The sequence below is a fragment of the Eleutherodactylus coqui genome, chromosome 7, assembly GCF_035609145.1.
Source record: "Eleutherodactylus coqui strain aEleCoq1 chromosome 7, aEleCoq1.hap1, whole genome shotgun sequence".
In the NCBI taxonomy this organism is placed as follows: domain Eukaryota; kingdom Metazoa; phylum Chordata; class Amphibia; order Anura; family Eleutherodactylidae; genus Eleutherodactylus; species Eleutherodactylus coqui.
The window spans coordinates 193,638,068-193,710,156 of record NC_089843.1 but is presented as its reverse complement, the minus strand read 5'-3'; the positions used below and the strand labels follow the sequence as shown (position 1 = coordinate 193,710,156).

Sequence of the window (72,089 nt, the reverse complement as noted above, 5' to 3'; positions counted from 1 at the left end):
GCAAGGTTGAGGCACTCACCCGTAGGTCTTCAGACATGAACACAGCTGTCATCAGTGCCCAAACTAAACCTGAATTTGTCACTGAAGATAACCTAGTTTCACTCCGTAGCAGTCCAGTATAATCGTTTATGACACCACTGCAAGCGGGGGCGACAATGAGGCCATACACATAATGGGTGCCGTGAGACCAAATGCCCTACAGCCAATTACCTGGAAATGGTTCAGACAGACACAGAGCCCTGTAACGATGGTGCCATCTGTCTCTGGATCTGTTGGAGCTGCTCGTGCTTGTTGGACGATCAGAGGATCCTCTCTGCTGGTGGTCTGTCGAGGGTGTCCTGAGCCAAATCAACTTGTGTGCCCTCTCGCATCCACTGTACCCAACACTTTCTAACAGTCTGATTAGAACGGACCAGGTGGCGGGCAATTTGTCAATACTACCATCCAGCTACTCACTTTCCAATAATCCACCCCTCTCAGACTCTGTTACCTTGGCAAAATTTCTAGAGACATGTCTACTGGTCAACAAGCTCTACACAAGCGGAAAAGGGGCCACTACACACAAGGAGCCTCTGAGAGTCTTTCTATAGGCGAATGGTAGAACCACTTTTAGGGCCTCCGGTGACAAGACCGTTCATGTAATCGCACCACAACTCTCATCATTTACATATCTGCCTGAGATGGAATTGCATGTCGAGTTTTACAGCAAAAACAACTACTTGTAGATGCTTGTTTGTTTTTTTTACAAACAGTGTATATAGATGCTCCTTTCAAGGAGCTAACCAAAGACAATAGCTACTGATCCTGTTTATCAAGAAATATGACTCAAGTAATAAGACTTGTCTCTTTAGGGAAGGAGGGATGGAGTGTACACCTATTTTGGAGCCAATCCCAGTTTTTGTTAACAATAAACCAGCTGCATCAATGTTTTATTATGTACATATATAGAGTAATGGCCTGTTTCAGCAACCTAATGCACCCAGCCACATTGCAAAATTTGTTCAGGAATGGTATGAGGAATATGACAAAATGTTCAGTGTTGACCTCCAATTCCCCAGATCTCAATACAATTGAACATTTATGTGATGTACTGGAAAAACAAGTCCAATCCTCCTCTTAAAGGGGTTGTCTCGCGGCAGCAAGTGGGGTTATACACTTCTGTATGGCCATATTAATGCACTTTGTAATTTACATCGTGCATTAATTATGAGCCATACAGAAGTTATTCACTTACCTGCTCCGTTGCTAGCGTCCCCGTCTCCATGGCTCCATCTAATTTCGCTGTCTTCTGGCGTTTTTAGACGCGCTTGCGCTGTGCGGTCTTCTGCCTGGTGAATGGGGTCGCTCGTGCCGGAGAGCTGGTCATCGTAGCTCCGCCCTGTCACGTGTGCCGATTCCAGCCAATCAGGAGGCTGGAATCGGCAATGGACCGCACAGAGCCCACGGTGCACCATGGGAGAAGACCCGCGGTGCATCGTTGGTGAAGATCCCGGCGGCCATCTGGGTGAAGGAAGAAGTAGGAAGAAAGAAGAAGTCGCAGAGCGGGGATTCGGGTAATTAATATATATATATATATATATATATATATATATATATATATATATATATATATTTTTTTTTAACACATCCCTTGGGTTTGTCCTGCGCCGAACGGGGGGGGGGCCTATGGAAAAAAAAAACTTTCTGCGCGAGACAACCCCTTTAATTTACAGCACTTAAAAGTAAACAAGAGTTTCAGATCACTTTTCATAGTAAGTAATTATGTGTGTGTATGTGTACATGAGGAATAACACAATTTCTGGCCATTATCTGACTTGCATCCTGCATTTTTAGCCATTTTTCCCTGTTGTGGGCTCAGTTTGTAATTGTCAGGAATATTTTATTAGGGTTAGTTAGCCAAGGTAACCAAGGAACATTTATTCATTTCCTTATTCATTAAAAAGTTAAAGAAATAGTACAAAAAAGTCATCTAGTCCTTTTGAAGTACATCACAGGAGTGGAAATATAAAAACAATCACAGAAAACGCCCATATACTTACTGACTAAGGAGTGCATATAGCTGCATCCTCTCATTATGCAGGCAGCAGACTACCAAACAAGGGAGCTAATTGCACCTGTGCGGGACACCAATGAGACAGCAACTCACACAGCCTCTTAATATAAAGAAGGAGGGGAGGGGGGGTAGCTGCTTGGTGTATAATCCCACACAGAGTGGAAACAGAGTGGCAGGCCTTCTGATACATGTAGTGCACCATGCAGACCAGTCACCTATTAATGACGCCATAATAGTTCGGCAGGTTGCCCTGCACTTCAACCAGTGAACCACATTGGTACTGCCACCCTGGGCTCCCCCTGGAGTTTTAAAGCCACACTGCATGTGAATGATAGATAATAAATGCAAGGCATTAGTTGGATTTTAGCCCACTAACCGCATCAAGGTTCCTTGCATGTAGGAACTATACTACTATAAATACATCACAGGAGGGGAAATATAAAAACATAAAAACAATCACACAAAACGGCCATTACTTACTGAGTAAGGAGTGCATATAGCTGCATCCTCTCACCATGCAGGTAGCAGACTACCAAATGAGGGACCTAATTGCACCTGTGAGGGACACCGATGAGACAGCCACTCACACAGCCTCTTAATATAGAGGGAGGTAGCTGCTTGGTGTATAATCCCACACATAGTGGACATAGTTCTTTTGAAGTACGTTGTATGTTTTTTTTCAACTTTTTGCAAACACAATTTGGCAAAAGGTTTTGCCATCTATTTTCTGCAGAGGAGGTTAAGCTATGTTTTGCTTTCAGATACAACACTATGATTGAGGAAGTAACTCAGTTTTTTCCCTATAGATGCAGATAGGCTAGTGATCCAATGAAACACAGCACTTATGTCACATTTGTCCCTAAGGGCTCTTTCACACAAGCGTATGTCGGCCGCCCCTTTTCACAGCCGACTGATATATGCTACGATCTCAGATTGCGTAGCCGTATTCCCTCAACATAAAAAAGCCCGGCCGGGCCAATATAGCACTGGGCACTTTCACGCCGGGCCGAAAAGATAGTCCTGGAACTATCTTTTTGGCTGGAATAAGTTGGCCGCTGCATGGGCTGCTATGGGAGCCAATGACAGTGACCAAAGAATAATAGGTGGGATGAAGGTTAACAGAGCTAAACTCCCTCCCTCTTCTCTCCTCCTCTCTCCTCCCCTCCAGCTGTTTGCAATGGGAGGGGGCTGGACAGAGGTGGAGCTAAGCTCTGCCCTGCTCTGCTACCTCCAGTTGCTGCCTGTGGACAAGGGGCAGGGAGGGGTCGGTTGCTTAGCTCCGCTTCCGTCCCACCCTCTCCCATTGCAAACAGCCAGAGGGAAGGAGAGAGGAGGTGAGCCAGCGAGGGTGAGGGAAGGGGAGACAACGGCATTGCGGCTTCGGTGTATATGTGCCATTCCTGTGCGGTCTGAATGGGTGCATAAATGTTAGATTTGTGTGCCCGTTCAACTCGTTTTTACAGCGCCGGCGTGCGCACGTAAAAATGTCTACGGCCATGCGACAGAGGCCTGAGGTTCCCAAAAGTGACATTGTCAAGGTTTTTTCTATAACAATTTAATTAACCTGACAATTGCACAAATATAAATGAGGAATAGTTTTTAGTAAGCAACCCAAACAAAGTCTTTATGGCAAGACCTAGAAAAAAGATTCAAATGAAATGTTAAACTTCTTTTAATATTAGCCTCATTTACAAAAGTAATTAAAGACAAAAGAGAGTTCCTGATCATGGGCAGAGATACCGCCTGTGCAGCTATTTCAATTGCTCTGCCCCCTGTCCCTCTGCCACAGCGACTGCTATTGAGCCCACATCTCAGGGGGGCCTAGGTTGCCAGGCCCGAATCTGCAGCCCCACTAAGAGTCTATTAAGTGCCCTGGGAAAATGCTTTAAATTGAAAAAAACAAGGATACTCACCTCTGTTGCTCCCACTGCCATTCCACTCCCTGATGCTTCATTTTCCCCTGGCCTTGTGGTGATCGGTGTGCTGCGGTATGACTGCGGCCGGGGGATTGGCTGCAGCGAGTCATGTTTAGGATGCACCACAGCTGGGAGGTTGGGGGGAGACCAGAATGGCAGGGAATAGAATGGCAATGGGAGCAACAGACGTGAGTGTCCTCATTTTTGTTATTTTAGTATAAAAAGATGCTTATTAATAGCATGAGGCATAAAGGGGGCATCATTAAACTGCAGGGACATGATTAGGGTCCATTAATACACCATGGGGGTATAAAAGAAAAAAATGAACTATTATTACACTATTGGGACATGAAAGTGGGCAATATTAAACAAAGCAGGCATTAAAGGGGACATTATTACACTGTGGGGCAAAAAAATCAATTATTACATCTTGATGCATAAAAGGGGGCATTCTTACACTGTAGTATTAAATGGGGCATTACTACACTATGGGAACATGAACGGGGACAGACGCAGGGAGGCGTCCTAATAAAACCGCAGCAACACTCACAGTATATGATAGGATAGACTACACCACTCCAGGTAAAGAAAGAAGGAGAAACCTGTCCCTCACTAATCAGGGAAAGTGGGGAAGCCCTGCCTAAAAGCGGGGTAGGCGTCCTAATAAGGATAACCCTATGGTCTTTACTTGTTAATCCCTGATTAGGGAGCCTGGAGAGATACACAAACAGGACTGTTCACACCTGTCAGGGTAATATTTCTAAGTACAGCACCAATCGGGCCCACCCCACTTGCCCCGTTGCCGGCGGTAAAGAAAAAAACACCACACAGAGGTCTGGTATCATTCCTCACACGGGACATGGCTGCGCTTTGCCGTTGTGCTTTATTACAGATTACATGAGATCTTATACCCTTTGTCCCATCACCAACAAGGGGTGATGGGCTCATAACCATATATGGGCAGTCCGGATTTCCGGCCTGAGACACTGAAAACAGCCGTCATCTTGCTACGGCGCCTCTGGCTTATGTACAGAAAATCACGTATTCAATTAACTCCAGTGCAAAGAATCACCCACTCAATTCTAAGAAAGCGGCCAAGCATGCATTCTCCATATATGGGAAGTCCGGATTTCCGGCCTAAGGCAGTGAAAATTATGTACATAGTGGAACATCTTGATATCTTGCTTCTGGGAAAACGGCCAAGTACACGCGTCCTTCATGTCTGGTTCGGTATCATCTCTGAATTTCTAGAACATCTCTCTCAGCCTTGCAAAGCCTTGGAATATCTGATGTAAGGTGACATATATAAGTTTTTTCTCATTTGGAATTGAATAAAACTTGCATATAGGTATAAAAGTATAAAGAACATATGGCAATATATATATATACCCTCACAAACCCCCCTAAAAAACTTAATATGGAGATCAAGTACCAGGCCTTGCACTCTTCCTCGGTCGTCTCTCCCTTGCGTCAGGGTTTCTCCACTGCCCGTAAGTCCCTACTCCTAAAAGGGAGGGATCCCTACCTCACCTCAGAAGGAGGCCATGGATTCCCTGGGCTTATTTCCGGGCATCCATACCCTCTATCTGTACGAGTTAACACCCCGCAGGGTGTGCCCTCGCCGGAACCTAAGGTCTTCTGCACTTTCCCTAGGCAAATGGGAAGTCCACTGACAGTCCATCTTATGAGACCGGGGCAGACACAGTACTAGTACATCTCTCCATTCTTCTGGTAACGTATGTGGTTGGCATTATCGGAACTGGCTCTTCATCTTTTTTCAAACAAGGGAAATTTTGGTCACATTAAAGGGATAATACACAAACAGGAAATTACATACCCCACCTCCTTCTGCTAAAATCATATCCACGGCCACTCTATTTTGGAACGCCATGGATGCAGTGGGCCCTAACTGGTCAGCTAACCCTTGTAAAGCATCTCTGGTGCAGTTTACAAACCTCTGCTGATTGTAATAGATATAATTCATCCAATCTACATTATTATTAACAGTGACAAAAGCAAATAAGGACTCAAAACCTGCTTTAACCTGATCTTTAGAATTAAATTCATCTCGCACCCCCCTTGGCACTCCTATTGCATCTATGTATACATGTGGATCAAAATTACCACCTTGAACGTTAACGTCTCTCTTAGCACGATGCGGTGTTGGATTCTCACCCTCAGTGTAGGCTTCATATTGCACATTTGATTGTATTAATTTGTTCTGAAACACGGGGCTAGTGTATAGTAGTCAAAGGTGTGTGTTAGAGGAATTGTACCACATTATAGCATGTAAAGGATATACAGGATCATTAGGTTTTTTTTTCAGTGCGAAGTGTGGATCCAAGTGGGCTTTCCTTCGAGCTTGACTGCAGTTGGGGTGGTAAGCAACATCTGGTAAGGACCTTTAAACTGGGTTTCTCTCTCAAACTTTTCCACATAGACCCTGCCACCTGGTTTCAGATTGTGACACTCATCTGTAGGACCTGGGAGAAAAGCAGAGACTGCAGAATACATTATTGACAATTCCTTGGAGAGGCTCATGACAAAATTAACAAGAAAATCATTCACCAAACTCTGATACTGAGGCATGTATCCTCCTGAGAAAAAGAAAAACTAATGGGAGACACTCAATTCAAAATTTGCCCATTTTCTCTATTGCCTTTTGTATCTACTTTCCCCCTACTCCGTGGACAGTAGGGTGTGTGAAAAGCCTGGAAAATACCCAAAACAGACATAATGTGTTGCATTATTTCACCTGTGAAGTGTGTACCTTTGTTTGACTCAATCACTTCCGGTACCCCATATCTGCGGATTACCTCATTCATGAGCTTCTGTGCGATTACCTGCTTATTTACTTTGGTAACAGGGTAGGTCTCCAACCTGAAAAGACATCAACAACAACAAGCACATATTTATGCTTCCCAACAAGTGGGAGCTGAGTGTAGCCAATTTGCAATCCCTGAAATGGGTAGAGTGGTCTAGGCAAGTGTTATGTGGCATATTTACTTCTGCCCTGTTGCTTACGGCAAAGATCATGCAAAATTTGGACAAATGATGCAGCAGCTACAGAAAACCCAGGAGCCACCCGTCCTCGTTCAAGCGTTGACATTATTACTGCTTTGAGAGGTGCGTCTTTCCGTGCGTCAGCTGGGCCATCATGAGGCACAGGGACCGTGGTAGGCAAGTGCTGTTGACTGTTCACCATATGCCGTCCCATTTTAGTCCATTTTTCCTTTTCTTCCTTGCTGGCTCGTAACTGTAAAGTCTTTAGCATATCAAAGTTCAAATTTTTATCAAAGTCCAAGTTTTTATCAAAGTCCAAGTTTTTATCAAAGTCCAAATTCATATCAAAGTCAAAAGTTATTGTCAAATTCTTCTTTTCTTCTTTCTTCCACGGCTTGAGGGCCGCTGCCTTTGCTGTGTGGCCTGTGATGGCAGTGCCTCTTGCTTCTCTGGTGTAGGAATTGGTGTGAGCTTTCCACTTTGTCAGGTAGAAGTAGAGCCTCCATGAGACTCTGCACCATTGCATCATTCTTAATTGGCTGTCCTGCTGAGGTAAAAAACTGTCTGGCCTTCCATTTTGGGCCGTAATCATGAGCTATGCCAAATGCATACCGGGAGTCAGTGTAAATGTTTGCCGTCTTACCTTCCTCCACTCTACACGTCTCAGTGAGGGCCTTTAGATCCGCTTCTTGTACTGCGACATGCGGAGACATTCTGCTTTTAGGACATCTTGTTGTGTAACCACTGTATATCCAGTGTGGAGTCATCAATCACCCTGGTACCATCTATAAAAAAACAGCTCAAAATATGCATTATTAACAAGGGCTTTCAGTATCTTTTTAAAACTTAAATTTTCTTGTTGCATCACTGCTAGACAATCAGGCTGGTATTCTATTTCAAAAAGATCAGAATCTTGTTGCAAAAAATGTAAAAATTTAAAAATGGCTTGCAAAAAAAATTTAAAAATGGCTGAATTTAAAAATGGCTGACTTGCAATACCTAGATCACCTATGCCTTCTCCTCCCCCCCTTTAAACCAGGGTACTCAATTGGAACAATAGTACCCGGTTTAAGGTTAGTACAACATTGTAAAAAGATTTGATGAAAGCAGATAAGGCCTGTAAGATGTTAGCACCTATAACAGAAACATGAGTTACATCAGGGCAGAATAACCTACAAAACATCTATTATTATTTGAAATGTGATATTCCTTTAAGGCCTCCTTCCCACGAACGGATTTACGCCGCGTAAATTCGCGGCAAAAATCCGCTGCGTTGCACCCTGCTATTAGGTTCTATTGAACCTAATAGCACAATGCTCACGATGCGTAATTCCACCACGGAATTACGCACCGCGATTTCTCCCGTCCTCACCCGCAGCATGCTCTATTTTCTGCGGGTGAGGACGGGCTGTACGCGCTGACGGCTTCCATTGCAGTCAATGGAAGCCGTCCGTTCACGCTATCTCCCGCTGTAACCAGCGGGAGATAGCGTGAAAAAACGCTTTCCCGCCCACCGCCGCGCGTCATATGACGCCATATGACGCGGCCGGCCGCGTCATGTGACACGGCCCGCCGTGCACGTGACACGGCCCGCCGTGCACGTGACACGGCCCGCTGTGCACGTGACACGGCCGGTGACGCGGCGGCGGTGGGCGGTGACGCGGCGGCGGTGGGCGGGGAAGCGATTTCACGCTATCTCCCGCAGGTAAGTATAGGGGCTCTGGGGGGCGCCGTGACGGGCTTCACTGCGTAATATTACGCGGCGGAGCCCGTCACGCTCGTGGGAAGGAGGCCTAAGAGAATTTATTATTAGTCTGTTCCTGCATGCAATGTCTTATCAAATCTGAGACAGGAAAAAAAAAAAAAAAAAAAAAAAAACTTTTACTAGCTGCTCAAGCTCCTCACCTCTCCCTTGTGGACAAGAGGGATGAAACATTACTACGTACTATTACATCATCTAGCTCCACCCCTTCAATATTGGCACATTGCGTCCGTCTTCTCAGCTCATTTCAGCTTAACAGTCCAAGCATCCACATCACAACCAAGCAAAGTCCCATGCATGGGGAGGACTTTTATCCCCAGTCATTACCTGCATCACACATTCCACACAGCCCGAACACGGGTCACTAACTCTCATCCATCCATGCTCTCAAGTCTGCTCTGTCACCCCCTCTTGAAGGTGTCCCAGTACATACAGATGCACAGACAAAAAAAGTTTGACAAACATACATACATCAGTTGAAAAACATTGAGGTGAGTGCTATTTATGACAATTTATGTGAAAAAAAATTTGCTGAGTGACTGAGACATTCTATCTTTCTTATTTACTGAAGCTATTATATGCTGTATTAAACGCTGAAGTATTTTAGAATCTGTGGGTATTTTTCAACCCCCCTTGTGACCCTGAGCTCAGAGTGAATCTGAAAGCCCCCACCTTTTTAAAACAAACTGTTATCTCTCTACGAATATGAAACACAGACTGAATTGTTTTAGCTTAAACTATTGCCTGCATTTTGAAATCATAATTACAGCGCAACATGTTCTTCATTTTCAACCCCTGTATAAGTAAGAATATACCTTAGAATGCTAGGTTTCCTGCCTACTAAGACAGTATAATTAATTAAATTCATTTCAATTCATTTTAAGCAAGCAGAGATATTTCCCAGGGTCAGCACTTCATTCTCTCTCGCTGTTATCTTCCGACCTTGAAAAGCTTACACAGACTCGCAGCTACATGTCAACAAAACTCTTCTCCCCTAAAAGCAAGCTCAGTTAACTATTTGCACATACAGTATATACATATATATACATATATACACATATATATCCATATCTATTATCTATCTTGTATTATACACATTTTCTTCTTTCTTTGGCAACAAATCACATGCATTGTAACTTTCTTCTCGACTTTGCCTGCTCCTTCAGCACTTTCTCCCTACCTAGCTGCCAATATAACCTTCAATAGACACTCTCCTGACGCCCTCTTGATCACTTACTGTACTTTTCAACATTTCACTTACGGATACTTTCTTAAACAAATAATGTGTACATACCTAACTTTCTCTGACTGTCTCTCTGCTTCTAGCAAACCTTGGTCTTTCAGGCACCTCTCGGTCCTAAAGACCTCCCTCCTAGACACCATTTTGTAATCTGCCGTGCGGGTCGGTGTCACACATTTTCATTAGAGTTTTCTTACATTTTACAAATTCATCCACACGGCGGCGGCCCTTGAGGGGCTCTGTCTTCTTTAATAAGGTCTTACGCATATTACAACAACAACAATAATAATAATAACACGCTCCATAGAGTGCATCCTTCTGACCCGAATTGTCAGCCCCTTATATATGGCAAAACAACCGAAGGCATCTCCTTCCATGGAACCAGTCCCAAAGAGTGCATCCCTCTCCTCAGCTAAACCATCAACAACTAAACTAAAACGGAGGGTTCCTTCGTCTATGGGACCTGTCTCACAGAGTGCATCCCTCTCAGCTAAACCATTAACGACTAAATAAACTCAAACGGAGGGTTCCTTTGTCTGTGAGACCAAATGAAAAGTAAGAGGAAAAAAAATTCTGCAGATACAACAATCTCCACTATTATTAAAACGTTAAAACTTCAAAGTACAAATAGACTACAGACTAGTTTCCGGGTGACCGATTGGTGCGCATATCACGGTCAGTGGTCCATGACGGCAAACCCGGAGCCCACACGAGTTACCGTGTAGAACTCTTAACCCAACCCGTCCGGTCACAAACCACAGATAGTCAGTCCCGCTGCAAGACTCGCAGTGTAAAACACAACATAAATATATGCTGGCCTTACCTGGAGCTCTAAGTGGGTTGATCAGGCTCGGTTTGCAGCAGGACGGCTTCCCCGTGGCGTGGATCCGGGTGAATTGCGCTGTAAGCTCCTGGTTTTACCGCCCCACGTTCGAGCGCCATTTGTCAGGGTAATATTTCTAAGTACAGCACCAATCGGGCCCACCCCACTTGCCCCGTTGCCGGCGGTAAAGAAAAAAACACCACACAGAGGTCTGGTATCATTCCTCACACGGGACATGGCTGCGCTTTGCCGTTGTGCTTTATTACAGATTACATGAGATCTTATACCCTTTGTCCCATCACCAACAAGGGGTGATGGGCTCATAACCATATATGGGCAGTCCGGATTTCCGGCCTGAGACACTGAAAACAGCCGTTATCGTGCTACGGCGCCTCTGGCTTATGTACAGAAAATCACGTATTCAATTAACTCCAATGCAAAGAATCACCCACTCAATTCTAAGAAAGCGGCCAAGCATGCATTCTCCATATATGGGAAGTCCGGATTTCCGGCCTAAGACAGTGAAAATTATGTACATAGAGGAACATCTTGATATCTTGCTTCTGGGAAAACGGCCAAGTACACGCGTCCTTCATGTCTGGTTCGGTATCATCTCTGAATTTCTAGAACATCTCTCTCAGCCTTGCAAAGCCTTGGAATATCTGATGTAAGGTGACATATATAAGTTTTTTCTCATTTGGAATTGAATAAAACTTGCATATAGGTATAAAAGTATAAAGAACATATGGCAATATATATATATACCCTCACACACCTACACACAGAACAGGACTGTTCACACCTCATGTCTGGCCACCTGGACAGACACACAGAACACATTACAGTTGACACCAATAACACAGAACAGGAAACCCACTCAGAACTCTCATGCATACAGATAGCAAACCATAACTAGTGCAAGTGTCCTCACACCAAAGAGAAAGAATCAGACACCAAACTGACATACAGGGAACAGTGCAGGGCATCATCCACCTGACAACACACAAGACATCATACATCTGGATACCACCTCTGTAAATGGGAAAGGAGAGAGGAGGTCTACATAATATGCAGACAGGGAATACAGGTGTCCAGACCACCCTCAGGGAAGGTGAGAGAAACACTTCAGACTAAACATGCATAACACCCAGCTCTGAATGGGAATAACATTAGAATGAATAAATGACCAGCATCCTCTAGCACATGAGCTGGTACATATCTGCAGCAGATCAGTGGGGATTGGCTGGCTGGAGAATTCCACACCCAGCCAGCTCAATTATCCTACCTGTGAAGCTGTGCTGCTTGAAACCCATAGAACAACAGATCCCAGCAGCACAACTCTGACATCATTATTATTATTATACTGTGAGGCATAAGAGCAGGCATTATTGTACTGTGGGGACATGAAAGGCGACATTTGTCTCTATTGGACGAGGAGGAAAGAGAGGGGTGGAGCAAAACTCGTACGGTCGTGTTTTTTTTGTTGTGAACAATGAAACTACATATGTGGTGAAGAGAATGGAGTGGTAACTTCAATGGTGGAGGTGCTGCCTGACCAGATGACGCACCACCTGGGTGGGCGTGATAGAGCAAGAGAATAGGACTAAAACTGGCAGTGGAGAAGGCGCAATACTACAGGGTATAGCATGTAGGAAGTGACCAAAGGTGTGGAAAACTTCTCCTTTTATTTAATTAAGTACGTGATCAGCATAAGGCCGGCTGCACACGGCCGTGACGGGCTCCGCCGCGTGAATTCCGCAGCGGAGCCCGTCACGGCGCCCCCCAGAGACCCCAAACTTACCTGCGGATCCAGCATCCTCGCTCCCGCATGACGCACCATGTGACACGCCGGCCACGTCACATGACACGCCGGCCGCGTCATATGATGCAGCGGCGGTAGGCGGAGAGGCGATTTTTACACTATCTTCCGCTGTGCTACAGCGGAAGATAGCGTGAACGGACGGCTTCCATTGACTGCAATGGAAGCCGTCCGCACGTACACCCGCGGCAAATAGAGCATGCCGCGGGTGAGGACGGGTGAATTCACGGTGTGGAATTCCGCACCGTGAGCATTGAGCTACTAGGTTCAATAGAACCTAATAGCTGCAGGCAACGCAGCGGATTTCCACCGCAAATTACGCGGTGGAAATCCGTTCGTGGGAAGGAGGCCTAAGAAAACGCGTTTTGGGGAAAAACCCCTTCATCAGTTCGGCTTGTGTTTAAAACATGCAAGCAATTGGTGAGTCCCAAAAATGGTTAATAATTAGATCTGTTTGCCTGTGGGGTGAGGGTCAACCAAGGCAGGAGCAGGAAAAGTTCTGGGCCACTGTAGTGGTATTATGTGGTCATAGCCTGTGGGTATTATTTGGCCCTCATATATTGTTGTTATTGGTAACACGCTTTTTGCTTTCTTGTTCTGCATTTAAAGGGGTTGTCCCGAGGCAGCAAGTGGGTCTGTACACTTCTGCATGGCCATAATAATGCACTTTGTAATGTACATTGTGCATTAATTATGAGCCATGCAGAAGTTATAAAAAGTTTTATACTTACCTGTTCCGTTGCTGGCGTCCTCGTCTCCATGGTGCCGACTAATTTTCGCCCTCCGATGGCCAAATTAGCCGCGCTTGCGCAGTCCGGGTCTTCTGCAGTCTTCTATGGGGCTCCGTGTAGCTCCGTGTAGCTCCGCCCCGTCACGTGCCGATTCCAGCCAATCAGGAGGCTGGAATCGGCAATGGACCGCACAGAAGAGCTGCGGTCCACGGAGGAAGAGGCCATCTTCAGCGGTGAGTAGAGAAGTCACCGGAGCGCGGGGATTCAGGTAAGCGCTCCGGTGAGCTTTCTTTACCTCCCTGCATCGGGGTTGTCTCGCGCCGAACGGGGGGGGGGTTGAAAAAAAAAAAAACCCGTTTCGGCGCGGGACAACCCCTTTAATCTGCCTGCTCTGACCCGTCTGCTTCCACAAGATAACCTTGGGATCTTATCACGGGACTATACTGCAAACATCAAGACTGTCATCACATCCATTGTCACAAATTATTTCAGAAGGGTCGATGATCGAGGATTATTCTAATTGAGTCAAGAAGGATTTTTTTCCTCTAAGTTGAGGAAAATTGGCTTCTAGTTCATTTTTTTTGCCTTCCCTTTGGATCAACATCTGTGGGGGGGGTGGGGGGGTGGGGGGGGGATAGGCCGATCTGGATGAATATATGTCTTTCTTTAGTCTAGCATGCTGTTATCATGTTTTTGGTGACCTTTGAAAGACTGACCCTCCTGCATTTCTTGAACCCATGACTTGATTGGTCTGAAAATTAAGGTTTTTATATACACTTAAGTAACAAATTATAAACAAATATACAAAGTTACTTGATCGACTATGCTAGTGTCATGTGTTTTATATATTAGCTGTAGTGTTTTCAGTGCTTAAGAATTTGCATCTGTGATCTTGTGGATAGAGTTCTTTTTCTAGGTTTTATAATATAAAACACAGTTATTTACCTTGCAAGACCCCAGTAACTAGTCCTGGTGAGTGGCCATGATTGAGCTTACTGTTGCATACCCTTGTTATGCTACTGGATGCCTCCTTCTCTGGGCCAGATATCAGCCACAGCCTTGCTGGATCTCGCTGTTTTCTTCATCACTATGGCCAGTGGCATTGAGGTGCCAAGGCAACCAGTGCTCATTAGTGACATCAGGCCTGGGATGTTATTTAAAGAGGACTTAGCCCCCATGCTATACAAGCAGATTGACATTCTAACCCTTGTCTGGCTCTCATTTTTCTGTTACTGATTCTGATCTTGACTACTGATTGACCCTGACCTTCCGGGAAATCAGCTCTGCCTCGCTCTTGGCTTGATACCTGTTTGTCTGTTTCTGGCTCTGACCCCTGCCTGTCTCCTCTGGCCTATCACACCCTAACCACTCCCTCAGTGATGACCCATTGATTCATTCTCTACTGCTTCTTCAGCGCAGCTGCCACCAATTGGTTACTATTCCGAGAACTGAACCTGGGAATCTGACCAGGAAGGTCCATACCTTATGGTGGGTGTAACACTGAAGAATTCTTTACACTCCACACACTAGTTTAGTCAGTGTCAAACCAATTATGGATTAGAGAATCCACATCTCAATTGAATACATCTAGGTTGTATGTAGAGTGCTATCAATTTCAAAATCTATGTAACTAACAAAAAGTGAATGTCAGCAGCACACGAGGTGTCGTTTCACAGTCCCAGAGGGACAGATTTTATTCCACTTCAAGCAATTAAAATATGGCAGGTACTGTAGCTGCAATGTTTCGACCAACCAGGTCTTTGTCAAGCTACCTGTCATGTTTTACTTGCCTGAAGTGGAATAAAGTCTGTCCCCCTGGGACTGTGAAAGGACACTTCGTGTGCTCCTGACATTCACTTTTGTTTGCTACTTTGTCTGGGTTGTCTGGATCAGAACCATCTTTACCAGCGTGCCACCCTACCGTTCCACCAAGGTTGGGAAAAAAATATATGCCAAACCCGGTACTTCACACATGATATATGAAGAAATACTATATAAATGTAGAGTGTTGTACATGCATTGTCTATCTGCAGTGAATTGGACATGTCAACCGAGTAGTGTTACCCTGTGTTGGCTAAGGTTGAAGCAAATGATAAGGCGAGATAAGAGTGGCCTGGCCATCACTTCCTGACTTTGAGCACATATATTATAGCCACATTACACTATATGTTGGGTCGGTGGGAATAATATATTCAACCACACTCACATGAGTCTGTTATACACAAATAGATATGCTATCCGAATGGCATTGTTGCCCCTCAGCAATGGTACCGCGCTGTATGGTTTAATACATAGGACCTACAGCATATAGGCAATCTTCTTTATCAACGTGACACACAAAATCATCTCCAGCCACTGTTTTATGTGAAAGGCATAAGCCAGTATAACCTGTGACACAAAGGACAACATACATACCAAGCCTTTACTATCTCTGTCACACCCTTCAAACCTGCCATACAACCTGTTCCCTGTGTCACAACTCCGTTTCTCTTTACTTGACGCTCTCATACAGAAAGGTGGCATATTCTCCTGCCAACTGCCTTACTTCAAGCTGAAATTACCGCATAATTTAAGGTAAGTATGATTTCCAGAGCTCTCTTGGCCCTGAGACTGAAGATCAGCCAACTGTAAGTGTAGTTTGCCAATATGTAAGGGGAGGAATGAATGTAATCTTGGATGTTAGACACTGTCCTTAGGATCTGCTTGCAGACACATACTTATGAGAATCTTATTCTTTACTTATTGCACCTCCTGCTTGACTTATTGACAGGTTTACCAACCTGAAAAACTGTAAAATGTATTTTAGAAAAATCAGTTGTAATGTGATCTAACACTGCACAATTCTATCCACTATAGAGGATTGATAGGCAAAACAAAAAATACAAATATGCTACTTTCAGGCAGTTATGTAGGACCCGGGGGTTTGGGGGTCATTAGGAATGTCTATATAATTTACAGCACTTATATGCAGTTATATTCTTATACGTTCCTGGATATAAAAGTTTGAAATAGCTTTCTCATAAAAGAGGATCTGTTGCCAAGTTTCTACATAGAACTCCTAATATTACAGCAACATACTACAATTATGGCATCAGATGCAGTTGTGTGGGGTGTTTATGTCTGCATAGACTTATTTAGAAGCTACATGTTTCATCGCAGAGCATAGTTTTAATTTTTATTCTAAAAGATCAAAAACATGCATCCAAAGAAAAAAGCAGTACCGCAATGTGCAGAATAGCCTACTTGGCCAAGATATAACAGTAGAGTGCCAGAATGCCCCTGAGCTGTACTGTGCCTGCATACTGCCAACTAATGTGAGCGCACTACTATAGCGCCCCATCGCAGTAGTTACCACTCCTCATATACTGTGTGGGGACAAAGCCACAGGTCATTCTTGACCTTTTTCTATTTCTTCACTTAGTCTTAATCTTAGGTTGGTTTCAAATCTGCAGTGGAACCTCGGGTTGGAGGCTCTGCGCCACAAGATACCGGAAGAGGAAGCTTTTCCTTCTGGCTTAAAGCTGGGCAGCTGAGCGGAAACCGAACGGTCCCCATTATAGTCAATGGGGTCTGTTCAGTGCTGTTCGGCTGTGGACATTCCCCTTTCATGCTCCGCGAATAGAGCAGTAAAGCTGAACCCCAAGCGCAGGTGTGAAACCACCCTTAGCTCTACATTTAGGCCATGTTTACATTGCCGTATTTGCTTCAGGTTTTAGAAGCCAAAATCAAGAATGAAAACTACAGGAAGAAAATTTAATTAAAAAATGGGCATCTTTTCAGAACTTGGAACGAACTGGTTTAATCTCAGAAGTACTGATGTAAAATACTGACCAAAATCCTGCAGTGTGAAAGGGGCATTAGGCTGGTCCCACACATAGGGAGAATACACTAAGGGCTCCTGCCTACAGGCAGATCGCAGCATGCCCCATTTTTCTGAAGTTTCCGTGCAGACGGCTTCCATCGAAGTCAATGGAAGCCGTCCAACTTGCGGCCGGTTCGCAGTTGACATTGCAGAAAGGTTGCGGATTCTGCTTCATTGCTGGGCGATAATGCGAGAAAAGCAGTAGTTAAAAAAAAAAACTACGATGGTGAGCCGCATGCAGAATCCGGCTCTGCCATGTGCTGGAGGCTTAAAGGGGTTGCACTTTGTAATGTACATTGTGCATTAATTATGAGCCATACAGAAGTTATAAAAAGTTTTTCACTTACCTGCTCCGCTGCTGGCGTCCTCGTCTCCATGGTTGCCGTCTAATTTTCACCGTCTAAAATGGTCGAATGGCCAAATTAGACGCGCTTGCGCAGTCCGGGTCTTCTGGTTTTCTGAATGGGGCTCCGTGTAGCTCCGTGTAGCTCCGCCCCGTCACGTGCCGATTCCAGCCAATCAGGAGGCTGGAATCGGCAATGGACCGCACAGAAGAGCTGCGGTCCACGGAGGAAGAAGATCCCGGCGGCCATCTTCACCGGTAAGTATAGAAGTCACCGGAGCGCGGGGATTCAGGTAAGCGCTGAGCAGTTTTTTTTTTAAGTCCCTGCATCGGGGTTGTCTCGCGCCGAACGGGGGGGGGTTGAAAAAAAAAAAAACCCGTTTCGGCGCGGGACAACCCCTTTAAGGCTGATTTCACACGGTCAGGGAAATTGTGCGATTTTCCACTGATGCGAGAGTGAGACCCGCGCTTTTCAATGGTTTCCTTCACATTAGCAATTTTTCACTGATGCAATGTTGCGAGAAAATAAATTGTGGCACGCTCTATCTTTCTGCAATGTGAGATTTTGTATGTCCCATGTCTCCCTATGGAGCCTCCTTTTTTATTGCATCGCAACGCACTAACGTATGATTTTCATGCGATGTGATGCGTTTTTAACACTGGAAAGTCCTATTGAGTTTCGCGATTAACCCCTTAACGACCAGCCCATAGTGTTTTTACGTCCTCCCGAAGTGGGCTTTATTCTCTGAGGACGTAAAAACATGTGTCCTGCAGAGAATAAAGCCCCTCGGGCTGTGGACGTGACAGCTCCATGCTGTCGGTGTCCGCAGGTAGCTGACAGCATGGAGCTGTCATCCCGGGCTGTACGGACCCCCCCCCCCCCCCGGCATTGCGATCGGCACTATCCAATGGATAGCGCCGATCGCAAAAAAGTAAATAAAAGTTGAAAAAAAGTTACATATTCAGCTGCCCTGATGGATCGAATCCATCGGAGCAGCTGAAATTACTCACCCGGGTCGAGCACGCTGCTCCCCGCTCTCCCGATGCTCCACGCCCCGTAGCCGTCCTTCTGCGCATGTGCGCCAGGCGGCATTACGTCAGCCGCATGCGCAGAAGGCCCGGCGGCGCGGGAAATTTAAAATCTCCTGGCTCCCGGCTCCTGTAGGTAGCCGGGAGGCAGGAGATGTCAGCGGGGACCACGGTGAGTGGTCCCTGTTACCGCGATCACCGTTATACAATGGATAACGGAGATCGCGGAAAAGTGAAAAAAAGTTAAAAAAAAGAAAGGCTTCACCTCCCCTCATGGATCGGATCCATGAGGGAAGGTGAAAATACTCACCCCGCTTCCTCCATGTCCTCCGGCCAGTCTCCGGACCACCCGCTGGCTTCTGCGATGTGCCGATGTAGCGCGCATGCGCAGAAGGCCAGCGAGCCCGGCAAATTCAAAATCTCCCTGCACCCGGCTGTCACAGATAGCCAAGTGCAGGGAGATATGACTGGGGACCACTGTATGCGGTTTCCAGTCATGTGATCACCGTTATCCAAATAAAAACAAACAACGGTGTACTGCGCATGACCGCCTGTGTGAGTAGGCAGTTATGCGCAGTACATTACGCGGCCGTACGCAGGGTCACAGCCGGGCTCACAGCTGGAATCCGCTGCAGGCCTCCGCAAGCAGATTCCACCTACGGCCGTGTGATCCCAGCGTTATTCAGACCGCTACCTGTAATCCGTAATTTACAAGAAGCCCCGGGAACGCTCGCCTTCATGCAGTTCCAGGAGCAGCTTGTTGAGCGCCTTCTGTGCGAGACCACCGCACCGCAGCAAGATTACAAAGCCTCACAGAGCGCCACTTTTTACACCCCATCCCCGCCGCTGAGGTTACGAGATACCCCCAAAAAGCGAGAGAGGGGGGGGATACCCGGTTTTCTTGCCTCATATGCAAAACCCAACCAGCCTCCGTAATTACCCCTGTCTTCGGACATAAAACGCAGTTTATATTATTACCTTTATCTAATATTTAGGGAATGCCAAAAAATGGGGGGTGGGGGGGATTGTTTTTAGGAAGTCAATTTTTTTCCCATATAAGTGTGCAATGGGGCCTGGAATTTATTCAGTTCTGCCCTGAAATCCAGCAGGCATTCCCTCCATTATGGGTCTAGCCATGTAAGTAGATTAGGGCCACAATGGGTATGTTTCTGAACACGGGACAAACGGGGGTATCCATTTTGGGGTGAAAGTCTTTATTCCTATGTACACTGTACAAAAAAAACAGTTTTTAAATTGACAAAATTGCCAAAAAATGAAAATCGTAATTTTTTCCTTCTGCTTTGCTTAGATTCATTCAAATACTGTGGGGTCAAAATACGCAGTACACCCCTAGATGAATTTTTTAAGGGGTCTAGTTCTCAAAATGGGGTCATTTCTGGGGGGTTTCTATCGTTTTGGCCACTCAATGGCTCTACAAGTGGGCAATGGGGCCTGGAATTTATTCCATTGTACCCTGAAATCCAACGGGTGCTCCTTCCATTATAGGCCTAGCCATTTTTTCTTTAAGTAGATTAGGCCACAATGGGTATGTTTCTGAACACAGGACAAATGGGGGTATCCATTTTGGGGTGAACGTCTTCATTCCTATGTACACTGGACAAAAAAAACTGTTTTTAAATTGACACAATTGCCAAAAAAATGAAAATCCTAATTTTTTCCTTCTGCTTGGCTTAGATTCATTCAAAGACTGTGAAGTCAAAAAAGTAATCGTACCCCTAGATAAATTCGTTAAGGGGTCTACTTTTCAAAATGGGGTCACTTGTGGGCGTTCTCCATCGTTTTGGTCACTCAATGGCTCTACAAGTGGGCAATGGGGACTAAATCTCCTTCAAGCAAAATTTCTGTTCCGAAAGCCACTGGTTGCTCCTTTCATTTTGGGCCACATTGTGCATACAGACGTAATACTAGGACCACAATGGGTATGTTTCTGAGCATAGGGCTAACAGGGGTACCCATTTTGGGGTGCAAGTCTTCATTTATATAAGTGTTGTACAAAAAAAACTGCTTTTGAAATGACAGAATTACCAAAAAAATGAAAACCGTTATTTTTTTCCTTCGGCTTGGCTTAGATTCATTCAAAAACTGTGAAGTCAAAAAAGTCATCGTACCCCTAGATAAATTCGTTAAGGGGTCTACATTTCAAAATGGGGTCACTTGTGGGGGTTCTCCATTGTTTTGGTCACTCAATGGCTCTACAAGTGTGCAATAGGGCCTAAATCTTCTTCAAGCAAAATTTCTGTTCCGAAAGCCACCGGTTGCTCCTTTCATTTTGGGCCCCATTGTGCATCCAGACATAAGATTAGGGACACAATGGGTATGTTTCTGAGCACAGGACAAACAGGGGTACCCATTTTGGGGTGCAAGTCTTCATTCATATATATGCTGTACAAAAAAACTGCTTTTAAAAAGACAGAATTGCCAAAAAAATGAAAACCGTTATTTTTTTCCTTCGGCTTGGCTTAGATTCATTCAAAAACTGTGAAGTCAAAAAAGTCATCGTACCCCTAGATAAATTCGTTAAGGGGTCTACATTTCAAAATGGGGTCACTTGTGGGGGTTCTCCATTGTTTTGGTCACTCAATGGCTCTACAAGTGTGCAATAGGGCCTAAATCTTCTTCAAGCAAAATTTCTGTTCCGAAAGCCACCGGTTGCTCCTTTCATTTTGGGCCCCATTGTGCATCCAGACATAAGATTAGGGCCACAATGGGTATGTTTCTGAGCACAGGACAAACAGGGGTACCCATTTTGGGGTGCAAGTCTTCATTCATATATATGCTGTACAAAAAAACTGCTTTTAAAAAGACAGAATTGCCAAAAAAATGAAAATCGTCATTTTTTTCCCTTCGGCTTGGCTTAGATTCATTCAAAAACTGTGAAGTCAAAAAAGTCATCGTACCCCTAGATAAATTCGTTAAGGGGTCTACTTTTCAAAATGGGGTCATTTGTGGGCGTTCTCCGTCGTTTTGGTCACTCAATGGTTCTACAAGTGTGCAATAGTGCCTAAATCTCCTTCAAGCAAAATCTCTGTTCCAAAAGCCACCGGTTGCTCCTTTCATTATGGGCCCCATTGTGCATACAGACGTAATACTAGGGCCACAATGGGTATGTTTCTGAGCACGAGACAAACAGGCTTATCCATTCTGGGGTGCAAATCCTCATTTTCATGTGTACTATAGAAAAAAATCCTGTCTTTAAAATGACATATTTGCCAAAATATGAAATTTTAGTTTTTCTCTTCTAAATTGCATTGACTCCTAAAAAAAACTGTGGGGTTAAAATACTCCTGACACCCCTCAGTGAATACGTTAAGGGGTGTAGTTTTTAAAATGGGGTCATTTGTGGGGGTATCTATCATTTTGACTCCTATGAACCTTTCCAATCTTGGCTTGGTGTAGGAAAGCAAAGTGTTCCTCAAAATGCTGAAAAGTAATGTTAAATTTGTACGTCTCCTAAATGGTTAAAAAAAACGAAAGTTTTTCCAATGTGCACCCAAAATAAAGTAAACAGATGGAAATATATATCTTAGCAAAAATTTCTATATTATGTTTGCACATATTTGAGATATTGCAGTTGGAAATGTGAAAAAATGACGATTTTTTTCAAAATTTTCCCAATTTTGGCGCTTTTAATAAATAAACACAAATTCTATCGGTCTTTTTTTTCCGCCTAAATGAAGTACAACATGTGGCGAAAAAACATCGTCAGAATCACTTGGATATGCAAAACCTTTCTGGTGTTTTTCCATGCTAAATTGACACGTGTCAGATTTGCAAAATTTGGCCTGGTCATTAAGGCGCAAACAGGCTTGGTCACTAAGGGGTTAAAAAATCACACGATTTTATCGCGGGCAGCAGGTCATGCAAATCACATGACCATTACGATAAAATTGAGTGTACAAAACTGCAATATAGCCACAATATTTTTGCGGTAATATCACCCTCGCCTGTGTAAAAGAGGCCTCATACCAGCATTATATATGCAGGTGTAAATTCAGAGTGCACTGGAGTCCCTTAAGGGCTCCTTCACACTGGCAATCGCGATATCACTGAGAGAAAATCGTGGCAAAATTGCAACTTTTTTGCCACGATTTTGGAGCGTCAGCTCTGCTTTTTCTTGCAAAACCATCACTGCCAGTTACAGTTTTCTTGTGAGAAAGACAATAGGAGCTTCTAATGTTAAAAATGCATCACACGAAAATCACAAGTTCGGTCTTGGCGATGCGATAAAAAGGAGGCTCCATAGGGAAACATGCGAGATAAAAAAAATCACACATCGCAGAAAGATAGGGCATGCCGCGATTCTTTTTATTACCGCAGGCGAGTGTGACTTTGGTCAGATCCGTATTTGTTCAATTTTTGTGTTAGAATGTGCCATTAGTGTCATTCAGTGCATAAAAAAGCTGGCCCAATTGTTGTAACTTAAAACTCCCATTGAAGTCGATGGGTGCATGAAAAGAAATGGAGCGCACATGCACGCCATGTTAGTGCATTCCATTTTCTATAACGCATTTATTGACGTAAATGGGGGATTCTTGACCGAGAATCGCACCAAAAGAGGACATGTAGCTTTTTTTTTCTCACTTGGACCTTTGGTTAGTGAAAACAATTGCGCATGTGAATATTAACTTTTATGGATCCGAGTTCTCTCAGAGTTTTCTCCAAGTTCTGTCAGTTTCAAACAGCTAAAGTAGTCGGTGTGACTAAGCCCAAAGGCCTGCGTCACACAAGTGTTTTTGCACATAAAGTATGCAGAAAATAGAACCCTTTGATTTAACGGGCTCGTACGCATGCGTATTTAGTGTGCACAATTCAGTCACGCAACTAAATACGAAGCCTGCACTATTTTCCTGCGTTTTGGTGCTGGGAAAGAACACATCTTGAGCTCATTACGCTAATTGGCTGAAAGCATTGTTGCGTGTTTTTTTGCACGTGCAGTTGTGCACACAAAGAGTACAGTAAAAACTGTCAATCCGCACGCAAAAACGCAATGCCTATTCAGTAAAGCTGCGCAAACGCACATTCGCTTGTGTGAGGCGCATTCTCTTGGGTCCATGCCGGTTTTTGGAAGTGACAGCATGCTGGTTTTTTTCTCATCGGACGCTTTGTAGGAAAAAAGGGCACAAAGAAGCATGAAGTTCATGGAGTTTTTTTACCAGCTAGTGAAAACGTTGGAAAGCGCTGTGCGTGAAGGAAGCCCAGGAGGTTTTGATCCAGTCTTCTTAGCCAAAACCAAATTAAAAAGGAATGGGAAATACGTACTTCCACTTCGCCTGCGTATGTTTATTTGTAGATTTCTTCCCCTAAACAACACAGTTTTTTCCAGTCCGCCATCACAAGAGCAGATAAAAACTTTATAATATTTATGAAAGAACGGATGGCAATAAAATGCCTCTTTGAGGCCGTATTCACACATATTCTCGCACAAAACTCGCATGTGACTTGTGGGAAAACTCACAATATTTGGAGTGGTTGTATTTACATAGGTAATGTATAAAAATGGCGGCATGCCCATTATGTTCTGTGGGAGAAATAAAATCACGTTGCACTCACAAGAGGCGGGGCGATTTGTTTTATAGTCATTATTGAAACAATGTGTGATTTTAACACATGTGAAGATCGCATGTATCACAATGTGTACCTAACTGGTTCTGTCCGCTCTGCTGCACTTCTCCTTCTGAAGCTCTGGCACACTTGTCTGCAGTCTTCAGCCAGCGCTTTCTAATCAGGGGGTTCAAAAATGCCACCTCCAGGAAGCGCTGGCTCTGATTGGTTCTGCAGCTCAGCCAATCACTGCAGCGCTCAATAAACTAATCACAGCCATTCCATGTGATGGCTGTTATAATTGACTCATTGAGTGCTACAATGATTGGCTGAGCCGTAGTGCTCCAGAACCAATTAGAGTCAGCGCTTCCTGGAGGCTGGATTTTTGAACCCCTGACCAGGAAGTGCCTGCTAAAGATTACAAACAAGTGTGCCAGAGCTTCAGAGGGGAAGTGCGGCGGAGCAGACAGCACCTGTAAGATGATGTATTGTTTTTTCTGTTTGTTTTAAATCCAGCTGGGGCTTATTTTTGGGGAACAAGTTGTAAAAGTTGCATTGCACTGCATGAAAAACGTGTTTTTGTGCGATGCGATGCAACACATAGGAAGGATGCATAGGGAAGCACGGGCTACAAAACATAGCAAATTGAGGCAATATTCAGCATGCAGCAATATTTTTTTCTCGCAATGTAGCAGCCTACAAAACATCGCTAATGTGCAGGAACCCATTGGAAAACATGGGCTTGATATACATGCAACTTATAGCACTGTCGCATCACGAGAAAATCACGTGATTTTGTCGCCTGAGTGAAAGTGACCTAATAAATGGATGAAATAAGAAAAAAATGTCATAATGGCCCAGACAGTGAAAATATTTTGTTATTTATCACACACGGTGAACACAAGAATGGCTATTTGTCTTTTGTTAGCCTCCCAAAAAACACAATGAAAAACCATCCAAAAGTCACATCTACCTCAAAATTAACAGTATAAATCTCCTTGCAAAAAACAAGCCCTTACAGAGCTCCAATGCCAGAAAACTAAAAATGTTCTGAATCTTAGAATGCTTGATCCTTAAAGCAAAAACTAGGTTCATAACTAAGGGGTTAAGGCAAAGGCGTAACTTGACATTTCTGGGCCCCAATGCAAAACCTGTAACAGGGCCCCCAACTATAATGCTTTATTCATAGTACTGGGCTCTCTATGTGGAGAAGAGAGGCCTTATGGGCCCCCTAAGGCTCCTGAGCCCGGGTGCAACAGCATCCACTGCATCCCCAATTGTTGCGCCCCTGGAATCGTTAAGGTACTTTTCCATGGGGGTGATTATTGCCCATATTTTCGCTGGAAACAATGAATTTGTGACATAATCACCCCATGTACACACAGTCACCGAAAAGGCGAGAAAAAGTTCAACTGTTGGAGTCACTTGGTTTTTACCAGTCCGAGTAAACAGGAGCCGCTCAATGTTTGAGCAACTCCTGTTTACTGTAAATGGCGGCTGAAACAATCCCTGGCCCACTTGCGTCCATTCACTTGAATGACTATTGCTTCTGTGTAAACACAGGAGCAACATTCAGGTGGTACTTCAAGGGACGGCTGTTGGGTACCTATGCGTCCAACTGTCATCTCATGTTAAGGGACCTTTAGGCTGATGTCACGCAGTCTTTTTTGCATCTTCTAATTTGACTCTAGCATTTTTGTTGTCTTTTTTACAGCAAAAAACACCACTTCCAGATGCCATTCCCTTCCAGATAGGGAATTATAGTTAATGAACTTAGAAACTGTGTGTTTTCTGTGCCTTCTTTCTCACTTTTTGTGCCTTTTTTATCCATTATGTTATTTTCAAAATGGCTGTGTAGTGACCCAGAGTTAGGGTCCCTCCATCATTTGAAAGCCTGTTTGTCTTTAAGTGAGTGTCAATCTTGTGTAAGTCTGTTTGTCTCCCTATCCTATTACTGTGATGTGATTGGTAGTTTGGGAATTGGGGGAGGAGTTGAGTGAGAGAGATGAAGAAGAAGAGTAGTTGGTGGTCGAAGGAGGTGCGTACAGGAGAGACGGGCTGATGCTCCTGCCAGGGCTAAGCTGCAGTTATGTCTCTGCTGTTAGAAAGCTTGTCTCCTCCGGGGACGGAAGTACAGTAGGTGCTGTCTAGGAGTTGGTGTGTGAGTGCAAGTATCGCATGTGCCCCCGCTGAACTGCATCCAAAGGGGAAGCGTAAAAACCCGTTACAGCTAATAGCTAAAGTAAGAGTGATTTGAAAGGCCGTATAGCACAAGAAAGTGTACTTCAGATAACAGAGACTGAGGATGTGTGTGCTTTTGGAAAAATAACTTTCTGTTGTCAAGTGTGTCTGAAGAGGTAGAGCTCAAAAATCTGTTCAGAAGTATGTATCTTCATGTTGAGAAATACAAGTAATTTGCCTGTATTGGAAAATCAAAGTTGGATCATGAGTAAAAAGAAACCCCGTGTCTCCGGTTTTGAAAAATCCTTTGTGTTTGTGAATTCATTTATTCATTGTGAGTAACTTATTGCTTATCTAGGGACACTGGTGTCACGACAATAATCTAAGACTGATCTGTGGTAATCAAGTCTGCTAAAATCTTATCTCCCTTGCTAGTAGCTGAGCTGGGCTATACTTCAGCTTTTGGGAAAGAGGATGGTAAAGTCACCGTGAACCACTGCTATCTTGTACCCTGCTGTCTCCCCGGCTGAAGGCCTGGTTCTCGGTTGCTGCAGCTGAATGCTGGTTTTTTTGTTCCCATGTTTTCCAATAGGCTTCTCTGCTGCCAAACATTTTTCCAGGTCTTGAGCAGAGATGTGGGGGTTTTGCTTTGGAAACTTGACCACTCTATGAATAATTCTATCAGCTTTTTCATCTCTGAAAAACTTCTATTGCTTAAAGGGAACCTATCACATAAGTACCATAAGCTAAGTTATGGTGCTCATATGCCAGAGAACATGGAGTCCAAGGGTATCCTTTTTATACTAACCTGGCTTTGGATTAATTCACTATTATCCCTGGAAGTTGGCGTTCAGACTGTGTGTGACTCTTCTCTATGGGAGTGTGCACATACTGACTGAAGAAAAGAGTCCTGCTGACAGACCAAGCCTGACTTCCAGGGGTGACGTTGAGGGAACAATGAGCCAACCCCAGACTCCACGTTATCTGTCCTATAAGCACCATAACTTTGTGTATGGTGCTTATTGGACATGACAGGTTCCCTTTAGTTACATTTTAAAATTGCAAGCAGGGAATGATTATCTAATCCTAGGCATATCATGCTTCAGTTGTCGTTCTTTTCAGATCCACAGTCAGCTATTCAGAGGAACCCATGGCTGTTGAGTGAACACCCGGCATTTCAAGAGGTTTGGGGGTTCAAGGAATATATTAAAGGAAACCTGCCACTAGGTATGAGCACCATAAATTAAGTTACTCTTGTGTGGACTTCTGACATACACATGCAGCTTCTTGAGTGAGAATGCTCCTTTTTGGCATGACAGTGGGCAGAGCTTGCCTGCAGCGCTTTCATTTGCCCCACTTCCTGTAATGCGGATGGCTAGCAGTTAATTAAGCCCTAACTAATCACTAAATGTGTCCTCCATCTTGCATATGGGCAACAGTTTAGTTGGATGCCTACATCACATGACCTGGTCATATATAACATAGGCACAGTGTAACCAGAGGCCATTTTACAGTTGAGTACAGGACAGAGAAGCTGCATCATATTTACATGCCAATATTTTTACACGTGGTCTGTTTTTGAGGGCCAGATATTCTACGGAGGATAAATAACACATGATCTGCTGTTAGGGCCAGATATTCTACAGAGGATATATAACACATGGTCTGCTATTAGGGACAAATAATCTACAGAGGATATATAACACATGGTCTGCTGTTAGGGCCAGATATTCTACAGAGGATATATAACACATGGTCTCCTGTTAGGGCCAAATATTCTACAGAGGATATATAACACATGGTATGCTGTTAGGGACAGATATTCTACAGAGGATATATATATATAACACATGGTCTGCTGTTAGCGCCAGATATTCTACAGAGGATATATAACACATGGTCTGCTGTTAGGGCCAAATATTCTACAGAGGATATATAACACGTGGTCTGCTGTTAGGGACAGATTTTCTACATAGGATATATAACACATGGTCTGCTGTTAGGGCCAGATATTCTACAGAGAATATATATAACACATGGTCTGCTGTTAGGGACAATAATTCTACAGAGGATATATTGTTGCTGGTGTGAGAGCTTGTATACCAGCAGAATTGTATTGGAGGAGCAGAGAAGGAAGCTGCATCATGTTTATATTCCTATACGAAACGCGGTCTGTGCATCGGGAGAGGGCATATTTCTGCTGCTGTCAATGTGTATAACAACAAAGCAGACTGACTAACCTTTGGTGTGGGGAATATTGCATTTCTCTGTGGTCTCAGACGTTGTTCAAACTTGCCAGTCTGGCCACTATGAATTACTTGCAGGCCTTACACAGCTAGCATGGGGGGTTGAGAAATTCAATTACACTGCGCAAAACAGGAACAGTGCACAAATCTATAAGATATACTCTGTGCCCTTCTGTTCTCACATATCGGCCACTCAGGGATTGTGGCTTATTTAGTTTGCGGTCGTGTTTTGTATTTATATAAAACAAAAAGAAAACCAAATACACACCTACCCTGTTTCACCGAAAATAAGACAGTGTCTTATATTAATTTTTGCTCCCAAAGATGCGCTAGGTCTTATTTTCAGGGGATGTCTTATTTTTTCATAAAGAAGGATTCATATTTGTTGTTGAACAAAAAAAAAAGAACATTTCTTATATACTGTACAGTAGTTGTCATCACAAACCAGCATAACCAGACAAACTGAATTCTATCAAGAATTTCTTGTTCCTACCATTATTTCTATGTACACATTGGAGACTGTAATGATCAGCCCCTAAAGAATCAAAGTGACACACTAGTTGCCTGACTCACACACAAGGCCACCAAAAATAAGGGCTGTAAAGTACCTGGCTCCCACACACTGTCTGGAGACTGTAACGATCACCCACAGCAGTTCCTGGACCACTTGTACAGCAAGGACAGTATTGCAGCTTCCGACCACCAGGGGGAGCTCATCACAGTAGACTCACACAGCAGGGACAGAGCTAGGTCTTATTTTAGGGGGGGGTACTTCAGAAAACCTCCACTGGGTCTTATTTTCAAGGGATGTCTTATTTTCGGGGAAATGCGGTAGTTCAATTTTATGAAGGTCAGGCAATGCACATTGTCTGTGGACCTGCGGATGAGTCATCTGTCAGTTATCACACCCCCAGCGGTGCTGAACACCCTTCCTGATAGTACACTGGCAGCAGGGCATGCAAGCACTTCTATAGCATGTTGTGCAAGCTCTGGTCACCCAGAAGTCAAAGGGGCCAATGCAGAGGCGTAACTTGAAGCTCCCGGGCCCCAATGCAAAACCTGTAACAGGGCCCCCAACTATAATGCTTTATTCATAGTACTGGGCTCCCTATATGGAGAAGAGAGGCCTTATGGGCCCCCTGAGGCTCCTGGGCCCGGGAGCAACCCCATCCCCTGCATCCTCTATAGTTACGCCCCTGGGCCAACGCCATGTGCTAGTATATCCATGCAGGAGCTAGGACCATCATAGATAAGTGCTGGCTGTGACTGTCAGTCCTACCCTGTGCTTTTACTGCAGGTTGCATGTAAGCAGCTGAAAATACTATAGCACACCTCTCTTAGACTTTCCCTACCACAGGTGGTGGTGCTGCTGCAACATCTTCCTATTCATCCACCATTAGCAGCGGATGCATCCCTGTGGCCATGGGGAGATGCTCTACCTAAGCTGTTTAACAGGGTCATTCCATGTCAGTTCAACCAACGCTCCCAGTCGACCATCTCAGATTTCAATGAAACTTTGCACAAAGATAGAACCTGACCCTAAACTAAGATAGCCAGAATATTAGGCTTCAAAGTGCTTTGGTTCACGAGCTACAGGTCTTAATCTAGGGGGTTGTCATGTGATTACAGCGCGCAACCTGAAAAAAGTGGCGATTTCAATCTATTGCCAAGCCAGTTCCAATGACTCTAGAGCAATGAAACTTCACACACTAGGAGAACTTTTGGTGCTGAATCCAGCTAAGCTACTCAGACTGCCACTCTTATCATCATTCTGCCACCATTGCATGTCAAAGTAGCTGAAAAATTCTATCGCGCAAAATAAAACTCATATTTTAAGCAGTAATAACTCATAATCAATGCAATCCAACTCAGCTATGAATTTATCAATGTGTACTCCATAGAAATGTTTCTCATTATTCACATTATGGACCCAAAAGGATGCAAAGCTCTTACGATACAATGAGTCAAAAATGGCAAAAAAATGTTTTATGCAAATTTTTACCTTTTTTCAGAGGCAGACACTCAATGATATTCTGACCATCTTAAGCCAAAGCTTGTGGCTCACCTGAACTCGCCATGCAATTTTTGATCACATAAGTTTCTTGAGCACAAAAAGTTGTCTCATTCCAAAAATAATTTACCATCTCATGATTTCTGAACTGATTATACATCCATGCAAAACGTACACTTATTTTATTATTTGATTTCAAATTACATAGGACTTTCACAGACATTGATATTTTCCCATCTAGAAGGTCTGTCATTGTAATAAATAACTATAGTTTACAAGTGACTGATTGTGCACCAGCAAAGATGAAGTGAAAAATGAGCAGAAAGGAAGCGCAACTGCTGGATGCCATGTCAAGCTGTAGCATGCCGGCTGATCAACAGATCCTATGAAGCAGCTTAATGACAAAACGCAAAACAAAAATTTCCCATCTAGAAGGTCTGGGAACAAAATGAAAAACATCAAATCTTGTAGAGCAAAAAATTCTCTTTCAAATAGAGCAAAAATAAAAAAAATAAAAATGGAGTAAATTCCGATTTTTGCCTCTGAAAAAAGGTAAAAATTTGCATAAAACTGTTTTTTGCCATTTTTGACTCATTGTATCTTAAGAGCTATGCATCCTTTTGGGTCCATAATGTGAATAATGAGAAACATTTCTATGGGGTACACATTGATAAATTCATAGCTGAGTTGGATTGCATTGATTAGGAGTTATTACTGCTTAAAATATGAGTTTTATTTTGCGCAATAGAATTTTTCAGCTACTTTGACATGCAATGGTGGCAGAATGATGATAAGAGTGGCAGTCTGAGTAGCTTAGCTGGATTCAGCACCAAAAGTTCTCCTAGTGTGTGAAGTTTCATTGCTCTAGAGTCATTGGAACTGGCTTGGCAATAGATTGAAATCGCCACTTTTTTCAGGTTGCGCGCTGTAATCACATGACAACCCCCTAGATTAAGACCTGTAGCTCGTGAACCAAAGCACTTTGAAGCCTAATATTCTGGCTATCTTAGTTTAGGGTCAGGTTCTATCTTTGTGCAAAGTTTCATTGAAATCTGAGATGGTCGACTGGGAGCGTTGGTTGAACTGACATGGAATGACCCAACAGTCTGTCCTGATAGTGTTAAATTTGCAGGTCCCTCTCCACTTTCGTAAAGAGATATGTCATTTTGCCGTTGTAGCTGGTATCAAGGAGGGTGGCCACCAGGTAATGATCTGATGTTTTGATGTAGGCTATGTGACAGTCCTTCTGCAAGCACTGCAGCATAAAAGTAGTCATATACTTCAAAGTGCCTAAGGATGATGGCCCGCAATCCTCGGGGTCAGACCAAAGAATGTCCTTTGTCTGATTCCGCCATTCACATAGAACAGTTGGGGTTAGTGATGTATGGAAGAAACATTGCATAGCCCCCTTCCCTATCTCTTGAGCTATGACAACAATATGTCATTGTTCCTGAGGTCCTGTAGCATCTGTTCCAGCAGGCATCCAAAAGAGGTACTCATAATAATCAGTGTATCATCACGACTGACCATTTTGGTCACTTCCTCAAAGCACTCTAAAGCGGCACACACGTCTTTCATCTGCAGCCACTCCACAGGCATTAAGTGACCAACCTCCATGCTGTGACTACTAATGGCACAGATCATCTGGTACTCTGTGATCGCTCTCTGCTACTGACTTATGGCCCACTTACATGCAACGATTATCATTGTCTGCCCAGCTAAACACAATGACTTCTCGTTTACTCACGCCGCAGAAGACAATGGGTTTTTCTTCACAATAATTATAAACCTGCTGCCTAGAGATTCCCCACATAAACACTTGCCCATCTGAATAAATAACATATATAGTGTTTACTTTAGTTAACGAGGGAAACGGCGAGGATGTCAGACGATTATCTTTACATGTAAATACTCAACATTTGAAAGCAAAAAAATTGTTCATTCGTTCGTTTGTTAATTCAAATGACAATCATTGCGTGTAAATGAGCCTTTACCCTCTGCAACATTTGCAACATTGAATTATACCATGTAGGTACATCACTTATGTGACGGTTTGGTGGTAGATTGAACTGTCGCTGCACCTCCACCACATGAGAGTAGGCTGGGTGTGAATGCTGAAAGTCTCAACACAGCTTCCTAGCTTTTTCCAGCACCGGATGGAAACCTGGTTAGCAAGCGCTGCACTACCAGGTTCATCACAAGGACCAGGCAATGTACATGTGTAAGATTGCCAAGGCGAAGGACTGCTAGCAGGTTGGCCCCATTATCATGCATGACCTTGCCTGGCTACGGAGTCAGCCATGTGGCAGCCTGCGCCTGCAGAGCCGTCAGCAGTACTTGAGCCATGTAGCTGCATTCCCCTAGACAGATGGGTTTTAGGACAGCATTTTGGCGTTTACGACATAAACTGCTCCATGGAGGTCGGATTTTGTCACATACGGATATCTGTGCCGATGTGGATGGTGTTGAAAGCTGGAATGAAGAGGTGGAGGAGGAGGGGTGAGGAGGGGCACAAGCAAGAATGAATGTCCCACAACTCTTGGGGGTACAATGAAACGTGGACCACCTCTTTCGGCTTCCTGTCCCACCTGCAGGACATTGCCCCAGTGCTGGTCAGGATGTTGTTGAGGATATGTAATACCTTGTGCCATACCTGTTGGATCATGTGTCTGTGGTCAAGTGCACTACTGATGGTTTCTTTAATGCCAGGGACACATTATCACATAGTAGTACTTGTGACAGCATAAATATACACTCTGCAAAATATCACTCACAATGTACAGACCACGTTTTGTATAAGCATATAAACGAGATGCAGGTTATCTCTTTGGTCCCTTCTATATAACCCCATTCAGTGACAAACATATTTTCTGCGTTACTGACCAATCGATTGTCATCGTTGCATTACGAGAGCTGTGACTTGTTAACATAGTCGTATGAGGGCTTGTTTTTTGGGTGGACAAATTGCATTTTTTGGCATATATTGTATTATATAACTTTTATTACATTTTTGGGGGGAGAGATTAAAAGACCTCACAGAAATTCCTCTATTGCTTCCGGGTTTTGTTCTTGCTGCGTTCACGATTCGGTAAAAATATCATGCTAACTTTCTTATCTGGATCAGCACGATTACTGCAATACCAATGTATGGAGATTTCTTTATTGTTTACTACTTTTGCAGAATAAAATCACATTTTTAAAGAAAAATACTTGAATCTGCATTGCCACATTCTAAGATCGATTGTTATTTTTCTGATGACAGAGCTGTAGGAGGGCTTGTTTTTTGCGGGAAGAGATGTAGTTTTCATTGGTACCATTTTGGGGTACATGTGACTTTTGGGTGGTTTTTATTGTGTTATTTGGGATGTGAAGAAAAGAAAAATAGCAATTTTGGTGTTGGTTTTTAAAATTATTTTTACGGCGTTCACCCTGTGCGATAAATAACAAAATATTGTCATTATCTGGGTCATTACAAATTCAGTAATACCTATTTTTTGCTGCTTTTCAAAAATTTTATTTTATTTTTATCCATTGAAAAAGCGTTTTTATAAGGAAAAATGCATATTTTCTTTAAACTGGATTTTTAAAAACTTTTAATCAAACTTTATTAAACTTTTTTAGGCTATTTTTTAGTCCCCCGGGGAGACTTGAAGTTACAATAGTTCAATCGCTAGGATAGTACACTCCATTACTTATGTAGTGCATTCTACTAAGCCTAAGAAAGCAGCCTATCAGACTCTGCAGGAGGCGGGGCCTAATAGGCAGAGTTACATAGCAGATATGAAGGCTTTTGTCTGGCTTCCATCTACCATGGGAACCTAGTGTTGCCTTACAATCGCACTGCAGTATACCGATGGGTGACAAAAATAGCCCCCTCTACCTGTCATCTGCTTAAATGTTGTAGTTGTTATTGATTGTGGCATGTAAGGGGTTAAACTGCCAGGATCTGAGGTTTCTCTGCATCTGGCAGTTAGAGCAGGAGCCTGGCTGTCAGTAGTCAGGCAAGCCACTGCCTTAAAAAGATTTACATGCAGGTTAAAAGCCCATTAGTGAGGGCAGTAAAAAGGCGTATTGGCAGTCAATAAGGGGTTAACTTCTATGCTGTTTTGCAAGCTTTCACACCAGCTGCAGTATATCCTCTGCAGAATACCTCCCCCTAAAAGCAAGCCAAGTTTTATATAGGCATATAAATGTAATGTTACATATGGCTAGGTCATGTGATGCAAGCATTCATTGAAACTGCTACCGGAGGCCATTTGGTGACATCATCAAGGTGCCCTGGCTGCACTTTGACCTCTGTAGCAGGCATATGGGGAAATGCGATTTTCTAGCAATTTTAGGTAAAAATCAGGTCGGACGTTTTCGATCTGATTTGGTGAAAATCTGGAAGATTTTGCCACCCAACCGATCAAGTCAAGCAGCACTTGACTAATGAGCATCCCTGAGCTTATCGAACTTCCCTGTCATGAAACTAATGTACTACCTTCATGAACTCTATATAGAACAACTGCTGCTTGACAAAATAAGAATAATTTGTAGTGTAAACCAGCTGATTAGAAGTTGTGCATTTACCAGAAGAGGACGGAATGCAGGACTCTGCTACACTCTGGACTACATATTCTTGTACTGAAACACATTTGATGAATTTCATGATTATGCCTATTTGTTAGCACTTTGCAATAAACGATGGTAGTAATTTATTGTCTTTTCACTTCAGCATGCCTCCAAGTATATTCGCAAGGCATAGTTCAGAGATTGACTGGTGTGAAGCAAATTACTTGCATTCAGAATATGTCGCAGAATACTATAACACGGTAAGTTCGTTAAAGCTGCATGCAGATTGTTTGCTCTCTCATCCATCTTTAAAGTGACTGTCATGTTGTGAGCTTTAACATTGCATGTTAGGATTACATATAAGTGCTGCTTATACCTCACTGCTTACTCCTTTGCTAGTTTTTAGCTTATCTCCATTATGACTGAGCTGCGATCTGTTTAATGATTGTTCGGCACTCTGCGCAGACCGGATACAACAACTTGTGACAATTGCTTAACAGAACTCGGCACTCAAAAAGTGATGCTCAAATGGATTGCAATTTAAACGTCAAATGCCATTTCAGTCTGATCCCAGACTCTCCTCAAACAGTGAAGAAAATTAGATTATTAGGTGGCTGCAATACTCTTTCTCTCATCTTTCTGTGCCCATGGACCTCAGTGCTACAGATCTTTATCAATCCCCTTTGCGCCCCAACCTGTACAGACAAATCTCGTTCTCCATCCTGTATTTCACAATCTAAGATATCAACATTAACTTTTACAAAAAACGATTATTGTTCAAATAATCGTTGAATTGTGCAAAAATGAAGTTTAACCATTAAGCATAAACTAACTAAATTGAATGATGAAGGATAACACTGTGTTACAAGGATATATTTTCCTGTGTAAGGCCGGGTTCACATGAACTGGTCGCATTCCGCTTGCAGATATCCGCAGTGGAAGACTTGTGAGTGATCGAGGAAAGGAATTGTGAATGGTCACATATGCATGCAGTTTTCCGCACGGTGTGGCGATCCGGAACAGGCCCAGGAGTGGGAGCAGCAGAGAAGAATAAGGTAGTCCCAGTGGCACTGCTGCTCCTCTCCAAATGGAAAACGTGGCCTGGCACAGTATTCCACAGTGGTAATTTGACAGTTCTTATTGCGTGCTGCACTCGGGGTCGGGCAGGGTAAGATGATGAAACCCAGTGGGGCGCTACCCATAGAGTCGCATACAGGAAGATTTTGTTTTGTCGTGTATGGCTAGGGACTTGTTCCGAACAAAATAATAATTACAAAAAGTGGAGAAATAAATATAAAGGAGTTGAACCTCTATTTCCCTGAAGCACGTAGTGTGGTACCTCAGTGCAGGTGTTAAGTTGGTGGAAAGTGACTCCAGGACTCCGGTTGTGAAGTACACCAAAAACAGATTTATTCTCCAAGTTCAGATTGACTTGCTTCATACAGTTTGCATTAGATGACTTTGCAATGAACAGTTACATTTGCAGACATAAATCACTTCTGCTCTTTTTGCAGAGGATTGGTACATGAAACTAAATTTGTACACTTTGTTTTTCCTTCCAGCTTTTCTTCCTGGCTGTGCCTATGTATGACTGACTTTGTTTCTTTTTTTCTTTTCATTGACTTAGACCTCCTTCTTTGCTTTTCTCTTTGATGTTCTCAACTAAACAGTTCTTGCTCTTGAGTACTCACATTTTAGATGTTATTCCTACCCACCACACTGGCTGCTCTGCAATGACCTAGCAGAGGCTTACTCTTTGTTCCTCCCTAGTTTCTCTTAGGCCTTCACTCTCACTTGGGCCTAGAAGACTGACTCTAGCTCTACCCCCTCTGCAGCGGGCGAGGAGCCGGCCTAAAGTCGAGGAGATGGCGGGGATTAAGATGTCACTTGTCACGGTGGCTCTACCATCTCCTTCCTCGTAAGGGAAGAACTATACCCTTCCAGGCCACCGCGAGGGGGGGAACCTCAAGAGTAGAGCGAATCAAGTGCTGATGAAGAATTTACAGTTCGATGTCATGTGATGCCACCGTTTCTTCCTCTGCGGTGAAACTGGATGATCAAAAGAGAGTCCATACACATAGAGTATAGTTGAAAACAAAGCCGGGAGCGGTCGGCAATGTTGCTTGGAAAAACGCCAACTTTAAGCAGTCCAACAATAAATAGGCCAGAGCATAGCACCAGAGATTGGAGCTGCAGGAAGATCATTTGCATATTCCATGTGCATTCTGTGAAGAGCAAAGAATCACTGCAAGTGGGAAGATTGCCGGGGTTATCCGGGTCTAGCTGCTCGGAGGACAAAGCCAAACCAGAGATAGGAGCTGCAGGATGATCACTTGCATATTCCCTGTGCAATCTGAGAAGAGTAAAGAATCACTGCAAGTGGGAAAATTGCCAGGATTAGCCGGGTCTAGCAGCTCGGAGGATATCGCCAGACCGCACGTCAAAGTTGTGCGCCTAGTATTAGCTTATAGGTTATGTATCTTCACTACAATTCTTGACTTTTAGAAGCTTGGAAGTGGACATCAACTGACAACATGGAAAAGGATAGGAGCCATATAGTGAGCTTCAACGTCTGCTATATGTTTACAGACCTACCAGAGGAAAAAACAAACTTCACCTACTAGAAATGCAAGCTTGTTTCTCTACTGAAAGAAAAGGTGCAAAGACTTCAGGAGAGAATAGCTACGTTGAAACTTATTAAGGAAGGTGAGGATTTTCGTGACAGACTAGAATAAATTATTCAAAATGTTGAAGGAAAAGAAATGTCCAGTGTACCTGCAGAAGCAGAGGATTGGAAGCAAGTGACCCAAAGAAGCAGGAGGATCAGGAGTTAGCCAGCACCCATACTGCTTGGAAACCGGTACCAGGTTCTCACACAGTGGGGCCTGGCACTGTTCCTGAGTAGAAGGAGAAAGAGGTACAGCAAGAAATGACTCTACCCACAAAGAACAGAGCAGAGAAGAAAGAGGTACAACAAGAAAAGACTCTACCCACAAAGAACTGCTTAATAAGCGCACAGAGTCCTCTTGAATGGAGAAAAAGAAGTGCTGTTGTGAAGAAGAAAAGGAGAGTGCTGGTCGTGGGGGATTCCCTATTGAGAGGAACAGAGACTGCTGTCTGCAGACCTGACACCTCAAAAGAGGCGTGCTGTTATCCAGGTGCACAAACCAGAGATGTGTCTGATAGGCTGTCAAGACTTTTCAGTCCTACAGAACACCACCCATTCCTACTAATACATGTAGGGACAAATGACACTGCAAAAAAAGGACCTTGCAACTATCTGCAGAGACTTTAAAGACCTTGGAAAGAAGGATAAGGAACTAGGAGCACAGGTAGTCTTCTCATCCATCCTCCCAGTGGATTGCCATGGAATAAGGAGATGGAACAGGATTCTAGAGGTAAACAACTGGCTACGTCGATGGTGTCATCAGCAAAGATTTGGATTTCTAGACCATGGATTGAATTACCTATATGATGGATTGTTTTCTAGAGATGGGTTGCACCTTAAAAAACAGGTAAACATATATTTGGTGGGTGCCTTGCTTCACTTATTAGGAAAACTTTAAACTAGAACAATATGTGAAGGGAATTGAAAGGCCAGATAAAAATATACAGCTAATTAATACATTTGAGAACCTTGCTATTAAAAGTGAAAAGAAAGAACAAAGCCAAAAAATTCTGAAGGAAAGCAGAGGAGCAAGAGACATCGATCACAAACTAAAATGTTTCTACACAAATGCCCAGAGCATGGGAAACAAACAAGGAGAATTGGAGCTCCTAACACAGGAAGAGAAATATGATGTCATAGCCATTACGGAAACCAGGTGAAATGATACACATGATTGGAATACAAGGCTTGAAGGATACAACTTATTTATAAGAAACAGACCTAAAAAAAGGGGGGAGGAAGTGTTGCGTTGCATGTTACGAAAACATCTTCACAGAGATTCAAGCTTCAGAGCATGGTAGTTCTGTAGAAACTGTTTGGGTAAGAATACAAGGAGAGAACAACAGAAAGGACACTATTGTAGGCATTTACTATAGGCCACCTGGACAAGCAGAAAATATGGATGAACTCTTTCTACATCAGATGGCCATCTCTCAAGAAAGCATGACATAGTGATCACGGGAGATTAACTATCCAGACATTTGTTGGGAATCTCTCTCAGGTAAAAGTAATGGATCCAACAAATTCTTATCCGCTCTTGCTGACAATTTTATCTTCCAAAAGGTAGAAGTAATCAATCAGTGTAAGTGCAAAAACAAATCGCTCACTATTCCCTTGCTGGATGGCTGACTTACCATTACATGTAAACGCTCCCCGGCACCGCTTCACACATAAGGTGAAGTACTGAATGAAAAAGCAGCGATGTATTTTAGTCTTAACACTCTACTCCAGTGCTGATGACCTAGGCAGTGACAACAGCGCTCGAACAGTCAGCCCGTACAAAAATGCCATAACTAACATCTGCAGGCAGCGGTCAGAAAACGACTTCTCCTTTTATGGTCCTCTTACACGGGACGATTTATTCGGAATCGTTCAAATTCTCATGCTCCCGTGGACATTTGAATGATATTTGTCCCCTGTAAACGCCTGCATCGACTGAGCAAGAATTGTTCAGTCATTCAGTTTCCGCATGCAGAAGATGAAACAACAAGCCGTCCAGTGTACACAGCAGCCGGTCACTTCTGAAAAACTGTCTGCGTACTGTGAATGGAGGCGGCGTGGGGAGAATGCTCTTTGGACGCTTCACCTCCATGCTGCATGTGATACGGTCAGTGTAACCTGCAGTCGCTCACTTCTGTAGGACTGTCTGCTTACTGTAAATGGAGGCAGCAGGGGGAAGAATGCTCCTCAGATGCTCCTTCTCAATGCCGGCAGCGATCTTGTCAGTGTATCCAGCAGTCAGTCACTTATGTAGATCTGTCTGCTTACTGTGAATGCAGGCGGCGTGGGGAGAATGCTCCTCGGGCGCTTCTCTTCCATGCTGGCAGCTATCCGGTCAGTGTAACCAGCAGTGAGTCACTTCTGTAGGACTGTCTGCGTACTGTGAATGCGGGCGGCGTGGGGAGAACGCTCCTCGGATGCTCCTCCTCCATGCCGGCAGCGATCTGGTCATTGTAACCAGCAGTCATTCATTTCTGTAGGACTGTCTGCTTACTGTAAATGGAGGCGGCGGGGGGAGAACGCTCCTCGGATGCTCCTCCTCCATGCCGACAGTGATCCGGTCAGTGTAACCAGCAGTCGGTCACTTCTGTAGGACTGTCTGCTTACTGTGAATGGAGGCGGTGGGGAGAGAACACTCCTTGGATGCTCCTTCTCCATGCCGGCAGCTATCCGGTCTGTGTAACCAGTCAGTCAGTCACTTCTGTAGGACTGTCTGCTTAATGTGAATGGAGGCGGAGGGGGAGAACGCTCCTCTCTTCAGCATATATGGACAGGCCTCCATACCTTTTTTGATACAAGTTGCTTTGCTGACTCCAGCCATTGACTGTTGTGGAAAACCCATAAAGCCTACATAAGGGGAATTTTTATCGGCTTACACTCAAAGGCTAAAATGGAAACACAAAAAGAAATTGATTCTCTCTTAGTGGAAATTTCTGTGCGGGTAATTCAAGATGACCTTCACAAAGTTCGAGAGCATTTAAATTCTACTCAACACCACCTCACAAACATCTCAGCCCTCATCAAAAAAGCAAGAGCACAAGACCATATTATATCCTTACAAAATGAATGGGGTGTAATCCTCACCTCCATTGCAATTATAGCCAAGCATTCCAGGAAATCTATTCTAAACTATATAACATTTAGCAAAATGAGCAGGTTGAACCCTTAATACAGGGTGTACAGTTATGTCCTGCAGGTTTGGGGTCTGTATGGAGGGGGATCGCAGCCGACACCCACCTGCAACAGCTCCGATAAGCACCACTACTGATTGGAGCTGGTAATGCTTTAAATGCCCCACTGGTCCCGCACGTCCCCCGAAATAAGATCATGGGATGCCAGGTGGCTGCCATTGCACATTGTCTATCAAGCATGGTTTGATTGTCAGATCACGGTATAATGTAAAGCTATGGCATTACATTATACCGCAGGAGCAATCAAACCATCGCAAGTTCTTGTCTCATATGAGGACTACAAAAAGGTAAATATTAGTTTTAAAAATTTTATTAACTATTAAAAAAATAAGAGGTAATAAACGTTTGTTTTGTTATTTAAAAAAAAAACCTTTTTCAATATTTAGAATAAAATAATCTAAATAATAAAACAAAAAAATTTTTTTAGTACTGCTGCATCCGTAAAAGTCAGATCTATCAAAGTAATGCATTATTTACCCCGCATAATGAACGTCGTCAGAAAAAAAATAAACGACACCAGAAATGCACTTTTTTTTGGTCACGCTGTTCCTAAGAAAAAATGTAATAAAAAACGATCAAAAGGTCCTATGTGCTCTAATATTGTACAAATGGAAACTACAGGACATCCCACAGAAAATGAGCCCTTAGGCCTCCTTCCCACGAGCATGACGGGCTCCGCCGCGTAATATTCCGCAGTGAAGCCCGTCACGGCGCCCCCCAGAGACCCCATACTTACCAGCGGAAGATAGCGTGAAGACGCTTCCCCGCCCACCGCCGTCGCGTCATGTGACACGCCCACCGCGTCACATGACGCGGCCGGCCGTGTCACGTGACGCGCCGGCCGCGTCATATGACGCGCGGCGGTAGGCGGGGAAGCGTTTTTTCACGCTATCTTCCGCTGGTTGCAGCGGGAGATAGCGTGAACGGACGGCTTCCATTGACTGCAATGGAAGCCGTCAGCGCGTACACCCGCAGCAAATAGAACATGCTGCGGGTGAGAACGGGAGATTTCACGGTGCGTAATTCCGCGATGGAATTACGCATCGTGAGCATTGTGCTATTAGGTTCAGTGGAACCTAATAGTAGGGGGCAACGCAGCGGATTTTTGCCGCGGATTTACGCGGCGTAAATCCGTTCGTGGGAAGGAGGCCTTAAACAATTATGTTGATGGAAAAATAAAAAAGTTATGGCTGTCAGAAGATGGCGACAGAAAATTATTTAAAAAAATTTAATATCTTTGCAAAAAAATAAAAGTAGTGCAGCAAAAAAAAAAAAACTATATAAATTTTGTATCGTAGTAATGGTAATGAGCTACAGATGAGCTAGCGTACTCGGCCACGCCCTTTTTTTGCCCAAGCGCCACGATTTTCGAGTACTTCCGTACTCGGGCGAAATGATTCGGGGGGCGTCGTGGGTGAGTGGGGGGTTGCAGCGGGGAGTGGGGGGAGAGGGAGAAAGAGAGGGCTCCCCCCTGTTCCCCGCTGCTACCCCCCGCTCCGCCACGCCTCTCCCCGGCCCCCGGCGCCCCCCGAATCTTTTCACCCGAGTACAGAAGTACTCGAAAATTGCGGTGCTCGATCGAGTAAATACCCGAAACGAGTAGGTTCGCTCATCTCTAGTAATGACCCATGGAATAAAGTTATTCAGATCAAGATGCACCTAAAGATGGTGGAATTTCATTTTTTTCCACTTAGAATTTTTAAAAAGTTTTTCAGTACATTATATGCTACTTTATATAGTACTATTGACTAATACAATTCATCCCACAAAAACATGTCCTCAGACATCGCCAATGGATACATAAAAGAGTCATGATTTTTTAAAAGGGGGAAGAAAAAAAGAAAATGAAAAAAAAGGGCCGCATCCTTAAAGAGGCTGTCCGGCCATGACAAGTGCATCTATATACTTCTTTATGGTCATTACAGAGCACTTTGTAATATGATATGTGCATTGTAAATGAGTCATACAGAAGTTATATACTTACCTGAACAGGTGCCTCCCACCTATGCTTACCATTCCGTCGTCCCTGGATATGACAAATTCAGTCCGGCAGTCTTCACCTCTTATCGCACAAGCGCAGTCCTCTTCTCCTCTTGTCTGCTCTTCGTGAACGCGCTTCTCCCACGCTGCGCATGCGCAGTCCATTGACGTCCTGGTCATGGTTGCCGGCTCCCACTGACAGTTTGGAGCTGAAGTCGATCCTGACAGCAGCGTCCAACGGACGACGGAAGGGTAAGTGGAGGGTCCCTATAACTACTGGGGGCAGTATTGGCAATCACTTTTACTAGTACTTACGGGGGATGGGGCGGGGGGGGTGGTGGTGTCACTATTACTACTGGGGCATCTATTGGGGGGACACCATTACTGCTCTGGTAACTATTGGGGGTCTTTATTACTACTGGGACATCTATTGGGGGGTGGGGGGTCACCATTACTGCTGTGGCAAGTATTGAGGGTCACTATTACTATGGAGGCATCTATTTGGGGTCACCATTACTGCTATGGCAACTATTGGGGATCACTATTACTATTGGTGCATCTATTGGGGGTCACCATTACTGCTCTGGAAACTATTGGGGGTCATTTACTACTGGGGCATCTATTGGGGGTCACTATTACTCCTCTGGCAACTATTGGGGATCACTATTACTATTGGGGCATCTATTGGGGGTCACCATTACTGCTCTGGAAACTATTGGGGGTCATTTACTACTGGGGCATCTATTGGGGGTCACTATTACTGCTGGGGCAAATATTGGGGGTCTCACTATTACTACTGGGGCATCTAATGGGGGTCACCATTACTACTGAGGCAACTATTGGGGGTCACTTTTTTTGCTGGGGCAAGTATTGGGAGTGATTATTACTGTTGGGGCAATTATTGGGGGTCACTATTACTGCTGGGGAAATTATTGGGGGTCATTATTACTGCTAGGGCAACTATTGGGGGTCACTATTACCACTGGGGCAATTATTGGGGGTCACTATTACCGCTGGGGCAATTATTGGGGGTCACTATTACCGCTGGGGAAATTATTGGGGGTCACTATTAGTGCTGGGGCAATTATTGGAGTTTACAATTTGTGCTGGGGCAATTATTGTGGGTCATTATTTATGATGGTATCAATAGATTAGGCGTGCACTCCACCAGCCTTTATATAGCATAGGATATAGCTGAAATAACAAGGGGGACTTACCCGGTGACTAGTGGGGTTCCTACCCAGGAAACTCCACTAGCACCTCCAAATCCATGGTCGGGATGTAATATGTATATAGGATCCTCCTGTCGTCCCTCTTATCCTGAAGTTATTCAGGAGAGCTGCAGAGTGTTCGTACCTCTATTGCTAGATGACCCAAGATGCAATATACCAGAAGGAAAAAAAGCCTCCGCACTCCACAGGGAAAGACTATTGGATCTCTTCAATACCATATAATATGATCATTTTATTCAAATACAATGCAATGCGTTTCGTCGCCAAAGTCGCGACAGCAAAAAAATAGTACAGCAAAAAAAAAGTTTGGTATTGTAGTAATCGCACTGACACATAGAATAAAGTCATGTCATTTTTTTGTTGCAGTGTGTAGGAGGTTTTTTTTCCATTTCTCTCCACTTAGAATTTTTAAAAAGTTTTCAGTACATTATAAGGTACATTAAATAGTACCATTAAAAATACAGCTTGTCCCACAAACACAAGCCCTCATACATAGGTGGTGAGGAAAAAGTGAAAAGGGAAAAAAATGGCAGCGTCCTTAAGGGGTTAAACTTTAAGTCTCCTTGAAAAAAAGTCACACGTTTTGGTGCTACTATCAGTGTTGTTCACATTTCATCATATATGTATAATTATTGTATTATGTCACAAGTAAACATTTTTTTTATAAAACTAAACCAGAACAGAACTTTAATTCTTGTCATTTCTCCCAGGTTACAAATGTGGCCTTCCTTCTGGTTGGCCCTCTTATGATGTACCTCTCGCATCCGTATGCCTGCAGACGTAGCCTGACTGTTCACCTGGTCTGGATCATGTTCATCATGATTGGTTTGTACAAGTACATTGTCACAGTTTTCCCACCATTCTTCTTTCTAAGACACTAGTCATTAAATTATGTTCCACCCATCATCATCATAATAATCTTTAGTTTTTTTGGCGCCAACATATTCCACAGCACTTTGCAAAACGTTAGCTTCATCACGTAAGCGATCTAGTGCACTGGATAACATTCTAATATTGATTTCACGTCAGGTCTCTTCTCCATGTACTACCACATGACACTGAGCTTCTTTGGACAGTTACTGGATGAAATCTCCATCTTGTGGGTTATCTGTCTTGGCTATGCTATCTGGCTTCCACAACCTTACTTCCCGAGGTTCATCAAGGACAGGTGATATTGATCCTTTATATAGTCATGCTTTATTTATACCTATATAATTGTCTTATTGTGTCTTGTTTAACCCTTTTCAATCCACTGTCTGACGTCTTCCTACATTCTGATTGAAGCTTGTGCAGCTCCAATGTCAGAAGACGTCTGACAGGGTATTCTTACCGTCTATTGCCAGCCACTCCGCTGTCGGAGCCTCTGTGGCGCACACACACACTGGCTTTAGCCAGCAGATGGCACCGTTGTATAACAGCAAAAAGAGAATTCTTTTACGAAACCCTGAATTTCAAAATTGGATTGGAAAGGATTAATAATGAAAAATGGCTAATCACGGTTTCTAGTTAAAAAAAAAAGAGATCCAACCATTAGAAAAATATAATGAATATATAAAATGTTATATGGTTGTGGAAACTCCCTTCCGCATGACTCCTGGTCTTCAATTGCCGACAATTAAAGTCCATTGAAGGTAAATGGCAAAAAATATCTGGTTTGTAGCTGGATTCTTTTTTTTTCACACTTAGATAAAAAAGTAGTCGTCTTTAGTTTCTTGAAATGTGTAAATGCATCTGCCTAGAGATGGTCTGCTGGAACAAAGTAGCCCTCCTGGATCTTGTAGAGGGCTTATTACTGTATCAGATAGTGGCAATGGAGGGCTTAATTCAGTGAAATGCTTGGTGATTACATGTTCTGCCCAATAGTAATCATATCTTAGAAACATAGAAAGTTGAGGAAAAAAACACCCGGTCCTCCTGATCGCTCTTATATAATTTACTTTCTTTCTCTCTTAGGATAGATCTATATTATCTCAGCAGCTTGAATTCGATTAGAGCTTTTTTCGAACCACTCTTCTAGAAGTTTGTTCCAAGCATCTACTACTCTTATAGTAAAATAATACTTCCCGATATTGCTTCTCACATAGCTCACACTGCACGCACCTATAGCTGCACAGTCACGCAGGAGCATGATACTGTTCACACTGAACATCCTGAACCCTACACAGACACCTCATGTTCAGCATATACACAGAAGATACAGAAGACTGCACAGACATGAAGGAGCACAACACAATTCACACTGAGCATGCACACAGAAACACCTCAGAAATGCCACACCTGTAGGGGTATGCTGTTGAAAAAGTATGTAGTACAACAGATCCAAGCAGCAACCCTAAAGGCCCATTTACATGCAAAGACAATCTTTCAAATAATTGAAAGATTGACAGTTTTAACGATCATTTTGCATAAACTGCTAATGGCCACTAATGTCCATTAGCAGTTTATTACCTTCATTTGCATGTAAATGAGCCTCTAGCAGCTGTTTGCAAATCCCAGCATGTTGCGTGGACTTTGCACTCAGCTGCATTGTCTTCAAAATCAGCAGCTCCCATGGAGAACACAGCATGCGGTCCCTGTTATCTCTTTCCAGCTGAATGATGGATTTTAGGCTCAGCTAAAAATCATCGTTCAGCCGAAGAGTGAAAGATGGAAGAATTTACACGCAACGATTATTACTCTAAAGCCATGAATAATTTTGAGTGATAATCGTTGTGTGTAAATGGGTCTTAACACCATCTGTGCGGAGTCCACAGCAAAATAGAACATGCTGCGATTTTTCCTCTGCTCATGGAATACTCAATTCGTATCCACGAGTGTGAGCGAATAACTGAAAGCACATGCCTTTCTATGTGTGCAATTTGCTGTGGATCCTCCATGCGGACGCCAATCGCGGATTCCACAAAAGGGATCTGTTTGCGTGAAGCCGGCCTTAGAATGTTGCAATCCACAGATTATTAGGGATCATAAATAATTACTCACTCTGTCTGATAAGAAGATTGTCCCTAGCCCTACACAGAATGTTGCTGAGTTGTCCAGAAAACAGAACTGTAAGTTCTGAATCAAGGCATCTCTAACCCTTGTGATGATCGAGGATCTTCTTACACATCTTCACATAGGGATCACAGTTTAGGAGGACTGTATTGCCCCCTTTATTCAATGGCTTAATCACTAGGCCATGCTCTTGTTCACGGGCTCATAAGGATGGAAGCTCACTACTCCCAACTCCCCTGATTTAGCCCCCACCCTCAAATTATGCCCATCATGTCCACTGCCTACCTGCATAGCTCCCCACCCCATCCCTATTGAGCACCCCTTCCACGTGCGCTCTAATGCGCTGTGGAATAAGTTAGCGCTATGCAAATAAAGATTATTATTGGTATCACTAGAGGATGAGTGTTCCATAGCGATGGAACTTCTAGTATTGGCTGAGTGGGCCATGTCTCTTAGTTGGCGCCAGATTATGTGGGCTTTACAACCGGACCTTGGATGGGTTGGTCTGGTGGTACTCTTCATTAACCACCAGCCCCCCATCAGAGCTGGCTGGTAGTAACATTGCTCTATCCTTGACTCTATATCATGGTTGTTTCCGCCTGTGTTTTACATGGGTTGGGTGGAAAAACAGTTATTCTATTCAGCACAGCCTCGTTCACCTTATTGTGAAATTTGTCTGCCTGCCAATATATAATCAGGGCATGGCAGTAGTAGTTATCAGTCTGATGATCTAAACTAGGGAAACGCGTGGAGTAGAGCAAGAATTAGCTATCTGAGCTAGTATGAGTAATTGCAGATTTATATCTCTTGTACCAGAGTCATATCTGAGTAGAATTGGCTTGCCTATCTGCTGGCTGTAAGCGTTATCAACATCCCTCCGGAGTCAGGCAGATTATATACTAGCTGTGGTTTAGTTTTAGTACAAATAGCAGATAAGGCCAGTAGGCCACCTATTTTTTAGTGGGTGTATCTAGTGTACAAGCCGAACAAACGAACAAAGCCTGTAGTGGCAGAATTGTGTTTCTCCAGCTTTTCCCTCACCTGAAGCGTGACCGACATGTATTCAGGCATTTAGGAAAGTTGGGTGATTGCCGCTGTTCACTGTTATCAATGTGGATTTACTTAAGGATTGGAAGTCTTCTCTTTCCTGCCATCTTGTCACTGTTACTTGCTTCTTGAGCTCTCTGTGGGTATTTGCACACATTGACTAGTTAAGTCTATATACATTTTAAGGGCTCCTCTATTTGTATAGATATATTGATTAGCATATTATTCTGCTTCCCCTACATAAGTTTCTCCTTTTTATGATACCGATTGGCGATTTTCTGGGTTCGCGGCTATTGCCATCTTTATCATCTTCCAAACGTTTTTCGCTTCATCTACATAGGAGAATTGTCTGTCTTTTCCCCACCATACTGCTCTGAGATAACAGAGACTCCACAGCAGTTATGGGAAGTCTAGTATCCTGATGTAGGTAAATAGGTGTCTGTAGTAGCCCATTATTTTAAGCACTATAATAAAGCTTACGTTCTAAGGGCTCGTTCAGATGAATTTCAGAACACGCTTCTATAGGAACCAATAGATTCCTATAGAAGTGTTCACATGGACGGTTGTTAGACGCACTGAATCGGCGCTTCTAACAAAGAAAGGACATGCAAGTGCAAATTCGCATGTCGGCTCCAAGGTGCGCGCAAAGATAGGACATGTCCTATCTTTGCTGCGTGATTTCCATAGACTCCTATGGGAGCCTTGACAGCATGCAGTTCGCACCCTATGTGAACTGACTACTACACAGAGCTTGAAGTAGCCCGTTCACATAATCATTTCAGCACTGTTAGCAGCAAGCTTTTCCCACTGCTAACAGCGCTGAAACGGCACTCATCTGAACGAGCCCTAAGGGCCATTTTCAATTCTTCTATTTAGGGCTTCTACTGCCTTTCAGTGATTTGTCTAATGTACAGTTTGAACACACTTTCACTGTGATTCATGGTAAATTTATTGTATTGAGATAATGAGCAATAAAAGTGTGAAAACGGGAATTTCTCCTGCGTTTAATTTTACTTTTATTCCAGCAAGTAATTAGATTGTAGAATTAGTAAGTAATTAGATTACCTACTAATTTAGTAAGTAATTAGATTACCTACTAATTACAGCAAGTAATTAGATTGTAGTTTGTAGAATAGAAAGAAATGAGGTGTATTTACTAACACTGTTGAAAAGTTAGTGCGAACCTAGACCAGGCAGTCTTAAATTGCACCAGATTAATTACAGGTTCTCTGCTGAATGATAAATTTGCTGCGTTTTTAAGACTGTGTAGTGTAAGTTTAGATCACCTTCCAGTTAGCTTAGTTTATACCCAAAAATGTGATCAAAATTTTGATGCAATTTCACACAGTTTTTGGTGACATTTAGGTCATGCCCCCTTTTTTTTCTTACGAAGGAACGCTGCTTTGTTGGACACAGAAAGCAAAAAATTCCAAAAATGCCTAAAACGCATAGTAAATGTGGCGCAAAGAATATTTGACAGTTTTCTGGCACAATTTGTACCAGAAAACTATTACATTTTCAATAGCAAATAAGCCCCAATGTGTTTGTTCTTATAATTCTCATAATTGTAACTATTTAATTTTTCTAATGAATTGACTGTGTGGTGGCCATATTGGAGGCAAGCTTGTATTCGCTGTACTGTCACTATAGAGTGTACAGCAGGGTCTTTGTACTTAATGGCAGCTATAAAGTCAATTAACAGAGAAATGTTATGGATTACTACAGTCTCCAGGAAGTGAGCAGGGAGTGGCGGAGCGGCTACACACAGGCCCTTATCTGTGTGTATAGTGCTGCTGTCTTCTCTTATGTAGGATATGTAGCAGTACAAGAGTGCTTCCAACTGTGTTCAAATTGCTGTCCTACCAAAGATAATGAGATGACTCTGCTCATCCTACACAGTAAAGGCCCGTTTACACAATGATTATTGCTCAAAATTCGTTCAAAAGCCATCTTTTGACCGACAATCGTTGAGGTAAATGTGTACCCATTGGAGATGAGCGAGCACCAAAATGCTCGGGTGCTCGTTACTCGGGACGAAATTATCGCGATGCTCAAGGGTTCGTTTTGAGTAACGAACCCCATTGAAGTCAATGGGCGACCCGAGCATTTTTGTATATCGCCGATGCTCGCTAAGGTTTTCATTTGTGAAAATCGGGGCAATTCAAGTGATGGGAACGACACAGCAATGGATAGGGCAGGCGAGGGGCTACATGTTGGGCTGCATCTCAAGTTCCCAGGTCCCACTATTAAGCCACAATAGCGGCAAGAGTGCCCCCCCCCCCCCCGCACTGTCAGCGTAAAGATCGTTCTCCTCTGCCATAGCTGTAACAGCTGTGGCAGAGAAGAACGATGTTAGCCCATTGAATTCAATGGAGCCGGCAATACAGCAGGTTCCACTGAAAGCAATGGGCTGCCGGCGTGCGCGGGATGAATTGTTGGGAAGGGCTTAAATATAGAAGCCCTTCCCTGCAATTCATCCAGAAATGTGTAAAGATAAAAAAAATATACCGTATATACCAGCGTGAAAGGCGACGGGGCGTATAAGACGACCCCCCAACTGTCACCTTATACGCCTTGGCAATACAGTGGAGCAAAAAATAAAAATCACTACTCACTTCCCCCGGCGTTCTGCGGTGCTGCTGCAGGATGTCGCTCCCTCCTGGTCCCCGGCAGAGCATTGCTTTCTGGACGCAGGGCTTGAAATCCCCGCCTCCAGAAAACACACGTGCCTTCAGCCAATCACAGCCAATGACAATGATGTCATTGAATGGCTGTGATTGGCTGACGGCGTGTGTTAGCTAATCACAGTAGCTTTCTGGAGGCGGGGATTTCAAGCCCTGCGTCCAGAAAGCAATGCTCTGCCAGGGACCAGGAGGGAGCGACAGCCTGCAGCAGCGCCGCAGAACACCGGGAGAGGTGAGTAATGATTTTTTTTTTTGGACACTTTCTTTTTTTTTGTATTACCGGCGTATAAGACGACCCCCGACTTCAGAGCAGATTTTTCGGGGTTCAAAAGTCGTCTTATACGCCAGTATATACGGTATATACTTACCTTGTCCCGGCAGACGGAGTTCAGTGCGGCCGGCCTACAGTGGGTGTGAAGGGGGTGTGAGTCAGACCTGCCCCCTGATTGGCTCAGCGCTGAGTCTGACTCACACCCCCTTCACACCCACTGCCGTCCGCCGTGGCTGAACTCCGTCTGCCGGGACAAGGTAAGTATATATATATATATTTTTTTATTTTAACACATTTCTGGATGAATTGCAGAGAAGGGCTTATATATTAAAGCCCTTCCCGACAATTCATCCCGCGCACACCGGCAGCCCACTGCTTTCTATGGAACCTGCTGTATTGCCGGCTCCATTGAATTCAATGGGCAAACATTGTTCTTCTCTGCCACAGCTGTTACAGCTGTGGCAGAGAAGAATGATTTGTCTTCTATATGTTCTCAATGGGGTCGGCGCTGCTGCCGCCGGCCCCATTGAGCGCATATAGAGAAGAGAACAGAGCGTTAGGAGTGATTTTAGGCTTCAAGAACCCCAACGGTCCTTCTTAGGCCATAGAAATTGCAGATCGCACCTATCTGCGATCTGCGATTTCTATGGCCTAAGAAGGACCGTTGGGGTTCTTGAAGCCTAAAATCACTCCTAACGCTCTCCCTATAGCAGCTCCAGCATCAACAGCACTTTCCCTGAACTATGTCAGAATGCATCTGTGGCGAGCCGCGGGCGGGCAGATTTTAATACTCGGGTGACACCTGATCTCGCCAGCCACTCACTGCAGGGGGAAGTTGTAATGTCTTCCCTGTCTTTCTATTGGCCAGAAAAGCGCGCTAACGTCTCAGAGATGAAAGTGAAAGTAACACGAACATCGCGTGGTGCTCGTCTCGAGTAACGGGCATCTCGAACACCCTAATACTCGAACGAGTATCAAGCTCGGACGAGTACGCTCGCTCATCTCTAGTACCCATTGTACACTTACTGTGAAATTTTGGTCCATTGTCGAGTTCAGCTCAGCTTAAAATCCATCGTTGCTGAAAGGAGGGACTGCACGCTGATTTCTCTGCGGGCAGCACTGATAACATTTTTTAACAGCTGCTGTCTCACTGGAGAACAATAGCGATGTATTTAGAGAACAGACCACCTGCTGTTCTCTAAACACATGTAAATGAAGTACTAAGGGGCTGATTAGCCCATTAGTACCTATGCAAAATGATCACTTAAAACTGTCGTTTCTGACGGATTTTGAGCGATTAAATGTGTGTGTAAATGCACCTTAAGGCTGGTCTCACATGAGCGATCCGGATTCCGCATGCAGGAGCCTGCAGCAGAATTTGGCTCTGATCACAGCCAGCAAACCGCGTACCTGATTTTTATTTAATGCAGATGACCACGGACGCTCACTGTTGATCATGTGCAGTACACATTTTTCTTCTTGAATGTTTGTTTTTCCCGTGCAATTGCCAGGTGATGACGCGGGTACCTGCGGCCTATCTGCAATGTCAATTGTGGATGGGCCACGGGTCGTCCGGCTTCAATTGACTTTTCTTCCACTTGCGGAAATCGCAATGCGTTTCCACGAGTGTGAAGGAAAAAGCGATTTTTTTTAAATACCTATCAATGCATGCCTTTTGCTGCAGATCCTCTGTGTGAATGCCAACTCCGCCCGCGTGCAGCTGGCCTAAAGTTGAAATGTGGGCTGCAAAAAATGTCAGACTATTGTGCTACTGATTAGGCTAGTTCTACATGGGCGATCGCGATTTGGCCGCGAGAAAATCGCATCTTTGTTCTCACGATTTTTGAGCGTCAGTGATCCTTTAATTTTTTAGAATAATCTCACATAGCATCGCTGCCGCTAGCGATAAAATTGCACGTTTTGTTATTGCTAAAGTCAATAGTACCTTCTAGTGTTAAAACCGCATTGCATTGCAATGCAAGTTTGTGCCTTGTGATGCGATAAAAAGGAGACTGCATAGGGAAATAGGGGAGATAGAAAAATTGCGCATCGCAGAAAGATAGCGCATATCACACATATCACTAATAAGAAGGAAACCATTGAAAATCATTGGTAAATCTGCTTTTTTACTCTTCTACCCACTGGCGTTTCTTTTAATGCTGCAATATCGCTGCGTTTTTTTTAATGGGACTTTCTAATGTTAAAATCGCATCGCACAAAAATTGCAGAAGCACAAACTTGCGATTTTTGTGCGATGCCATTTTAACATTAGTAATTAACCCATTGAAAAAAAATGCAGCGATACCGCAGCGTTAAAGAAAACGCCAGTGGGTAGAAGCCCTAAGGATGAAAACTGGAACCATTCAACATGTTTTTAAGCACCTAAAAAATAAAATAATATATATCAAAAATCTTAAAAAAAGGTGTTTTGCTCATAAAAATGTGATTTAAATATGCCCATTTTTCATGATACATTCCATTGACTGTCTTTGTCCTCAAGGGGATAAACACCTAGATGCTGACTTCATGCATCCAGCAGGAATCTAGTTATGCTCCCAGTTTACAGTTTTCATGTAATAACCTTTTTTTGTCTTGTGTCCACAGGAACAAGTTTGGCGCTGCCGTCTTTCTTGTGGCTGTTGCTAGTACACTGTTGTCGTTTGTAAAGCCTGTAATCAATGCCTATGTCCTGAACAGTATAACTTTTCATATACTCTTTCTGCTGGTAAAAGAATTAAGAAAGTAAGTATTGTAGAAAACATCCGAATAACTAAGAACACTTGTAATAATAATAATCTTTATTTATATAGCGCCAACATATTCTGCGGCGCCTTATTCATATAGATTAGAACAATCACCTGGGAAAAGCTAGAAAGATATTATTTGTGATAAGTTGGCCCAGGTACCCAACACAATAATCTCCCTATTACATGGCAGTTAGACCCATGTTTTATATAAACCATCATCTGCATTGGGCGCTCCGTTCACAGCCTCCACCGCAGATCTGGCATGAGATGCCGGGTGAAAAATTCGCGCATGCAGGAATTTTTTCGTCCGGTAAAAATGCCGGCCGGGTGCAGGAACGGTCCTCATTATAGTTAAAAGGGCCTCTTGTGCAAAAATGTTATGACATTTCAGCATATTGTTTCGGCCTCGCCATTTTCAGGGGAATAGAGTGTGGCCTGTCAGGAGGGGGTGCAGCCACCCATTCCAAAAGCTTTATGTGAAATTTACGCCAGAAGTTGCCGTAAATTATGCTAGAAGTGTATACCTGGTTTGACTAGGCATACATTTATGTGAAGGCGCACCAAGCTGTGCATGCACCTCTTCATGTATTAAGCGCACCATACATATGCTGGGGATAATTATACTAAGTGTGTGTGTAAAAATAAGCCACCCCAAAATGCCTTTAAGGTTAACTTCACACGGGCAAGTGTGATTTTGGGCCGAGAATCACGGCCCAATATCGCAGTCGCCAGCATGCAATATCCCCATGGATGCCCAGTGTTTTTAGATCAAAAGCACCTTTCAACACTTTGGGGAAATAGCGAGTTTCTCGATAACGGCGCCGCTCGTGGTACGGTTGGAGGAAGGGAGCCAATTGATTGGTGGAGGAGGGAGAGCAGCAGCAGTTCCCACCAGCGCTTACCACCAATCAGATTTTAAACCTCCAAACCAGGAAGCATTGGCTCAAAACTATAAGCAAGTCTGCCGGAGCTACGGAGGAGAAGTGTGGTGGAACTGACAGCACCTCTTAGGTGATGTATTGTTTTTTTATGCAGATAGGCCTTATTTTAGGGCTTGTACAGTAGGCCTAGGGTTAATGCACGTTCCCCGTTGCCGTGCAGAGTGTTGTACTTTGGTGTCGCACGAGCTTTACAGCTGGGATACGTACTTCAGTTGTGGTGTGCACTGTTCTTCAGTGCAATAGTCTTTCAGCTAGTACAGTGGTAATCATCACCCTGCGTCTGTGCTGAGCAAGGAGTTTGAGTGCTGCATGGACGTGATAGGTATTTTCTGAACGAGAACCGTGAACGTTTGTTCCTGTCCATTTACTTAAACTCTTGATGAAGTAAAAATAAAACAGTACTGCCACAAAACAACTTGTAGAATGTTGAAGTAGTGAGGATTCCAAGGGCACTATGCATCCACAGTCCTAGTTATCTGTAGGATGTACCTCCTGGCCAAACTCTCTCTACTGCCAGACACTCACTTTTCTCGCACACTTGCAGCTTCTCTCTCTCCTGTTACATGCAGTTCTTGCGCTGCACTCCCATGTGTTTCCATCATGTCCTCAGGCACTCTTTCTCCATGCTGGCAGCGATGCGGTCAGTCGGTCACTTCTGTAGGACTGTCTGATTACTGTAAATGGAGGCGGTGGGGGGGAGAACGCTCCTTGGACGCTCCTCCCCTATGCTGGCAGCAATCCGGTCAGTATAACCAGCAATTGGTCACTTCTGTAGGACTGTCTGCTTACTGTAAATGGATGCAGCAGAGAGGGAATACTCCTCGAGCACTTCTCCTCCATGCCGACATCAATCCAGTCAGTGCAACCAGTAGTCGGTCACTTCTGTAGGACTGTCTGTGTAAGGTCTTACGGACACTGGATTGGAGCCCAGGTGTAGTAACCAGCGATCCAGTCAGTGTAACCAGCAGTTGGTCCCTTCTGTAGGACTGTCTGCTTACCGTGAATGGAGGCGGGGGCGGAGAGGGGATGCTCCATCTCCATGGCAGCAGCGATGTAAGCGATCCAGCGATACTCCCGTGTAACAGTACAGCATCACTGGGTCGAGACATAAATGGACCTTAACTGTGGCTAATTCAGGTGCTAAGATGAGTATTAGCTGCTTTATTAATTTTTGCCATGAAGGTTTTTTTAAGTAATCTCTCGGAAAAACCCCTTTAAATATATGGCCACCTTTATGTTACATAATAAAACATGAAAAGTCTTTAAAAAGGTAAATCCTTTCTATAGAACCATATATTCTGCGCCCAGCTATTCATTGCTGCCAATTGTACCTACTATACTTCAACAATGCGATGCTTGGCCACACATCCTAACCATTCTTTTGACATTTCACCCACAGGTGTGACAATCGTGACATTATTAATCTGACCTTCGTGTCATTTTCTCTGTGGCTAGTGGCCATTTCCTGTTGGCTCAGCGATCGCCTCTTCTGTAACTTTTGGGAAAGGCTTAACTTCAGCTACTTGCACAGCTTATGGTAAGAATTACTGGATTTTTTTACTGGGATGTAAAAAAATAAGTGTCATATTTTCAGTACGAGCTGCATGTAAACCTAGACATGACTAACATAGATCAGGCCTGCACAACATTCAGCCCGTCAGAGGTTTTCTGGCAGCCTGCGGACTGTGACATGATTGTGATATCAAGAGGTTAGTTGTTAGCCTCTAGACCTCAAGTCATGTCACAGTCCGGAGTAAAGTCACTTCACACTAGCCGCTGCTAGTGGTAAAGACTTTACTGCTAAAACTTTACTGCTAATGGCTAGCAGCAGCAGCAGCTAGCGTGATATGACAGTGTAGTGTGAAGGACCAGTCACATGACTGTCACTTAAAGGGGTTGTCCCGCGGCAGCAAGTGGGTCTATACCCTTCTGTATGGCCATATTAATGCACTTTGTAATGTACATTGTGCATTAATTATGAGCCATACAGAAGTTATAAGACGTTTTTCACTTACCTGCTCCGTTGCTAGCGTCCTCGTTTCCATGGAGCCGACTAATTTTCGCCGTCTAATGGCCAAATTAGCCGCGCTTGCGCAGTCCCGGTCTTCTTCTTTTTTCAATGGGGCTGCTCGTGCTGGATGCCGGCTCCGTGTAGCTCCGCCCCGTCACGTGCCGATTCCAGCCAATCAGGAGGCTGGAATCGGCAATGGACCGCACAGAAGCCCTGCGGTCCACCGAGTGAGAAGATCCCCGCGGCCATCTTCATCAGGTAAGTAAGAAGTCACCGGAGCGCGGGGATTCAGGTAAGCGCTCTCCGGTGTTCTTTTTTAACCCCTGCATCGGTGTTGAAAAAACAAAAAAACCCGTTTCGGCGCGGGACAACCCCTTTAAGTCAGGGAAGGTCCTGTTACCCCCGGGAATGGCAGAATCTTTAAACCTGTCCTGCAGTATTTGGAGCCATGGTCATGCTGCAGTAACTGCATTGTAGGGTAAAAAGTTTTATGCGATTCTGCTTGGGCTTTTCTAAGCATTAAACAACTGAGGTCCATGCTCATCTCTGTTCACTAGCCACAGAGATAGCTTTTAGTGGCTTACTTACAAAGTGAGCTGCTAAAACATCTACGGCCCGAAGAGGTTTACCAAATTTAATTTTGGCCCCGACCTCCTGCCAAGTTGTGCAGACCTGGTTTAGATATTCTCTGCAAAAGTTAAAGAGATATTTTCATCATAGTCATTTATGGCATATCTACAGGATATGTGTGATAAGTGTGTGTCCCACCTCTGGGATCTTCACCTGCCTCCAGAATGGGGGTCACCTGACCCCAATCCTACCTATTGAAGTGACTGCTGTGACTAGAGTAGTGGCCATGATAACGAGGTGAGTCTACCGTGGTATGTTGTTTTTGTAACTCCCATAGATGTGAATGGGAGTTACAGTAACAGTGTAGCTCAGCACATCCATAACGCGCTATTTCCAGTGCAGTAGACCCAAGATGTTGGTAGATGTGGGTTCCAAAGGTGGAACCTACATGTATCAGACATTTATGGCACCTCCACAAAATATGCCCTAAATGTGCGAGATGAGAATGCCCTTTGACTGATGTATACAGTTGCTGTAAAAAATGTACCCATCCAGGCAAATTACAGTACGTGTTTGTGATAACAACATGTCGCGAACAGGGCATAATTTGAGGCATATGCCAGTCTTAATCCACCAACGTCTGTAATGAGATAACCCCTTTCATTATGGACTATGCTTTTATCTTAGCTTTGCTTGTGGACTAGGACTTCTCGACAGCATAAGAATATGTGGAGCTGGTCGGCTCACCACCTTCACAAGCTCCAGGGCACCTCCTGATAGCGGCTCTTCTGTGAATTAATCCAGCGCTGTTCAATGCAATAAACTTTCTTCTTTATTTGAATCCTCTTTAAAAAAATCAGGTACAAATTACGTAATCGCGTCAAGGGGACATAACGAAATACAATCTACTGATGTGTTTTATACCGCCAGGGTCTTTACTCCTAACCTGGATTAAGACATAATCACTGTTATATTGTCCTATTTTGGCACACACTTTGGGCTTTGTAGTAATTAGCAGGGACTATATACAAATTTAAGGGAACCTGCCACCTGCCTACAACCCCATAAACTTTAGTCCTGTGAAGCGAGGTGACAGAGAGGGGGGTAGTATTTTTTATACTCCCCCCTCCCTGGTTCTTGCAGTACCCACCGCCAAAGTCCAAGCAGCGCCAATCTGACTCTTTTCAAATTGCGGTGTGAGCAGTCTCCCATAGAAGTCTATGGTGCAGTAGGGAGATGACAGATTCCCTTTAAATAACACGGAGTCCATAGACAAAGGCTTTCTTGGAGACAAGATTAGTTACTGTAAACATAGGGTGATGAAGACTAATGTAGCTGACAGGAGGAAGCTTCTTCTCCTAAAAACATAAAGTACATCAGATGACTTTTCAGAATAAGCTCTTGTTTGTGTACATAGTAACTTAGTGACATGGCATGTTAGGCTGAATGAAGACAATGTCCATCTAGTTCAGCCTGTTTCAATCTCCTTGTTGATCCAGAGGAAGGCAAAAACCCCAAGAGGCAGAAGCCAATTAGCCCTTTCGGGGGAAAAAAATTCCTTCCCGACTCCATAATGGCAGTCAGACTAATCCCTGGATCAACTTCTGATAGTTCCGACCTGAATGTAAGACCTGGATCAATAACCCTCTGGTCATCTAATGTCTATGTCCTGTAATATCCTTCCGCTCTTGAAAGACATCAAGTCCCCTCTTAAACTCCTCTATGGATTTTGCTATCACCACGTCCTCAGGCAGAGAGTTCTACAGTCTCACTGCTCTTACAATAAAGAACCCTTTTCTGTGTTGGTGATGAAACCTGTTTTCTTCTAGACGTAGCGGATGCCCTCTTGTTACCGATGCAGTCCTGGGTATGAACAGATCATGGGAGAGATCCTTGTATTGTCCCCTCATGTATTTATACATAGTTATTTGATTGCGCCTTAGCCGTCTTTTTTTCAGGGTGAATAGTCCTAATTTTGATAGCCTCTTTGGGTATTCTAGTCCTCATTCTATTTATTAGTTTAGTTGCCCTTATTGAACCCCCTCAAGCAATGCAACATCTCTCCTGAGCACCGGTGCCCAGAACTGTACACAGTATTCCATGTGAGGCCTGACAAGTGCTTTACATAGTGGAAGAATAATGTTCTCGTCCCTCGCCCCTATGCCTCTTTTAATACTCCCCAAGACTTTGTTTGCTTTTGCAGCAGCTGACTGGCATTGGTTGCTCCAGTTAAATCTACAGTCCACTAGTAGCCCCAGGTCTTTTTCCATATCACTTTTCCCTAGCAGTACCCCATTTAGTGTATATTGGTGACATCCGTTTCTCCAGCACATGTGCATAACCTTACATTTATCAACATTGAACTTCATTTGCCATTTCTCAGCCCAAGCCCCCAGCCTATCTAGGTCCGTTTGTAGCCGTACATTGTCCTTCGTTGTATTGATTATCTTGTATAATTTTGTGTCATCTGCAAATATTGATATTTGACTGTGCAGCCCCTCTATCAGGTCATTGATAAATATGTTGAACAGAATGGGGCCTCATACTGAACCCTGTGGCACCCCACTAGCGACGTTGGCCCAATCAGAGTATGAACCATTTATTACCACCCTCTGCTTTCTATCTCTGAGCCAATTCTTTACCCAGATGCACACGTTTTCACCCAGTCCAAGTTCCTTATTTTATATATCAGCCTATTATGCGGCACGGTGTCAAATGCTTTAGAGAAATCCAGATATATGAGATCAATAGACTCTTCCAGGTCCAACCTAGAACTTACTTCATCTTGAAGCTGATCAGACTGGTCTGACATGATCGACCCTTCATGAACCCATGCTGGTGAGTCATTGAGTTGTTCTCCTTGAGGTATTCTAGGATGGCATCCCTCAGAAACCCCTCAAATATTTTTCCAGTTATTGAAGTGAGACTTACCGGCCTGTAGTTATCAGACTCTCTTTTGGACCCCTTTTTGTATATTGGAACCACATTGGCAATGCACTAATCCAGTTGTACAACCCCGGTCTTGATAGTATCAATAAATATTAGAAATAGCGGCCTAGCTATCACATCACTGAGTTCCCTTAGAACCCTTGGGTGCATTCCATCTAGGCCCGGCGATTTATCGATTTTAATCCTCTTTCACCGGCTCTGCACTTCCTCCTGTCTTAGGTATGTAATATTTTGCGAGGGGTTTGGTTTACTCCCCTGCATCTCAAATGACATTTCCTTTTTGTTCGTGAATACACTTGAAAAGAAACTATTTAATAGGTTTGCCTTCCCCCCATCGTCTTCTATAATTTCTCCTGTATTATTTGTTAAAGGGCCAGTGCTCTCAGTGCAAATCATTTTCCTGTTAATATAATTGAAGAATAGTTTAGGGTTGGTTTTTGCTCTCTTTGGCAATCAGTCTCTCTGCCTCATCCTTAGCAATTTTGATCTTTTCTTTACATTTTTTTTCCCTGTAAGAGCTTAGCGCTTCTTCACTGCCTTCTTGTTTTAGTAGTTTAAACGCTTTCTTTTTTTTCATTTATTGCCCCCCTACAGTCTTGTCGAGCCACATTGGTTTCCTTCTACTTGTAGTTCTTTTATTCTTAAGCCTAGGGTCACACGGGGCGGATTGCCGTCGGAAATCTCGCGGTTTGGCCGCAGCAAAAACCGCGAGATCTCCGCCGGCAGAGCCGCCGCGGTTTAAGCCGCGGCGGCTTTGAAGCGGTCCGGCCGCTTGCTCTTCCGTTGCGGCCGGCGCTCCCATAGAGGAGAGCGCGGCCGCAGCGGAATGCAAAAAAGAATGAGCATGCTGCTTCTTTTGAAACCGCGGCTGCGGCCGCCGCAGCCGCGGTTTCAACCGGATTTACCGCAGCGGATTAGCCGTCCCGTGTGGACGAGATTTCTGAGAAACCTCGTCCACATGGCTGGCTAATCCCGGGCTTAGCGGCCGCGGGCGGTTTTGCCGCGGGCGGATCTGCTGCGGCAAAACCGCGGCAAATCCGCCCTGTGTGACCCCAGCCTTAGGGTGGGTTCACACAGGGCGGATTCCCGTCGGAAATCTTGCGGTTTGGCCGCAGCAAAAACCGCGAGATTTCCGCCGGGAGAACCGCCGCGGTTTAAGCCGCAGCGGCTTTGAAGCGGCTCGGCCGCATGCTTTTCCGTTGCGGCCGGCGCTCCCATAGAGGAGAGCGGGGCCGCGACGTACATAAACAAAAAAGGAAAGGTAAACAGACCTGCTCAATCTTTGGAAACCGCGGCTGCGGCCGCCGCAGCCGCGGTTTCAACCGGATTTTCCGCAGCGGATTAGCCGTCCCGTGTGGACGAGATTTCTGAGAAATCTCATCCACATGGCTGGCTAATCCCGAGATTAGCGGCCGCGGGCGGTTTTGCCGCGGGCGGATCTGCTGCGGCAAAACCGCGGCAAATCCGCCCTGTGTGAACCCAGGCTTAAGGGTATGAACTGCTCACATGAGGTGATTAGGATGTTTTTAAACTTTTCCCATTTGTCGTCTGTACTGATATTTTTGAGAACGCTGTCCCAATTCATGTTATCGATAGCAGTTCTAAGCTGATCACATTTTGCTTTACTAAAGTTTAGTTTATTTGTTGCTCCCTGATGAGGTCTCTTATTAAATGACAGCTGGAGTAACACTGTATACAATTTGTATCCTGCACTCATAACCAGTTTTACCCTTTGCAGGCTGTATCTCTATTTAGCTTCTCTGAGCTAGTGTGTGGAGATGGGGAATGTGCTGGAAAAAGAAGTCCAATCCTTGTGTGTAGATGAGGAACATCCCAATTGTTGGCCATTATATGACATGCATCCTGCATTTTTGTCCTTTTCTCCTTCGCTAGGGTTGGTTTTTAATTCTTGGGTTTCCCTGAGCTTGGCTTTTTAAAATTCTTTTCCATAAAATTGTTTAGATGCCAGGGTCAGCAATGACTTCAGCATCTGCTGGATTAAATGGTGTAAAGGAGTGATTAGATGAGCAAGACCTCATTATTTTACTTCCTTTCTGAGAAAAAAAACCCAATTGTCACATTGTGCTCCTGGGACCTGTGGTTCTATAGGTTTCCAGAAGGACACTGCTGCAGGTGTGGGTGATTAGGTTGGCTGATAATGTGGATTTCTCCAACCAGCCCATCACGCCCAGACTGCTGCACATAAATACCGGCCACTCCCACTAGAATGTAGCGGTCATTTATCCATTATTACTTTCCCTCTCAGTATTTGGTGTTGTGCATGCTGCTAGTTTGAGTTGCTTCCTCCACCGTCCCTGAAGATAGTCTGGACACTTGATCTCCCCGTCTGCATGTTCTACGGCCCCTTCCCTTTATCAGGTGTGGCCCCCAAACATCTGATGTCCTGTATGTTGTCAGGCGGGTTATATCTCAGATTGGTGTCTAATGCTCTTTTCCCTCTCTCGGTGTGGACCCTTGAACTAGCTCCTGTTTTATCTGGGCATGCAGGAGGTTCTCAGTGGGGTTTCCCTCGGTCTGTGAGATGAGCAGACTTTTGGTGTGAGCAAGGTCCTGTACAGTGTATGTCTGTAAGTGTAGACTAAACTTGGCATGACACAAGGTCCTATTCTGTATGGTGTTCCGTTCATGTTGCAGTCACTTGGTGTGAACAGAGTTGTGTTCTGTATATCTGTAGGTGTTGACTACTCTAGGTGTTAACTCTCCTGTTTCGGTGTGTATGTTGTGTTTCCCTTGTCTGGTGTTCCTGCCTGTTAATATCTAGGGGCAAGCAACTGTGTTTTTTGATGTACTTTTTGCATGTGAAAATTGTGGGCAAAAAAAACTGCAGCCACAACCCCATCATTGAAATGGCTAATTAATTAGTCTCATAGGATGAGCAGAAGTGCTACAGATAAGAACTATATTAATCAAAATCTAATGACCCTTCACATGTGCAGTAGTTTAAGCTCATCAGTGCTCGTTTACAGTGTTTCGATTGAAAGATTTTTCACTGAGTTCTCGCTAGCTTCTTGCTCAGCACTTCACCTTCTAAGTGAGGCGAAGCATGGGGAGTAGAGATGAGCGAGCGTACTCGCTAAGGCAAACTACTCGAGCGAGTAGTGCCTTATGCAAGTACCTGCCCGCTCGTCTCTAAAGATTCGGGTGCTAGCGGGGGGCGGGGAGCGTCGGGGAAGAGCGGGGAGGAACGGGGGGAGATCTCTCTCTCACTCTCCCCCCCCCCCCCCCGCAACTCACCGCTCTCCCCCGACGGCACCCGAATCTTTGGAGACGAGCAGGCAGGTACTCGCATAAGGCACTACTCGCTCGAGTAGTTTGCCTGAGCGAGAACGCTCGCTCATCTCTAATGGGGAGCGTTTACAAGTAAACGAGAAGCCAAATGATCTAGCAAACATTTTTTCACTGACTAAAAGTCAAAGTAAACTTTTTTTTCGGATTTACACCAAACGATTATTGCTCAAATTCGTTCGTTTGAACAAATTTTGAGCGATAATCGTTACATGTAAATAGACCTTAACTGAGTGTGCATGTCTGTCTTCTAACTGTACTGTGTTGTAAGTGTATTGTGTATTAAGGTAGTGACTTGGGATTAGTGATTTTGGAGTCAGGAACTTTGGAAGACTAATTTATTTTAATTACTACAAATGTTTGCTTATCTAGTTTTATCTAATCTAATCTATCTGTATAATCCCCATTTAGAATGTGCTCCATGACTGACAATGCCATCCATTGTGCCATGTATGCAGTCCTTGAATAGCCGGGTGAAAACTGCTGTACAAGATGTGAGTGTGTTGCACATTTGGAAGTCCAGATCCTGGATATAAATGAGCAGCTTGCAACACTGAGATCCATTGGCACCATGGAAAGGAGTTTGCTGCTCATTGAGCAATCACTGGGGTAGATTTGGATGGTAATATGGAAGAGCAGGCAGTTCTGAACTGGAACACTCCAACAAGTTTGTTAAATTGGCAGATGAGGGGGATGCTATTACAGGATTAGCGCTGCTGCAGCACAACATGGTCTGTGACCGCCAGGTGGATGACTGCTCCAGTAAGAAGGGGAATAGGAGCGCATGGCAGGCAAGATAGGTCCTGATAGTGGGAGACTCAATTGTTAGGAGGACAAACAGAGTAATCTGCCACAAAGACCAGGATCGTTGAACTGTGTGTTGTCTTCCTGGGGCTCAAGTTTGACACATCGCCAAGATGGTTGAAGATTACTGGGAGGGGCTGGTGAGGATCCAGCCGTCATGGAACACATTGGCACAAATGAAAAAGTTAGAGGTAGATGGAAGGTCCCTAAAAACAATTTCAGGGAACTAACATGTAAGCCTAGGGCAAGGATCTCCAAAGAAGTATCTTCTGAAATACTACCTGTACCATGTGCCATAAGAAAGGCAGCGGGAGATTAGGGATGTACAAGTGGCTCCAGAGTTGGTGTAGGAAGGAGGGGTTCGGGTTCCTGGAGAACTGGGCTGACTTTGCTCTCAGCCACAGGCTCTATTGTAGGGATGGGCTGCATCTCAATGAGGAGGGGGCAGCTATGCTGGGGGAGAAGATGGTATGGCACACAGGAGCAGACCTTTATGTGGAGACAGCAGGGAATGCAATGGTTGTCAATAGTGGCTCTACTGTTGCCTTCAGAAATATCAAGATGCGGCCTGGCCCAGCTGCGTGCAGTTTAAAAGAAATTAACAGTGATGATGAATACGATAATTTGAATGCTCATGTGATGCCAGTGCCTCCTAGGGTGATGAAACATCAGAAGCAAATAAAGAGTCAATAGTCAAAGCATAGATTCAACTGGAGGCACACGGTTTAATTAACACTTTGTAACATTGCTTTCTTAGTACATACTGCGATACTCTTAGGTAGCAGCAAATCTGGAGCATCTTTCCCATAACAGTCACCGATAAACTTTCATTTGTCAACACTCCTTTCCAGAAGCAAAGTAGCCATCAGTCTCAGTTACCTGATGATGGGTCTTGAGAGAGCGTTCACAGCATTAAGGGGAAAATACAGGCAGTCTTTCTCTATTTCCTAGACCCTCTCGCCGCTGGCCTAGCGGGTATTCTGTACATTCACTCATGCCAGGCTTATCCTCCGACTTGCAGCCATGGAGTCTGTTCTGATCTACAATTTTGTAGTTAAGCAGGGGAGTGTGCAATATTTTCTGCCAACTCTTTCTCTGACTTGCTCACTGACTCTCAATCCCCGGAGGGATCACACCACATCCCCAGGTGAGATGGGCTTCAGCTTTGCCCAGATGGCAGCGTCCGAGCCTATGCCTCCCCCACATGTCCTCCTTCACCGACTACATCTATTCTCTTTCCTAGACTAACTCCACCCTTAACCCGCCCCTAACCTACATTACAAAACATTGACCTCTTGACAACCTGAGGAGGTAAATACACCTATCTCAAAAACCAACAACAATGTGGACACACACACGCAGACGCACATGGACAACTCACATGAGTTAGCCAAGCAAATGATGTGGGTGCTCTAACTCTGGGCCACTACAATGGCTAGAAGGTTGTAGGAGTGTTTATACTAGAGACTGGGGGAGCAATCAGAGAGATAGAGGGGAAGACAGTGTAAACAATGATCTAATACCCCATTTAGACACAACGATTATTGCTCAAAAGATGTCTTTTGAGCAATAATCGTTGCGTGCATTTACACGGCAAGATGACTTATCAAAATTTGCTCAAATGGTAGTTTGACAGTTTTGAGCATTCATTTTGCATAAGTGTGTAAATGAAGGCACACTATATGTAGAAGACAAGTGGGACTGCTATCTTCTGCATACAGCTGTTGTCTTCTCGGAGCGCTCAACTGGTATCTAGCTGAGTGCTGCGAGCGGGGTATGCAGAAGACCGGCAACCCCGCAGTGATTTTTCAGGGAAGGGCTTTAAATAGAAGCCCTTCCCTGAAAATCATCCATAGCATGTGTAAAAATTTAAAAAAAATATATACTGACCTCTCTGCCACTGCCGGGCCTCAGCCGCGTGTAGCCGGGTCTTCTCCCTGCACTGCTTTGAAGTTCTTTCATCAGTTGGGGATTTAAAATCCCCGCCTGCTGAAAGAGCTGTATCTGATTGGCTGAGCGCTCAGCCAATCACAAGCAGCGCTCGGCTGTCATTCATTGAATGACAGCCTGATGAAAGAACTTTAATGCAGTGCAAGGAGAAGACCCGGCTACACGTGGCTGAGCCCCGGCAGCGGCGGAGAGGTGAGTGTATGTATATATATCTATATCTTTATATATATATCTACATAGATATATATGTATATATCTATGTAGATATATATATGTATAGATACTTTTATTTTTTTTTACACATGCTACGGATGATTTTCATGGAAGGGATTATATTTAAAGCCCTTCCCTGAAAATCATTGCAGGGGGGCTGGCATCCCATACTCCTGCCGTGTTCATGGTGTGCACAGCTGGTATACAGCTGTGCGCTCTGTGCGGGGTATGCAGAACACAGCTGGACTGCTATGTTCTTAATACTCTGGCTGTGTTCACGGAACAGGATACTAGCTGAAACAATAGTATCAGCTGTATCCTGCTGTGAACTCACTGCGTGGTCCTGATAAGGCTGATCATTCTCTTTCAGCATGCTGAAAACTGCGGTTAGACCCAACAATTCTCGCTCAAAAGACGGCTTTGAGCGATTTTTGAGCAAGAATCGTTGTGTCTAAACCAGCCTTAAAACTAACTAATGGAAATGGGGGCGGAGCAGTGGGAGAAGCTAGTACACTTAGAACTGGCAGAATAGTTAGTAGGGATACAAATAATATAAAAAAATGAGCAAAACCTTCTAAACTGTATGGTAACTAACACTAGAAGTCTGACCAATAAAGTACACAAACTGCAAGTAATAATGTCTGAATAAAACTACAATATAGTGGGAGTAGCGGAGATCTGGTTGGATGAAAGCTGTGACTGGGCGGTGAACTTAGAGGGTTACAGTCTGCTCAGAAGGGATCATAAAAACTGGAAAGGGGGAGGGGGGTTGTATACATGTAAAAGCCTGCTTAAAGCCTACATTACAGGATGATACATGGAAGGGAGATGAACATGTGGAGTCTCTATGTTGGAAATCCTTATAGGGGTTTGCTATAGGCCACCAAATATTACAGAAGCTACTGAAAATCTATTACTGAAGCAAATAGAGCTATTTTAAATCATCCTTGTTTGATTGCTTTTTGCAAACAGCTGAAAGTTTGAACATTTGGCATATAAGCCTAATTGGCAATGTGAATTGAATAAGTTTTGAATAATTTTGATTGCAGCTGTATGGGTTAGTATTCAGAAGCATCTATGACATCTAAATGTAATAGTTGTAAATCTCATACCTGTACTCTTTAATATAGATTTCAGCATCATTAACTGTTGTGCTTTTTTTCTTAGGCACATCTTCATTTGTCTTGCTGTTGCACATGTCAACACTGTCTTCGCCTATTTTGATGCCCAGTATGAGATACCGGACTGCACTCTACAGCTTCAGTATTGGCCATTTAAAACCAAAAAAATTGGTCTTCCTTACTTAACTATCACCATGACAAAGGATACTACGAAAAACTGCTAGTCTTTTGCTTTTTTTCAGCAATGAACTTAGAGGACATGTGCAATGCTAATGAAGTCCAGAGGGCTCAACATCAAAATAGCCATACTCAACTCAACCGATCCCTGCAGCTTCCATTCTGCTGGTCCCGGTCCCTGCTGCTCCCATATTCTATCTGAAGCGAGGATATGTGACTGCTGCAGCCAATTACCTCCTTTATGTAACTACAAATCAGCCTGATTACTCCTTTAAACCATTAAGTCACTTGCATTAAGCCATGAAGAAGCATAGTTACGTCATGGTAATGACATTGGCAAAGCAGCTGGACCACATGATCCCCACAGGAGCCCAGTATTCACTGACATTTGGGCTCCAACTGTCTAACTTCCCCAAGAGGTCACTCCTATCTGCAGCATATAGCTGTTTAGACAAGCTGGGCGATAAGTCGCTAGTTGTTTCATTTTAGTTTACCAAAAAATAATCACTGGTTGATAAAATGTCACCTGGTGTAAAGCTACAGCTGTTCATTTGAACGACTTGTGAAACAATTTGCAATGAGAGCCCCTGTGTGATATATAGGCAAACAACTAGTAAACAATCCCAGCAAATGAACAGTTGTCTCTCATAGACTTCAACGACTTTTCTGAGCGACTATCTGTACAATAGTTGCTTCATGTAAAGGTACCTTTAGTCTCAACAAGAAATCTGTCAGTGATACTGGACTGACAGATTCATTTCCTTCTGCTCTCTCTTCTAAACATTATTATCAGCTAATTTATGATCACAACAAAGTTTATATCTACTGGCGTCATAAATTAGCTGATAATGCAAGATTGAAGAGATAAGTTCTGAAAACCGAGCCGTCAGTCCAGCTTCACTGACCGATCTCTGGTTGAGACTAAAGGTGCATTTAGACACAACGATTATCACTCAAAATTCGCTCAAAAGCCGTCTTTTGAGCGATAATCCTTGTGCCTAAATGTGCCCATCTTTCAGTTTTCTGCTGAACTATGGTTTTCAGTTCTGCTTGAAAACCAGCTCCAATCAATGGACAGTAATTTGACACCCGGAGTTTAGGGCGGGTCAGGATAATAAAATGTTTGAATTATGGTGTAGCAGAGGTATTATGACGGTTCAACATCTTCTACACCATAAGGAACCTAGATATAGAACATTCGAGGAGATACATGCTGTATATGATCTGCCTGCATCCCACTTTTTGCCATATGCACAATTACGGGACTTCTTACGTAATAGGCTTTCGGATGTCGCTATAGAAGCGATACTTAACCCAATTGACTTACTCATAAGCACAACCCCAAAGAGACACTCGATTTCTTACCTATATGTTAGATTTCGGGAGGGATGGGCAGCGTCAGATAAAGTTAATGATTTACTTTTTAAGAGGTGGGTTCCGGGAGCTCCAGAACCCAGAGATATCTCAAGGGATAATTGAAGGATGGATTTCAGTAAGAAAAGCCGTAACAAATGAAAGATGGCGGGAAACTTTCTTTAAAATTATACATGGGGCGATATGTGGCTTTGACATCCCCCAGCATCCCAGAGGCCCTGCCACATTACAGGCGTGTCCTAGGTACTCCCAACCACAGACCAATTTTCTACATGGTATATGGCATTGCCCAAAAATTAAAACATTTTGGGCGGTAACCCAAACGTTTCTACAGGAACTTGGGGGATTGACTATTCAGTTAACACCACAAGTGTGTGTATTTCATTCTCTCCCTAATTGCACTAGAAATTCTAATATGATACATACTGTCCTTCTAATAAGCAGAAGGTGTCTGTTGACAAACTGGCTGCAAGCCAAACCCCCGACGATATTGGATATAATACATCAAATGAAATATCTTCTGAGGGTGGAGAGATTGGAGACGGAAAGATGTGCAGAATCTCAGGCATCAAAGTTTTTTAAGAAATGGTAACTTTTTATAGAAAGGTTCCTAGACCCAAACGAGATCATTGAGTGTATGAGTCCATTTACCAATACAACTTGGTACTATTTCCAAGCGGATGCCAATCGGTTGGGGAGATTAAAAATAACATAAATCCATAGTTTGTGATCTTACAGGAGAAGCTGTGCCCAGGGGAAAAACTGTAAATTTGTAATCTAAATCAATATAGTCCTAAATCTGTTAAGGAAGAACCAATCTCAAAGAGTAGATCCGCGCCACCACACAGGGATCCGAAATGGAGAATAAGGTTTTTTTTTACTCACCTGGTGCAAAGCGGGATCTCCACCTCAGGGAGAATGACCCGCTTGCACCGATGATCCCCGATCACCTGTAGAACTATAGATGTTCTTCCTGTGCAAGATCCCCAAGAATCCTCAAAAAGAGGAGATGCAGCAGTAGGAAAAAACCCCAGTGGGTATTGCACCACACAAATGGGGAAGAAAATAAATACAACTATAATAGAAAAATCCTCCTGCGCTCTTTTTCGGGGTTTTTGCAATCCAATAAGGGAAACTATAAAGTCTCCACAATAGGGAAAATATATTTAATTGTACATAAAAAACAAGACTTTTTACATGTTATATATGTTTTTTATGTACAATTGTACAATTAAATATATTTTCCCTATTGTGGAGACTTTATAGTTTCCCTTATTGGATTGCAAAAACCCCGAAAAAGAGCACAGGAGGATTTTTCTATTATAGTTGTATTTAAGGAAGAACCAAGGAAGACATTTCATGAAACGCCAGTAATCTCCACCTTTATTTATTTAGTTGAGTTCATTCAGCCGCATTTTTTAGGTTTAAATGTTGATTTGTTGATAGATTACAATTTTGAGTGTATGTGCACATGGGTGTGTATATGCATATATTTCTATATACCTGATAACTGATTTATACGGTACAAAAAAACTAGAAAATGCTGTCTGCACAATATTTACTTCTGTTCCTTAACCTAAGCCTATTGACAATACCCATAGTAATTTGAACATGCATAGGAATATTGGTAATTGACAGTAAAGATAACCTATGAACAATTGTTTCTCCCTTGTGCAAAAATGTAAATCAATTGTATTGTATGTCAATATGTAATATTTTATTTTCGAATGTTTTATATTGTTACTATAGAAAAAAGAAAATAAAAAAAAGAGTTAAAAAAAAAAACAGAAAAGAATGGGAGTCACCTGGTGTGAAACACCCATCAGATGACAGGCGTCCACACCGCCAGGCCAAGGGGGCCTTAAGTTATATCCAATGCACAGATCCCTAGTCCATAGGGAGAGCGTCAGGGGGAAGAACCCGCAGGAGGAAAGTACCTCGGTCGTGAAATACAGTAGGAGATTTAGTAAAATTCCTCACGCTCCTGGTGATTTGGATAGATAATGAAAGTAAAGATAGAACTTACTTCGTAGAGGAGTCCTCTTCCAGGTAGAACTCTTCTAGATCGAAGTTAGTCCTCAGAGAGCCAGAAGATGTCTGAAGGTGATTACCGTCACAGCTTTTATTCACAAGCAACAAAACATTCATAGAGACATAATGCAGGCCAATAACCTGCAACATGTTTCGAAGGTATTATATAATGGAACCTTCTTTATCAAGCATCTAGATAAAGCACTCATCAGTAATCCTGTTTAAAAGAATCCTTAGACTGTAGTTTCTATACACCGTAATATTAAAAAGCTGCAGAAGGCAAATGGTGCAACATTTTTAATTAAACCATATTGAAGAAATGATTGTCAGCCTAAAATACCTGCATCACGTGTGACAGCTGCGGTTGAGAATTGAAGAATTCCCTTTGCTGCATTTGCCACAGATTTAAGCAGATGTAACAGCAGGGAATTCTTTTAACTAGCGGGGGTGAAGGAAACATCTGCGGCATGCGGCAGATGTGTTCTTTATGCCCGCGGGGGTCACGGCAGTGGTGGAGAGGTAAGTTTTGGGGTTTTTTGCACTAAAATGTTTATTTTTCAGGGAAGGGCTTATATGTAAAGCCCTTCCCTGAAAAAGAATGCAGAGGGCCAGCAGAGCATGGTTTTCAATGGAGCACGCTGTGTTCACGTGTGTTTTTGCTCTTACCTAGGTGCGGACGTATGTTCGCACCTATTT

General features: G+C 43.8%; 1 protein-coding gene across 2 annotated transcripts; it reads left to right on the top strand.

The window, feature by feature from the left end:
* Positions 1-15,794: 15,794 nt before the first annotated feature.
* ACER1 (alkaline ceramidase 1) lies at positions 15,795-70,603 on the top strand. 2 transcript variants are annotated; one of them, XM_066574179.1, is made up of 8 exons: positions 15,795-15,921; positions 27,447-27,551; positions 35,299-35,395; positions 44,917-45,031; positions 45,236-45,374; positions 53,804-53,941; positions 56,287-56,424; positions 67,858-70,603. In XM_066574179.1, exons 3-8 carry the CDS (start codon positions 35,300-35,302, stop codon positions 68,033-68,035), a joined length of 804 nt encoding a protein of 267 aa, XP_066430276.1. In that variant the 5' UTR covers positions 15,795-15,921; positions 27,447-27,551; position 35,299; the 3' UTR covers positions 68,036-70,603. The 2 variants fall into 2 exon arrangements, with proteins under 2 accessions (XP_066430276.1, XP_066430277.1); XM_066574180.1 differs by lacking the exon at positions 27,447-27,551.
* Positions 70,604-72,089: the final 1,486 nt, after the last annotated feature.

Coding starts and splice junctions, on each gene's coding strand:
- ACER1 (XM_066574180.1), top strand. CDS start 35,300: ATGCCTCCAAGTATATTCGCAAGGCATAGTTCAGAGATTGACTGGTGT. Junction 35,396..44,916: donor TCGCAGAATACTATAACACG/GTAAGTTCGTTA, acceptor CATTTCTCCCAG/GTTACAAATGTGGCCTTCCT. Junction 45,032..45,235: donor GATCATGTTCATCATGATTG/GTTTGTACAAGT, acceptor ATTTCACGTCAG/GTCTCTTCTCCATGTACTAC.